The following is a 72,089-nucleotide window of genomic DNA, read 5'->3' as shown; positions in this document are numbered from 1 at the left end:
CCACCCTTCTGGGAAGTAGGAAGCCAGTAACTACCAGGATATATGGTAGGGTCTGGAGGAAATTCCACTCTAGCTCAGGGGAGACGCCAGGATGGAAGGTCCTAATTGGTTCCATTCTCGAGGTTCTTCAGAGTGGGTTAGAACTAGAATTACTAGAATTGACCATTAGCACTCTGAAGGTGCAGGTATCAGCCCTGGGAGCATTGTGCAACTACAATTTTGCAGGTAAGGCTGGGGCCACACGGGGATTACTGCGATCCCCTCGCATGACACTCTGCTCACGCTGGCAGTACAGCAGAGCCGAGTGTCATGCGAGTGTCCCTGCGACTGAGGTCCAATCGTGCGAGAGGGGATGGGTTGATGCTGAGGAGGGGCGGGCCGGCACGGAGGAGTAGAAAGAGGGATTTATCTCCCTCTCTCTGTAGTCGGCTATAGCCATTCTCGCCCTACACTCGCAGTACAACGGTGTACCGCGAGTGCAGTGCAATTTTTCTCTCGCCCCATAGACTTGAATGGGTGCGAGAGAAAACAGGATCTCATTAGTCGCAACATGCTGTGATTGTTTTCTCGGTCCGATTAGGGCTGAGAAAATAATCGCTCATGGGTGCTGACACATAGGTTAATATTGGTCCGAGTGGAATGCGATTTTTTTTTTTTATCGCACTCCACTCGCACTGATTTTCATGACGTGTGGCTTAGGCCTAATAGCTGGATCAGGAGATTTCTTCAAGGTTTCCACCTTGAGATTTAAATCTAGTACTGGATGCTCTAACCGGTGGTCCCTTCGAACATCTTCCACAAGCCTCAATTAAAAAGTTCATTCCACTAGGGCAGTGGCGACATCCTGGGCTAAGAAGGCAGAAGTTCCTATCGACCAAATATGTAAGGCTGCAACTTGGTTTTCTCTTACCTTCTTTAAGCACTGTAGGCTAGATTTGTCTTCCAGAGTGGACTTGTCGTTTGGTAGAAGGGTTCTGAAAGTGGTAGTGGTAGTCCCTTCCTAGGTGCTGGTTAAAACTGTTTAAATCTCTCTGTTGGTGCTGTAATGGGGGACGGTAAAAAAACTGAAGTAGCCTGGCTGGGCCAGGGGGTGTATACTGCAGGAGAGGAGCTAACATCTTTGCATCTACTTAGTGTCCTCCTATGGATAAGCAGCATAACATCCATGGTCCTGTGTCCCCCAATGATGTCTAAGAGAAAACGATTTTACAGTGAGTGCACAAAAATCCGTTTTTCTCTGATGCCTCATTGGGGGACACAGGACCATGGAACGTCCTAAAGCAGTCCATGGGTGGGTAAACAATAAATGCAACCCAAAGACTTGGAACCAGTCCCAGATAGCCAGGAGCGCCTACTGAGATAGGTACTCCACTATCGTTTGCAGAATTTTCCTACCTAGGTTCGCCTCAGCCGAAGCCTGGGTATTGACTCAGTAATGCATTGAAACAGTATGTAGTTAAGACAAGGTCGCAGCCTTACACCTCTGTTCCACTGAAGTCTGATGCCTAATGGCCCAAGAGGCGCCAACTGCTCGCGTGGAATGAGTCTACAGCCCACTAGGAATGGGCTTGAGTTGCAAGCGGTAGACCTCCTGGATCACAGAGCGAATCCAGCGAGCCAGCGTTGCCCATGAAGCTGCCTCTCCTTTCTTAGGCCTTTCAAGAATGACGAACAAGGAGTCCATGTTCCTAAAGGGGCTGTCCTGGGTACGGAATATCTGAGAGCCCTCACAAGGTCTAGCGAATATAGAAACCTTTCCACTCTATGGACTGGGTGTGGACAAAAGGAAGGCAGAACAATATCCTCGTTCATATGAAACGGGGAAGTAACCTTCAGAAGAAAATCCAGAAGGGGGCGTAGAACCACCTTGTCCTGATGAAAGATCAGAAAGGGTTCGCGGCAAGAGAGTGCTGCCAGTTCCGAAACTTGTCTGATGGACGTAATCGCCACTAAGAATGTTACCTTCCAGGAGAGAAGAGCAAGAGAAGATTCCTTAAGAGGTTCAAAAGGGGACATCTGGATACCGTCCAAAACGAGATTGAGGTCCCATAGGTCCAGCGACCATTTATACAGGGAAACTAGATGGGAAACACCCTTGAGGACAGTCTTGACTTGCGGATTGCACGCTAGGCGGTATTGATAGAATATTGAGAGAGATGAAACCTGCCCCTTAAGGGAGCTGAGGGCCAACCCCTTTTGCAACCTGCAAAAAAAAAAAAAAAAATCAAGAATTCTGGGGATTGACAGAGGCATAGGTTGGACATTAGATTCCCTGCACTGGGAAAGGAAAGTTTTTCACGTACGGTGGTAAAAACTGGATGAAGGCCGGCTTTCGGGCACTGTACATGGTGGAGATGACCGCAGGAGAGAATCTCGCTCTTGTTAAAGTCCAGGTCTCAATGGCCAGGCCGTCAGCTTCAGGGCTCTGGAGTTCTGATGGGAAATGGGCCCTTGGGTCAGCAGGTCTGGGATGCTTACGAGGCGCCATGAGCAATTGTACTAATTCAGCATACCAGGCGCACCTGGGCTAGTCCGGTGCTATTAGTATCACCGGGACTCCTTCTGCCTTCATCTTCCTGATTACTCGCGGCAGCAGGGGCAGAGGCGAAAAACATGAAAGGCAGACTGAAACGACTTCAGGAGACTGGAGCATCCGCGCCAATGGACTGTGGATCACGTGACCTGGCTAAGAACGCGGGTACCTTTGCGTTCAACCTTGTGGCCATTAGATCCACATCTGGTGTACTGCAGTGAGTGCAGATGTGTGGGAACACTTCTGGGTGGAGAAACCACTCTCCGGCAGCCAGGCCTTGGCGACTTAGAAGATCCGCCGCCCAGTTCTCTACTCCTGGTATGTGTAACGCTGAAAACACAGACCCCCGTCGATTCGGCCCAGGTGAGGATCCTGAGGACCTCGAGATAAGCTGTCTTGCTGCTGGTACCTCCCTGCCGATTGACATAGGCCACAGCTGTTGCATTGTCCAATTGGACCCGAAGAGGGAATGACCTGAGTGCGAGAAGATCGCGCTGATTTTCAGGATGATTTCTGGGAAGGGAAGACTCCTGGGGTGTCCAACGTTCCCGAAGCAGTGTGGAGCCAGTACGCTGCTCCCCAGATTAAGAGGCTGACGCCCGTGGTCCGGAGTAGCCAGTTAACTTGGGGGAGAAAAACTCCTTCTCGATATGGAAGAGGACTGAAGCCACCAGCAAAGCGCATACCTGACTGAAGGTGTCAGGTGAAAAGTTCGTCCAAGGAAAAGGGGCTCTTGTCCCAGGCAGCTAGAAGTGCAAGTTTCAGTGGGCGGTGGTGTGGCTAAGCGAGCAGCACTGCCTCTATAGCCGCCGCTATCCTACCCAGCACTCTCATACTGAATCGTATGGAGCTAGAGGAGTACGTAGAGGGCAGTGTACCGCTTGTTGTAGAGCAGTCGCCTTGTCTTAAGGGGAAAATATCAAGCCCCGAAGAGTGTCCAGGGACATCCCCAGGGAGGTGACAGATTTTGACGGGACCGGGGATGATTTGACTGGAGTCAGAAGCCGCCCTAAGCGGGATAGGGTGCCCACAGAGATCTGCACGCTGGTTGAGCCCTTGATGAGGAGGTCATCCAAGCAAGGCAGAACAGCCACTCTCCTGGCGTGAAGGGCGCTCATGGCGGCCGCCATGACCTTAGTTAAGACCCTTGGTGCTGTGGCAGAGCCGAGGGTAGGGCCACAAATGAAAAAAAAAAGAAGTCCTGAACCGCGAAGCGGAGGAACTTTTGGTGAGCTGGAGTGATGGGTATGTGCAGGTACGCGTCCCTGATAGCTAGGGAGGCAAGGAATTCTCCTTCGATCATAAAGGTAATAATGGACCCTAGGAAGTCCATTCTGAATCTCCTTACGTGCACATGTTTGCTCAGGTGTTAGAGGTCCAGGATGGGACGAACTGACCTGTCCTTTTTTGAGGACCACGAGAGGTTGGAATAGAAGGCCTTGAACCTCTCGCTGTCCGGAACAGGTACCATCACACCCGCCGTTTGGAGGGAGTGGATTGCTGAGGAGAAGGCCTCGTGGTGTTTTGGAGCCTTTGGGGGGATTTGAGAGAAAAGACTGACCAGGGGATCGGGTCCAGAATTCAATGTGGTTACCGGAAGACACAAGGTATCACACCCATTGGTGGTCTGAGGTGGCGGCCCAGATGGAAGAGGACGAGACTCCTCGGTCTTTATCTAGACTGGAGGACGAGGTGGACTCGGGGAGGGCTGAGAAGGTCGGGCCCTGCGTGTCTAGTAAAAAACATCCTGGGCTAGAGTTGGGGGGGGGAGGTACTCTTTTCCTCCCGTGGCGTCAGACAAAAAAAGAGCCTGTCCAGATGATCGGCAAACCATCGGTCTGGAAAGGAGTACTGTGAGAGGCTTCTTAGAGACCGAGTCCGCTCTTCATTATTGGAACCAAAGGGCCTTACGGATGGCTATGGTATTTGAGGCGGCAATAACTGCGCAGGTAGCAGCGCCGAGGGAGGCCTGCATGAGGTACTCTGCCGCCGCAGCAACGTGAACTGTTACATTTGTGAGGGTCTGAGGGAAACTGGTAGTCCTGGTGCCTGTGCGACCCACACAAAAGGGGAGAGGGACTCGAGGCAGAGCGATCGAGCTGCTCCACTTGTCTGTCTGTCGGGTCCTTGAAGGAGGATCCATCAAGTAAAAGAGAGGAGTGGTCCTTCAGGCAGGCGGAAGCCGGGTGAGGGTCCACCGAGGCTGGATCAGCCCAGCTCTTAGAGACAGCTAAGCCAAAGGGGTACCGGGACTCCATGAGTTTACGGATACCGAAGCGGCGTTAAAATCCCTTTTTTTTTTTGAGGTTTCTTCACCCTTTTAAAGGAGACCGCAGGGTCAGTAATAGTGGATGGGAGATCTTCCACATGCAGAGTTTTGGTTGACTGCTGCAATAAGTCTATCGTGCCTTGATCGCTCGGGGAGGTTGAAACCAAGGAACCATCCCGGTACAAACATCATTCCCCTTCCTCCGGCTTCTCAGAGACCGCAGAACATGTGGGAGAACCCCATCTGTGTACCCCAGAGGGAGAACCATGGGGGTCATGCCCTTTTTCTGATCTGCAACCGGTGAAGCAGAGGGCTGATTCTTATCAGAAGGACCCTATATAGAGGTGTCATCAGGCTGCGTTCTGTCCAGGGGCCCCGAGGAGTGTGAGGACGATGTTGCATAGCCAGCACCAGGTTCTGGGAACTGTGCCCATTCCGGGGGACTGGGAGCCGTAGGCTCTGGGCTGGCAGCAGTTGCTGCGGTGGCGGCGGGAAGGGGGGGTAAGCTACAGGGGCACTGGACTCACAGAAGGAAGAGGTGCTATCATCCCCTAGTAGCTCAGCATCTTATAGTTGTTGCTGTAGTTGTGTAGGGCATAAAACATGTGACTGCAGCCCCTGGCTGATGAGCCACAAACTCTGATTGTAATGAGGGAGCAATGCTCTGCAGAGCTAATATGGAAGTGAGGCTATAACTCACCCAGAACCCTGATGACCCCTTCCCCCCCCCTCCTCCTGCGTCCCAGTTCTGGGAAGGAGGAAACCAGCTCTGAGAGACGCCCACAGGCTCTGATCACAACAAGAGGGAGCAATGCTCTGCAGATCCTGTGTGAGGGGGGGGCGTGGCTTATCGAGTGTCGGAGAGGACGGGGCTTAGCTCTGACAAGAAGGCAAGAGAAAATATAATAAACAAAAAAAAACAAAAAATGGTGGGAAGGGACTCCCCTTCCCCCTCCAGCCCTGCACAACAATGGTGGACAGAAAAAACTTCTATAAGTGTACAGCAGCTGCAGCTGCACTGAGTCCTCGGAGCTCTCCCCTCCCCCCGCCACAGGTGGAATGCTATGCAGGAGTCTGCAATCACAGCCTATGTGCATCCAGTCAGTGTGACCTTTGCTTTAATTTCCTGTCAGGGAGCCAGTGTGCAGATGCTGATGCCTGCTGTGCCCGGTTACAGAACGTGTATCAACTCAGAGCCTGGCAGAGGGACTGAGGAAGTTTTTCATCTGCTCTGGGGCTCTGGAAAAAATCAGAAGGATCTCACCTCAACTCCTGTGGAGATGGCAGTCTGATGGAGATGGCAGTCTGATGCCTGCTGCCTGGTCACACCGATGCAGTGTATCAACTCAGAGCCTGCAAGAGGGACTGAGGAAGTTTTCATCTGCTCTGGGCTCTGGAAAAATCGGAATGATCTCACCTCAGCTCCTGTTGAGATGGCAGTCTGGTCACACTTGGTGCAGAACGTGTATCAACTCAGAGCCTGCAAGAGGGACTGAGGAAGTTTTCATCTGCTCTGGGCTCTGGAAAATCAGTGCCATGAGACCTGTCATCCAGCGAGTAACAGCCCAGGATCCAGCGTCGCAGGAGGGGGTACAGGGAGGTGATACTCCGCGTTCCCACCTGTTGATGGTTTTGGAAAATTGGTCCCCGAAGGAACCGTCGCCCTCTAAAAACAAAAAATTCTTGCTGCAGTAGTCTGCAGAGATGTGCCTCCTATAGACACTAAGCTAAAACTGAAGTAGCCTGGCTGGGCCAGGGGGTGTATACTGCAGGGGAGGAGTTAACATCTTTGCATCTACTTAGTGTCCTCCTATGGATAAGCAGCATAACACCCATGGTCCTGTGTCCCCCAATGAGGTGTCAGAGAAATCTAAGTTACTTACCGGTAATGGGATTTTTCAGAGCCCATGACAGCACCATTATAATCCCTCACTACTTCTTTGTGTTTCTCACTGGGTGTATGTGTATGTTCTTGGGGTAAAAATTAGAAGTTTTGGTGAAGGTATGTGCTAATGGTTGTCTGTAAGTCCTCTCTTGCTCTGTTACCTAACTGATGTGGTGGAGGGGTGCCGCCCTTTTATAGTCGGTTTCCTGTCCTAAGATGAGTGGATCTCTCTCTCTCTCTCTGGTGGTGCTGTCATGAGCTCTGGAAAATCCCATTACCGGTAAGTAACTTAAATTCTCCATTGGAAATTCTGTCTAAATTACATTTTTTAGAGGTTTATACATAATCCCCAATGTAAGCGTTCAGCAGGATAAATGATAGCCGCACAGTACTGAGATTTTTGGGAGGCAGAATAAACAAATCAACAGCCACTGAAGGATTGGCTTTATTACTATTTTTGTTCACCTTGTGGTATAAGTGATAGAGCGCCTATATTCCTCGGGTCAGTATGATTAGTGATTCCAGATTTATATAGGTTTGTTTTTTTAGGTTTGGATACTGTCACACTAAAAATGTGGGGGGGGGTTTATACAAAATATAGGTTTTTTTTAATCACCAAATCTTGAAGGCTGTAGTTTTTTTTTTGTTTTTTTTCCTGCCCACAGTTATGTGAGGGCTTGTTTTTTGCAGGATGAGTTGGAATTTTTATTGGTATCACTGTAGGTCACAGAATATTTTTTATCGCTGTCTATTCCGCTTTTTGTGAGGCAGAATCATAAACAAACAGCAATTCAGGAATTATTATTATTTTGTGTGTGTATATATGTATATATATATATATTTATATATATATAATATATGCACACACTGGAACCTTGGTTTGAGAGCGTTTTGCAAGACAAACAAAGCTTTTTAAAAATGTTTAACTTTGTTTAAGAGCAATGCTTTGCAATAAGAGCAAATACTCACTGTGCACAGTTTCGGTTCCGTCCTTTCAACGCACTCTGACCCCCTCTAGAGGTTACTTTCTGCACATATGTACAGTATATGTGGCGCCCCTGAGTCTTCCGTTGCCACAGAGACATTGCACCTCAGCCAGAGGTGTGATGTCCCATCCTAGGTAAGTACAAGGGTACATACCGGTTCACAGGCAAATCTGCACAAACACTCATTGTTAGGCACATACAGGGACCAGAGATAGTGGCAGCTACCCCCCATGCTGTAGTCAGGGGGGCCGTAAGACCCATCTCTCCTCCCATGGGGTGGGGGCCTGGCAACAAGGAGAGTGGGAGGAGCCAACTAGAAAGTAAGAGTAGAAACAGGAAGTTCAAGCTCAGAGTGGTCTGCGTGAGACAGAGGAGGAGAGTGGTAGTAGGTTGAGACAGTGAAGAGAGAGAAGTTTCCTGGTGGAGATCCTAGGGCTCAGGTGACACCACAGAGAAGAGAGGATCCCAGGGCCACGGAAGGGCATATCTGCTCGTGGCCTGCTCCACAGGAAGATCGGGTGGAGGGGTCTGGCTGCATTCGGGGACGGTCCCCAGACAGAGGGAAGAAAGACATTTCCTCATAAAGTAACACCGAAGGCCTAGGGTGGTTGCAAATGTGGCGCCCTGGACAAGCCAGGACGTCACAGGTACTGCAACAACACACCCCACACCCCGATTAGGAACATCGAAGTCAGACACAAATCCTTGTTGCCTCCCTCCAGTGGCTGATGATGCACACCAGGTGGGGCGGAGCCAGGCAGTTGGCTCCTCCCACCGAGGAGTTCACAGTCCTGGAGGCGGGAAAAGGAAGGGAGTTGAGTTTAGAGTGTGAGTTAGGGAAGTGGTAGTGGAGGAACTGACTGGCCGTGTCCGGGTACGTGGCCCGGGCACAGAAACAGGTTCAAGGTTGGAAGACAGTGGTGACCGTCTGCAGGAGAGGCCGATTGACACACAACCGTAAGGACCGGGGACGGGTGGTGGCCCGCCGGTACTGGATCGGGGAGCGAAGAGAAGCCAGCACCATCCGGCATGGCCTACGGACCCCGACCAGGCTAGGAGTCGCTGTTAAACCGGTCAAATCCGTCAGCGACGGGAACCTCCAGGGTTTCCCAGCAATAAAGACCCAACTGAAGGCAACCGCTCCACCGTGAAGGGAAATACAGCTACCGCCACAGCTAGAGTTCCCAGGGCCAGCGCCTGCGGGCAAAAGGGGCTCCTCCGGCAAATATACCGCTGGGGAGCGGGTTACCGGTGGGAAGCCATCGGGGCCGAGAACGTAACACTGGTGCAGGGAGAGACAGTTACCGCCAACCTACCGGGAGTGACCGTCGCAGCCATCTGTGGGACTCGTCCATCCAGCCGTTTGTTTTACCAGAGACTCCATGTGCGTTACTGGCTGAGTAAGTACCACCGTGCCGACTGGCACTGCACTGCCCCGCGACCCTGCACCTGGCCAAGCCCCGCAATCTACCAAACAGACAACAACTCCGGGCCCCGGGACTACCAAAATCCCCCTACCCATGGAGGGGAGAGAAACATCCCAGCTGCTCCCCGTCATCGCTCCCGGGATCCCTGTACAGAGCAGCGGTGGTGCCCCAACTTCACCACATACCGTGGGTGGCGTCACAAACCGACATCCCAAACACCAACATAACACCCCTTTCACTCACGGGCGAGGAGCGCCGCTCGAGTCCCCGGATCCGGCCCACCGCTCGAGCCACCGAGCAGCAGCAGCAGCAGCGCCGGACCCGAGCGTGGTGAGCCCAGCGCCCCGCCGCCCGTGACACAAGCGCCCAGGGCCACCACCTGCCATAGATCCCCTGGGAAGAGGTCAAGATTCCGGTAAGGCAAGTCCTCTTGACCAGATTCTGGGCAGAGGCCGAGACTAGTTCATCTACCAAAGTCGAGGCTAAGAAGTCAGCCATGGAAAGAGACTTAAAAAGTGGTGCACCGGTATTAACCCTAAGAATTACCTGGGATCGGCGGAGGCACCGGATAGTGAATTCCAGCACTCCAACGGCAACCAGTCTGCTGCAGCCCTGGTAACAGTGAGTAAAGACCTTGAAACTGCAACTCCTGGTGTCGCCTCCCTTTTGTTCTACACCGCACCACCATTGCATAGACTTTCATAAGCACCAACGGTTGCCCCGGGGTACCGCTCCACCTGTGGGGAGCAGAACCATCCCAGCTGCCATTACATCAGCCCCGGAGGCCCTATCCAGCAGCGGCGGCTCCATAGCCGCAATCCACAGGTGGCATCACAAATCTTCCATAAACTTAATTATAATCACCATCCCCACAGTCGCCATATTAGTTGACCCCGCCAGGGTCACGGAGCCGGGCCCTGCCACCGCTGACTACCCCCGGACTAGTCCGGCCCGGCACCGGGTGTCCCAGAGCCCTGGGGTGGGCGAGTCATATACAATATACCATTGTACTATACAGTATATATTATATAGCATGTCTATCAATTTGCATTTGTGCATACCGTATTATACTTCCTTTCTGGTAACCAGTACAGCACATTACTTATACTGTACCTCTCGCAGTTCAACAATTCTATTGTAAGCTAACATGCAGTGTAATTTGTTTTATATGCTACTACTGTACAGTATTTTGTATTAGTGTACTGTAATAATTTTAGATGAATACAGTACATTATTTTGTATTACTTTAATACATTTGTATAAATACAGGAAATATTTTTGGGTTGTGGAACGAATGGTCTGTTTCAATTATTTCCTATGGGAAAATTTGCTTTGATATAAGAGTAACTTGGTTTAAGAGCACATTCCAGGAACCAATTCTGCTCGTAATCCAACATTCCACTGTTTATGTGTGTGTGTGTGTGTGCATATGCATATTTATTTTATATTTTTTTTGTATATTTTTGTTTTTGTATGTATGTATGTATGTATTGCTATAATCTCTAGAATTCAACCTTTTCTTACTAATGACTGTAAAAACCCTCACCATCGCTCTTATTCATTCTCGCTTCGATTACTGCAGCTCTCTACTAATTGGTCTTCCTATTACTAAACTCTCCCCTCTCCAATCTATCGTGAATGCCGCCTCCAGGATCTTTTTCCTCCCAAACCGCTTCACCGATGCCTCTACACTGTGCCATTCATTGAACTGGTTGCCTATCCACTACAGAATCCAATATAAACTTATCACTCTCACTCACAAAGCCCTCCACAGGTCTGCACCCCCCTACATCTCCTCCCTCATCTCTGTCTATCACCCTACCCCGTGCCCAAGATTTCTCACGAGCTGCGCCTATGCTCTGGAGCACACTACCAAGAACAATTTGATTAATTTCCAACATACACACTTTTAAGCGGCCCCTAAAACTGCATTTCTTTAGACTGGCCTATCACCTCACCTCCCTCATCTAACTATTCCCATTCTGCCCTTTATAAAATTTTCTCCAATTCTGGTCTCCTGTATCTTCTGGTTACACACACTCCTTGTACATTTTTACACTGTGTCTGTACTTGTAGAAATTCTGGTTGGTGACCGGTTCATACAGCTGCTTTTGAATTCCCTATTATCTACCTTTTGTGCCTCCCCTATTTCCTCATAGATTGTAAGCTTGCTTGCAGGGCCCTCACTCCTCTTGGTATCTGATTAATTTTGTTACTCTGTAATGTCTCATATTGTCTGTACATGTCTCCTCTGAATTGTAAAAGCGCCGCGAAATATGTTTGGCACTATTGAAATAAAATTATTTTGATTTTTTTTCCTTAATTTTCAGATATGTTTTAAATTATTTTGACATTTTTATTTAACTTTTTTAATTTCTATACTTAGTCCTTATGGAACATTAAAGGGGTTATCCGGCTTATTTTGACTTTTTTTTATTATTACCCTATAGGGCTGCATTGGGGCAGGTAAGTAGATAGTGAGCACTTACCTGCCCTGCTGTCAGCCCCCCTCCCCGGCTCAGAGCGGTCATGTGACTGCTCCTGTAGCGATTTTGCTGCTTCCGGTCATTTCATGTCAACATGGGCAGGACCATGTTGACATGCAAATCTGGAACAGCTTGTTGCCGCCCTGCTGGGCGGCTACAGTGCGTGGAGTCCCCGCCCCCTTCCCTGCACCCTCCCACACATTGCCCCGCACCCAGTACTCTCCCCGCCCATGGTGTCACCGCCAGCATCGGGCCCCTGCTCAGGAGAGCAGGAGTGCCCGTGCAGTCTGTGTCCCGCTCCAGCCCCGCGGCTGCTGACACTGCAGGCTCAGCAGCTTCTCACTCTGCAGCGCAGGCAGCCACGGGGATGACGATCGCTACCATCAGGATGTTAGATGAGATCATTACCTGCTGTGACGATCTTCGCTTCACTCCTGTCAGCACTGTCACTGCCTTCTATGCCCGCTGCGTTCTCACATCACTAGCGGTGACGTCACGGGCGATACTGCTGAGAACGCGGCGGGCATAGAAGTCAGTGACAGCGCTGACAGGAGTGAAGGGAAGATCGTCACAGCAGGTAATGATCTCATCTAACCTCCTGGCAGCAGTGCTCGTCATCCCCTGCAGTGACCTGGGCTATTGATGTTAGCTCAGGTCACTGCATTACTCTCCCAGCCAATGGGGAACATTCTGTTCTTCATTGACTGGGACATTGACTATGGTATGGATTGTCGTGGGACCCCCTTATTGGATTACACCGGACCTGGATTTGTTTTTCTTTTCAATAAATTGGTGAAAGAGGGAATGTTTTGGAGAGTGTTTTTTCAAATAAAACTTTTTTTTTTGTTGTCTATTTTTTTTAGTACTGACTGGGTTTGTGATGTCAGGTATCTGATAGACGCGTGACATCACTAACTCCAGGGCTTGATGCCAGGTGACATTACACATCTGGCATCAACCCCATATATTATCCCGTTTGCCACCGCACCAGGGCACGGGATGAGTTGGGGCGAAGCACCAGGATTGGCACATCTAATGGATGCGCCACTTCTGGGGCGGCTGTAGCCTGCTATTTTTAGCCTGGGGAGTGTCCAATAACAGTGGACCTCCCTAGTCTGAGAATACCAGACCACAGCTGTCCGCTTTACCTTGGCTGGTGATCCAATTTGGGGGGGACCCCATGTTTTTTGTTTTAAATTATTTATTTAATTTAAAAATAACAGCGTGGGGTGCCCTCTGTTTGGATTACCAGCCAAGGTGAAGCTGCCAGCTGTGGTCTGCAGGCTGCAGCCGTCTGCTTTACCCTAGCTGGCTACAAAAGTATGGGGAAACCCCACGTCGTCTTTTATTTAAATTATTTATTTATTTTTTGGATAAATACAAGGCTAAGCACCCTTTAGTTTCACATGAAAGTCACTAAAGGGTGCTAGCTTAGAATATGCAGGGGGGTAGGACATTATATGTCTTTCTCATCTATTTATCTATCTATGATTCTATCTATCTATCCATCTATCTATCCATCCATCTATCCATCCATCCATTTATCAATCTACCTACATATCTATGATTCTATCTATCTATCCCTCTATCTATCTATCTATGATTCTATCTATCCATCTATCTATCTATTTATCTATCTATCCATCCATCTATCCATCTATCTACCTACCTATCTATGATTATATCTATCTATGATTCTACCTATCTACCTATCTATCTATCTATTTATCTATCTATCTATTCATTCATTCATTAATCCCTCTATCTATCTGTCTCTATCTATCGATTCATCTCTATATCTACTCATCTATTTATCTTTCTTGCTGCTTCCGTTTTTTGCGGTCCGCAAAAAAACAGAAGGCACATGGATGACACACGGATGCATCCGTGAAAATATGGACCGTTTTTTGTAGACCGCAAAAACGGAACGGTCATGTGAATGTAGCCGACATGTGTTCCCTATGGGGGTAGGGGTCGGTACAGAACGATGGTGGGGGGGGGGTCGGTACAGAGCGCCGTGTGGGTGTGTGTGTGGGTGTGTTTGGAGGGTTGCAGAGCCTGATGTGGTGTGGGGTGCAGAGCCCGATGTGTGTGTGTGTATGTGTTGTGTGTGGCGCAGAGCCCGATGTGTTGTGGGTGTGTGTGTGTGTGTGTGTGTGTGGCGCAGAGCCCGATGTGTGTGTGTGTGGCGCAGAGCCCGATGTCTGTGTTTGTGACGCAGAGCCCGATGTGGGGCTGTTATTTCCATTGCTAGAGTGATAACAGGTCAGCTGCTGGGGCAGAATACTGACAGGGAATGTGTGCGCAGAGGGCGGGGCTGGCAGGGAGCGGGGCTGGACACTGAGGGCGGACGGTGCCAGCTCTGACTGTGAGGTTTTGCACAGGAAGTGGTCATGTTTACTGGAGCAAAATGTAAACAAAGAGCTGCAGAGAATAAAGGGATAATTCAAGAGGAACAAAAGTTAGAAAACAAAAAATAACAATGATTGATGATTGGTGATTTATATGACAATACAGCACAGATAAACTCAAAATTTGTTGGTACGCTAATGTCGGACAACTCCTTTAAGGATTTGAGCAGTTCCCTACTTCCTCCGGGTACACTGAACAAATCTAGAAGACCCCCTTTAGTATGTACGAAGCAAGCATACAGTTAGGTCCAGAAATATTTGGACAGTGACACAATTTTCGCGAGTTGGGCTCTGCATGCCACCACATTGGATTTGAAATGAAACCTCTACAACAGAATTCAAGTGCAGATTGTAACGTTTAATTTGAAGGTTTGAACAAAAATATCTGATAGAAGTTGTAGGAATTGTACACATTTCTTTACAAACACTCCACATTTTAGGAGGTCAAAAGGACAAATAAACCAAACCCAAACAAAATATTTTTATTTTCAACATTTTGTTGCGAATCCTTTGGAGGCAATCACTGCCTTAAGTCTGGAACCCATGGACATCACCAAACGCTGGGTTTCCTCCTTCTTAATGCTTTGCCAGGCCTTTACAGCCGCAGTCTTCAGGTCTTGCTTGTTTGTGGGTCTTTCCGTCTTAAGTCTGGATTTGAGCAAGTGAAATGCATGCTCAATTGGGTTAAGATCTGGTGATTGACTTGGCCATTGCAGAAGGTTCCACTTTTTTGCACTCATGAACTCCTGGGTAGCTTTGGCTGTATGCTTGGGGTCATTGTCCATCTGTACTATGAAGCGCCGTCCGATCAACTTTGCGGCATTTGGCTGAATCTGGGCTGAAAGTATATCCCGGTACACTTCAGAATTCATCCGGCTACTCTTGTCTGCTGTTATGTCATCAATAAACACAAGTGACCCAGTGCCATTGAAAGCCATGCATGCCCATGCCATCACGTTGCCTCCACCATGCTTTACAGAGGATGTGGTGTGCCTTGGATCATGTGCCGTTCCCTTTCTTCTCCAAACTTTTTTCTTCCAATCATTCTGGTACAGGTTGATCTTTGTCTCATCTGTCTATAGAATACTTTTCCAGAACTGAGCTGGCTTCATGAGGTGTTTTTCAGCAAATTTAACTCTGGCCTGTCTATTTTTGGAAGTGATGAATGGTTTGCATCTAGATGTGAACCCTTTGTATTTACTTTCATGGAGTCTTCTCTTTACTGTTGACTTGGAGACAGATACACCTACTTCACTGAGAGTGTTCTGGACTTCAGTTGATGTTGTGAACAGGTTCTTCTTCACCAAAGAAAGTATGCGGCGATCATCCACCACTGTTGTCATCCGTGGACGCCCAGGCCTTTTTGAGTTCCCAAGCTCACCAGTCAATTCCTTTTTTCTCAGAATGTACCCGACTGTTGATTTTGCTACTCCAAGCATGTCTGCTATCTCTCTGATGGATTTTTTCTTTTTTTTCAGCCTCAGGATGTTCTGCTTCACCTCAATTGAGAGTTCCTTAGACCGCATGTTGTCTGGTCACAGCAACAGCTTCCAAATGCAAAACCACACACCTGTAATCAACCCCAGACCTTTTAACTACTTCATTGATTACAGGTTAACGAGGGAGACGCCTTCAGAATTAATTGCAGCCCTTAGAGTCCCTTGTCCAATTACTTTTGGTCCCTTGAAAAAGAGGAGGCTATGCATTACAGAGCTATGATTCCTAAACCCTTTCTCCGATTTGGATGTGAAAACTCTCATATTGCAGCTGGGAGTGTGCACTTTCAGCCCATATATATATATATAATTTTATTTCTGAACATGTTTTTGTAAACAGCTAAAATAACAAAACTTGTGTCACTGTCCAAATATTTCTGGACCTAACTGTATGTATATATATATATATATATATATATATGTATATATATATATATATATATATAATACGTATATATATATATATATATATATATATATATATATATATATATATATATATATATACATATATATATATATGTATATATATATATATATATATATATATATATATATATATATATATATGTATATATATATATATACTTCCGTGAAATCCAGTGCTGTGAAACAACCAGCAATGCGTTCATCCTGCAAAATGCTCTGCACCTTAGGGAACATTTACCGGCTCTGCAGGAGAGCATAGCAGAACAATATGGAATGTTCTGCACCACAGAATCGTCACACAGAGGCCAGTTTAACAGCCTGGATTAGCTTGTATAAATGAGCCATTAAAGGGAACCTGTCACCAGATTTGGCAACTATAAGCTGTGGCCACCACCAGTGGGCTCTTATATACAGCATTCTAACATCCTGTATATAAGAGCCCAGGCAGCTGTGTAGAATATAAAAATTACTTTATAATCACTTAAATGGTCAGTGCGGTGCAGACTGGTCAGATGGGCGTCTCCGTTCTCCGGTACGGCGCCTCCTCTTTCGGCCATCTTTGTCCTCCTTCTTCTGAAGCCTGGGTGCATGACACGTTCTACGTCATAAACACTCGCTGGCATTGAGGTCCTGCGCAGGTGCACTACAATGCTTTGATCTGCCCTGCTTAGGGCAGATCAAAGTGCGCCTGCGTAGGACCACAATGCTGGCGAGTGTGTATGACATAGAACGCGTCATGCACCCAGGCTTCAGAAGAAGGAGGACAAAGATGGCCGAAAGAGGAGGCGCCGTACCGGAGAACGGAGACGCCCATCCGACCCGTCTGCACCACACTGACCATTTAGGTGAGTATTATAAAGTCATTTTTACGTTCTACACAGTGGCCTTATATACAGTGTTCTGGAATGTTGTATATAAGAGCTCACTGGTGGTGGCCACAGTTTATAGGCCCCAAATCTGGTGACAGGTTCCCTTTAACCAAGGAACAAACAGTGCCCATGCCACCATCTTGAAAACCACTACCAGTATTATGAGAATGTCTTCCATAACCTTGAGAACATGGCTACAGTACATGACTTCATGGCTACAGTCACTGTCTGATAGCAAGAACCACATCACGCAGCCTGAACTGAAGTGTACAAACATTACCAGGGGTTTGGGCAGCATTGGCACAGGGGGATCGGTGAGGCGGCTCTTACTTAGTGCATGATTTTATACCATTAGCAGTCGCTGTTTGTAAAAGATGTAATTGGAAAACTTTATTACGCACGAAGAAAAAGCTAAAACTAAAGAAAGCTGAGTTTAGAAACAACTGTCAGAACCCCCTAAAAAAGCAAGAAAATGGCATGAAAATGCATTGTTTAACTCAAGCATATTGCTATAGTGTTTTTGCTGAAAAAAAAATAAAAAAATAAAATACAAATATTAGCATAAAAAAAATAGCATAGTGTTGAATTGGTCAGGTTGCTATCGGCAACAGTTACATTTTTATTAATAATAAAAGAGACCTCTATTTCTATAATGGTGACTTTTGTATAAGGAAGGAAATTGGCATAAAATTTCAGGTGCTCGTAATCTGTCGCAAAAGTACATATTTATAAGGAATTTAGATTTTTCAGAAAAAATAAACATATTTTTCCTTTTGTGAACTCAATCACCTGCTCCTCACAGCCTTGATCCTCACCAATATGGTCTGCCATATAATTACTACTTGTTATCAATGTTAACAACAGGAGATGTCCTTCATGGTCACATATGTGACATCACCTGATACAGGCGGCCATTGTTACCTCACCGCGTGATGTCACAATGACTGAGAATCTATAGAACTTGGTGTACAGGGGACAAATGCTCATTCCAGAAGATGAAGAGGAGAGAGAAGGATCGAGGACACAGATGGTCATCTCAGAAGGTGAAGAGAAGAGCAGAGGACCATGGATCGAGGACTCAGATGATCATCTCAGAAGATAAAGAGAGCGGAGGATCCAGGATTATAAATACATTGTCATATCTGGAGGTGAAGACAACAAGAGTGGAGGATCTAGGATTGTGAAATTAGATGTTCGAGTCAACAGGTGAAGACAAAGAGAGCGGAGGATCCAGGATTGAAGATACATTGTCATGACTGGAGGTGAAGACAAGGGTGGAGGATCCAGGATTGTGAACTGACATGTTCAAGTCAAGAGGTGAAGACAAAGAGGGTGGAGGATCCAGGATTGATGACTCCATCATTTCTGACGGTGAAGACGAGGAAAGAGGAGGATCCGGGATCAACAACACAGGTAAATGAGGAACTTTACAGGGTTTTCAATCAGTTAAACTTGTGCCAACATGTACGCTTAGGCTATGTTTTGTATTTTTGTGCTTTTTTTTTTTAAGCAGCAAAACCTGATCTCTTTTATTCTTTTTATTTTGCCACATTTTTTACTAGGTTTTTGGAGTGTAATTTGTTTACAGTACATGTTCATTCAACAACAAAAAAAAAAAACGGCAAAAAAAGCACCAAAAAATGCTCTGCTGCGTTTATTTTTTCACTCTCATGGCTTTCAATAGTGAAAAAGGTAGCAAAAACAAATGCTAAAAAAAATCATTTTGCCAGTTCAGTAAGGAAAAAAAGTAGGTGTACGTGTCTGTGTGTGCATGAGATTTCTGGAATCCCATAGGTTTGGCCTGGTATGGCAAAAAGCAGTTTTTTATTAACATTTATTTGCATTAATCCCATAAAAAAAATGCAAAAAAAAACCCCACCAAAAACAACCTGTGTGAACATAGTCTGACCCCCAAATGTCCTGAATGTGGCTGTACAGTACTATGTTGCGTCAGTCTTTGCAGTTAGAATCTGTAGATTTGGGTGATGAAGGTTCTATGTGAGGTCACAAGGCGGAATGTTGGACACCGAGAGTTCCGTGCAGCAAACATGGAGACTCCACACAGAGATGTAAGAGCAAAGATGGCGCCTGGGATAGTGGGATAGTGGGGACTTTAGTCAGTGACTCTGTTGGGGGAGACCTCCCGGTCTCTCAGGGTCACGGAGGTGAATTTCAAATCAGAACTGCGCAGATGTATATGAATCAGGAAAATGACCACACAGAGAAACGTGTCTCTATTTGGGAGAAGTGGATGCCTTCTGCCAGTGTATTCAAAAGCATAACATTTTATACAGCTTTTTGGACAGTCCTGTAAAACAACATTCCTTTAAGGCATTCAGGTGTGTCTGGGAAGAGAGGAAAGTCTATTCAAGAATATTGCTTAATCATGAGTCTAACCGGTTTTCCAAGACTGGAAGAAGACATTGAAGAATGTCACTTTACTTATTTATGAGACTGCAAACTCATTACTTAGCCCTAAGCATAGTTGGTTTTCGTTTACAATCCTTGCAACATTTCATTCAGGTATATGTAAAAAGCAATACATAAAACATAGAAAATACAGATTAATCTTATTATAATATAATATCATACTGGACAAACAATTCATAGCCTAGGCCTTCACAGTCCCCCCTTAATAAGATTATCTGTCTACTTACTCCGTGAGGGCTACCCAGAGACTACAGTGTCTTATAGATATGGTATATAGGTGCGTGCTATCACGCTCTTTCCTAGCATCTTCACCTCAGTTCCCACAGAGGGGATCCGGGCCCCATGGTGCCCTTCTATAACAACCTGCTAAGTTTGACTTTGAGTTGTTGAGCTTTGATGGTAACCATTGTGTCAGATTTGGAGGGGGCTACTGGTGTATGTAATACTGAAGAGAAGGTTGCCATGGCTATAGCCTCGTTTGTCCCCTTTTTACAAATCTTCTTACAGCAAGGCAAAATACAGTAAACAATAATTATAGCAAAAAAACAACACTAGAAGGGTTATAATCCCTATATGAATTAGTATCCCTTTCAGAGAGGTCATCCAACTAAACCAGTCACCCCAAGGATTGGTTACCCCTGAATTTTCTTTCAATTCTTTAGTTAGGGAATTTAATTGTTTCAGGGCCTGGGTAACCTTACCATTTGGGCCTGTTTCATCTGGGACATAAGTACAACAGGCCTCTCCTATCATTGCACAGACACCTCCTTTTTCTGCTAATAGCATATCCAGAGCCATCCGGTTCTGGTTGGCCAGCAGAGTAGTCTGACCCAACTGAGTAGCTAACCCAGTTAAGGCGTTCCTGAAGTAATTAACAAATCTCTGTTGATTATAATTGAGATAATTGATCCATGCAACATTCTTATTCACAGTAATAATGGGAAGTAAGGACTTAAATCCTGCTGCTACTTCATCTCTGGCCTTATTCTCATCTGGGACCCCCCTTGGGACTCCAATTACATCAATATATACATGGGGGTCTTCCAATAGGTCATTGTTTGACACAGTTCTACGGGGCCTGGTTCTACCTTGGTTACTTGTTCTTATCTGCTCAAAGGTAACTCTATGATTTACAGGGCTTATTAGGATCGGCATTAACACTTTCATTAGGGCACATTATCCTGACCAAGGAAGTTTGAGTCTAGATCTTATCTTGAGGTTAGCACATAACAAAACAACATTTGCTACACGTTGTCTGTGGTCTTTTCCAGATGTTAAATGAGAAGGAGGATACTTGGTTGGTGCTAGTCCTGTCCAGGGCCGACTCGTGAACCTTGGTGATCTGCTCTTGATAAAGATCCAAAGCTTGATGAGGCTTCATGTGAACAGTTTGAGGCGTTGACTCAGAGAAGCCTTCTGAGATAATGGGTGGAATGGCAGCCGCTCTCTGCTTCAGTTGTTTTAGGTCCATTGGTTTCTGAGGCGAAGATCTTAACTCGCGTGTCACTGCCAGTGCTCAGCAGACTAGGCCGGGGAGACATCAGCCTGGTGGGATGGGCTCTCCCAAAACTTTTCCCAGGATTAGAGGGTTAACAGCTGGCATTTTGTATTAAGGCAAATCAATGAATATATTTATATATGTGTTAGAAGAAAACAAAAGCATTCATAAATATGTATATTAGGCTACATCGACTAAACTACGTATAGGGGTCTGTGAAATGGCTGAATTAAGTATTTCAGGTTACTCAATTCTTATGGTGCCAGTCCCCCCTAAAGACTTATTTCTGCCATTTCCGAGTACTAAGGGTACTGTGTTCCCTTAGGAAGAGAGGGAAAGAGATCTGTTGGGAAAACCTGCCTGACTGAACGTTGAGGCATGGGCGGAGAGGGGAAAGGGTTTTCTTCACCGGTTTGAGACTAAAGACTCCTAGACGAGTCCTCACCCTTTGTAGTTGGACTTTCCCATGTCTCAAGGCTCTCTAAGTCCTCTTTTCTACGTATTTTGGCAATGATGGTCTGACACTGTACAGGTCTTTTAAAAAGGATAAATACAAGCAAGACGCTCAGTGTAGCTTCGGTGGGCCGACCCTTCTGCAATGCGACGTGTGAATCCATGTTGCCCTGCCGTCGTGCTTATTGACATGTCTGTGGCTGGATGGCTCATTCTCGCTTGTCCTTTTAGGATCAATCAGTCCCCTGACTGAAGACCACGTGCTCCTGACACTGATTTAAAATCTGGAATTGGAGAATACACCTGTTTATCACACTATTCAGTCAATCATATAAAAAAATTGTACATGCCTGAGATAAACCAAAAAAAAATATCTTACAAATAGACCTGTTTATCACGAAAAGAAGTTTCCACCTTTCTATAAAAATATACACTTTCTTTACTTCTGTAAACCCATTTTTTACATACCACCTCCATCATGTGCTTTTCAGCAATAACGTCGCTTTCTGCACTGGAATGCCTCTGACCAAACCTGGAAAGAAATTTACACAACACGCACAAACTCACATAAACCTACTCATGGTAGATGTATATGACTAATCTGCAATCACCGGAGCAGTAGAGCGGATGAGGGGAGTGTTTCTACGAGGTCTTTTTAGTTTCTCTACTTTGTATTAAGCACAGGTCTTACAAGACTTGGTGTGTCTGGCCACCTGGGTACTGAGCACTGGTGCCGCCCATATCTTGTCCACCACCACACTTATAATGATCTTTGTCACATGTGTTCATGGGTTACCTGGGCCATTATTGAGTAGAGCACTCATGGCAGAGAAAGCTTACCGCCCTTTATCCACAGACCTTCCTCAGTCACTGGCTCCCTGCGTCTCACACTCCGTTCCTTGCTGAATCGCTTGTTCCTGTAAGGATTTAAAAACACAAGTAGTGACCAATGTCACGGACGTGACAGGAGCCACCAAGGTACTGGTCTGCATTGGTAAAGGACTCTCAACTCTAGGCCCATTCACTGCTTCTTTGCTGTCTGCACCTGTGCGAGAGCCTCCACCTGGGCTCATATGCACTCTACGGTCTTTATAGGGTTTTCACGTCACACTAGAAAAGATCTGCTGCCTATAGCCACATTTGACTATCTTACCCCTTTCCGCTCTACAAACCACAGCAATCGCTAATCTTCATCTCGTTCTCCTATTCCGATGGGAGAGGAGTGGTTCGATTTTTATTACCTCATGTTGTGTAACCTCAGCATATCCAGTGCAGAATAAACCAGCATCTTGGTATCTGGATCCATCTACGAAAAAACTTAAAATCTGCATTAGCAATGGGCTCATCTGAGACATGTTCAAAATCTGACAATTCTTGTTACAGCAGAGCAATCATGAGATATAGGTCTGTCTGCTGTATCCTCCATTACAGATAAAAATATAAAGAAAACTTAATAGACAAACTCAATTGATTAACAAATTAAAAACTTAAAAATAGGTCTTTCCCCCCTTTTTGAATCCATTATCCAAAGCATAATTAGATTCAAAAAGTGTGTGTCACCGGAGCTCTACATTTAGGCACAAAAGTCACATTGTATAGATCATACCTAACCGGGAACACCATAAATATGTTATGTGTAGCCTTATAATGGAAAACGATTTCAATGACTTTTCAACCTTTGCTTGAAACACAGAAATCTGCATTACAATCTTTCTATAAAAAGAAAACAGATTATTCAATACATTATATATCAAACACAGAATGCCATAAATCATCCACCGTAAACCAAATTATTAAAATTATTAATAAATTAGATTATTAATAAAGATTATAATAATTAACTAATTGTACACAGCCTGACCTCTATGCTCCAATATCTGCCAATAAATCTAAACATGTCCACAATTTAATTTATTCTGTTTAGATAGAATCAGTAAAATAAAACACTATTGTCAATTACTTTTTCCAATATAATTTACAATGCATTGCTAAAGTAGAGAAAAGTCTCCTTTTTTTATAGCAAACAATAGGACTACCCCCCCTGTAAGTTGAAACTTTAGTTGTTTGACCCACAGACTGGAAATACCTGTATTTTGGGTCCACACCCTGAAGCCAATAGCAAACAGGGCTTGTCTTCCCCTGCCATCTCCAGCACAACCACTCATTCATTCATTCATTCATTCATTCATATTAAATCTTTCAGTATTATAAACTTTTACTAACAGCTTTAATTTAATATTTTCAATATAGCAATGGATGTTAACATTTTGATCCCTGAGGCTCACATTGCAAATACTCATTAAATCCAATTTCCTACTAACCTGACACTCTCTTTATGACTGACCCAAGTCCCAAATATTACTTTATATATATTTAACCATGATCTTAGTCTAATTATAGATAAAACACCTTTTTTTCTGTCTGAGTATGTAGTAGTCCACCCAATCTGTTGTTTAAACATTTACACATTACATGGTCTTCTTCACACATCCCCCTCTCACTTCTTTTGTAATAACCATGCCTCGACCACCATGTGCTTCATCCACCATGTTTAGATCTGACCTAAAATAGCACATGGTTTATCATAGTATTGCGGCCTAGAGTCTCCACATCCACAACAAAGTTCACTCTCATCCGGATTTTTCCAGTGACAGCTAGAACAGGCCCATACCACACCATCGCCATTTTTGGTCGCTCACAAGGTACATTTTTATTATATACATAACTCAAAATTCTGTCTTTCTTTTCCCTTTCCCCTTCTACCCAATTCTCTCTATATAGACACTATATAGACTTCTAGAAACCCTTCCCCATGCATTGTTTTTCAAAACACCTTTTTTTTTTTTTTTTTAGTGTGCTAATCTAGCAAAGTTCTCTGCAACAATATACATTGCTGGGGAATTTTGAGACCTTACAATAGATAACACAGTTTGTATATACTGTACACTAATATCCATGAAAGAAAGGAAAATCAAAATATTAATGAAATACTGGCAGTCTGTATCTCAAGAAATCTAATTCTCCATAATACACGTCTCTGTTGGATCTATTTTTTCTAAATGGATATAATACCTTCCAACATTATTGGGGTAAGTCTTTATGAATTTTTAGATTAGCTAACACGGTGCAAAAATATGTATTTACTTGCCCCTATTCTATTTTAAGATATAATGCTGCCACACTTTTACAACACCAATTGTTCAAAATTTTCACTTATTTGTACAATAAGGGGTCGACACTTCAGGGACTCAAAGTAACAAATTTTGTACTTGTAAACTCTCTATTCTCACCAGGCTATCCAACATATTCCTCTGATTCTTCCTGAATCGTCTGACCACCTTGTAAAACCATTTGCTGGGCAACTTCCCACAGCATGATGTGAATTTGAATTAGCTGGGTTAACATACACCCCTGTCTCCAGCACCTTCTTCTTCTATTTCAACCTATCCTTCTGACTGCAACATCTGCGCTACACTTTACCAAACACCTGTGCATCTTCCCACAATCCTTTATCTTTCAACTTCACTTTCTTTCCCTTCAGCGCCGCATTCCATGTGACGGCTATAGCCATCCGCTCCTAGGCAAACCTAACACCTTAGAAATCTCTGAGGCATGGCGCACAACTTTCTTTTCCTCTCTGTCTGTCACTAGTTCTATAACATTCTGCAAACCTTCTCAACTTTCTTTTTCTCCACCTAAGCATTGTTGCTGTCTTGACGGCAGTTGGATTACACTAATTCAAGACTATATGGTGCACGCTACAGTCCGGCCGGCACTGGGGCGTTCCACCCTTACTCTAGCTCCCTCAGCTAAGTAAAAACAAAGGTGTCCCGTGAAAGGAGGAGGACGTACAAAAATGTCACATACAAGAATGTCCCGCCCTCCGGACTTGGTCAGCTGTACCAATTTATTGTCCTAATCCCTATCTTCGATCACGGGTATCCCCCCCGTATCCTCAAACTACGGATCGGGTCAGTCTATCCAGCTATATCCAACTGCTGCCGTCTTACTCCCTACAATCCATCCTCCGGATCCCTTGTGACAATTGAAATCCACACCACAGGGTAGGATTCGAGCTACTGGGCCCCCAGCGGGCATCACCACCGAGTCACTATCGGTTACCTTTAACTCCGATGGGGACACAAGGCCTGTCACCCCCTCCTCTCCAAAAACAACCTTGTCGGCAGTGAATACACAGTATGTAACACTTACCGGGGCTGTTGGTTGATCAGGCCTGTTGGAGCGGAGGGAGGTCCTGGTCCGTGACGTCCAAGGTATCGGGGTGTCCAGGTATCGGGGTGCTCCTTATGGGGGCCCCACGATTTGGGCGCCAAACTGTTGGGGGAGACCTCCCGGTCTCTCAGGGTCACGGAGGTGAATTTCAAATCAGAACTGCGCAGATGTATATGAATCAGGAAAATGACCACACAGAGAAACGTGTCTCTATTTGGGAGAAGTGGATGCCTTCTGCCAGTGTATTCAAAAGCATAACATTTTATACAGCTTTTTGGACAGTCCTGTAAAACAACATTCCTTTAAGGCATTCAGGTGTGTCTGGGAAGAGAGGAAAGTCTATTCAAGAATATTGCTTAATCATGAGTCTAACCGGTTTTCCAAGACTGGAAGAAGACATTGAAGAATGTCACTTTACTTATTTATGAGACTGCAAACTCATTACTTAGCCCTAAGCATAGTTGGTTTACGTTTACAATCCTTGCAACATTTCATTCAGGTATATGTAAAAAGCAATACATAAAACATAGAAAATACAGATTAATCTTATTATAATATAATATCATACTGGACAAACAATTCATAGCCTAGGCCTTCACAACTCTACAAGTGGTGACTGTGGTTGGCGCAGATTGTTGGTGATTCTGTTACCTAATTTCAGATTTTGTGGGACAAAAAAATTCTCATTATTCCATCATATGGAAGAGGGGTTTGTATTCATACATTTGGGACCATTCTATATATAATACCATTTGCTTCATTTTATTTGTTTTTGCAAATTGCAACATTTCATTGTTATAAATAATTTTCCACTACTTTAAGCCATTTATTCCACCATTTTTAAACACCTATTACAAAATTTAAATATAAAACAAGGTAACTTTTCGATAGGAAACATAACATTTTTAAACCCTTCCCCCCATGGGCGATTTTCCGTTTTTCCATTGTTATTTTTTTTCCTCCCCTTCTTCTAAGAGCCGTAACGTTTTTATTTTTCCGTCAATTTTGCCATATAAGGGCTAATTTTTTGCAGGATGAGTTGTACTTTGAAATGAAACCAAGAGTTTTACCATATAGTGTACTGGAAAACGGCAAAAAAAATCCCCAAAAAAAGTGCGATTGCACAATTGTTTTTGGGATATTTTATTCACAGTGTTCACTATATGGTAAAACGTTTGTGTGGGTTTGATGCCTCAGGTCGGTACAAGTTTGTACATACCAAAAATGTATAGGTTTATTTTTATCTAAGGGGTAAAAAAAATTCACAAGTATTTCCCAAAAAAAGTGCACACTTTTTTCACCATTTTCCAAAACCCTAAGCGTTCTAATTTTTTGGTATCTATGGTGCAGTGACAGGTTTTTTTTGTGTCTCGAGCTGACATTTTTTACGCTACCATTTTTGCGCAGATGCTACATTTGATGGCCTGTTATTGCAGTTTGCGCAAAATTTGCGGCAACCAAAAACCGTAAATTTTGCATTTGGAATTTTTATGCCGCTACACCATTTACCGATTAGATTGATATTGTATTTTGAGAGATTGGGCATTTCTGAACTCTGCAATACCAAATAAGTGTATACGTTTTATTTTTTTAACCCTTTAATCTTCAATGGGGCGAATGGGGGGGTGATTTGAACTTTTAGGTTTTTTTTAAATTTTTAAAACTTTTTTTTTTACTTTTTTTTATTTTAATAGTTCCCTTAGAGGGTAAAAAGGATCAGCAGTCTGATCGCTGGTTCATTTTTGTAGATCGCAGATGCACAGCTTTAATCTGCTGCTCTCCTCTCACACATGGTGCTCTACTAGCAGTAAGAGGAAGAGACTCATGATAGCTACAGGAGTCATTACATGACCCTTTGCTACCATGGAAACCATCAGCACCATGTGATTATGCCACGTGACTTCCGATGGCAGCAGGTGAGTACAAGCTTACCGTGCCGGGCGTTTACATTGCGCTGTCACATTTTGAAAGTACGATCTAAGGGGTTAACAGGCAAAGGTGGATCGCGGATCCACTCTAGCCTCCAAGGCTCACATGTCAGCTGTTCAAATCAGCTGACATGTGCGGGGATCTCCACTGGCTGCCCGCAGCAGCTGGCTGTGATTAACCTGACACGATCCATGACATACCCAGTATGTCATGTGTCGTGAAGAGGTTAATACTGCACTTCTACATAAAGGTAACACAATGTAGACAGGCAATACCTGTGTTAAAAATACATCAATTGAGTTTCTGTTGCAACCATTCTTAACATGATTAAAAAATACCAGTTTGTCATCAATAAAATGCTCTTTGTATAAGAGCAGATTGTAAAAGAAATTCGGTTAAAATTTAATAGAAAGATGTTTAAAAAAAAAAAAAATACCAGTTTTCTAAAAAAAAAAAAATGTTTATTTGACTTGAAAATTGATCTCATTTAACATTGGGCAGTGTATTATCATGCTTGCACTGGCATAATCTGCCCCACATTTATCATTAAGGTGCAAAATTGAAAAAATACGGATTGGCAGATTTTGTAGTGAGTGATACTGAAAAATGTGTAGCAAATTCCTCCATTTTGGATCACTGGGACTATTACCTTTGGAATGTTGTAACGTATGCATTGTAATATGTGATTATAATCTGAAAATTGGTAGATGGGGGATTGTAATAGATTATTTGTTCTCACATATGTGCATATATGGTGCATATAGTCACAATCTCATTTAAGGACCTCAGATCAGATATAAACACAACCAACTGAAGTCCATCTTCCATTTGTACATTAGTCTTCAGATTTCTAGGCCTTTGCCTGACACTTATTTTTTTTTTCTTTCTAGAAAGTATATCTGGATCCAGAAAGGAAGACTGAAGAATTTAGAAAAGGCCAGGATATAGATTAGTGTTAGATTATAGGACTATCGGTTTATTATATTTGGTGCCTTATGTGTCATCACACACTGACTATACAGAACAAAATAACTTACACATTGGGACCATACGAATAATGACACTACAGCTACAGAGGTGACCGTCTGATAGCCTAGCTCAACTACCCATCTCTACTGAAGACCCTTACAGCTTTTTGAAAGTTGGGTGGAGGACATCATCTCTGGTATAGGGTCCCACAGCTGCACCCCTTCACCTTGAGCAGGACTCTTATAAGAGTCAATGCCTTGAGACCACAGGTTGGCACGAAGTCCTTCACTTCGTCATTTAGGATGATTTCATTCTTCAGGGATGGAGTGGTCTTTGTGGTGGGATGGAGGTCTGGAGAGCTGTTGTCATCCTATTATATAGATAAGAATAATGTATGTATTGTAGAAATGTCCCCTATCATGTTCCCTATTTTGTTATTTTGTCCACATCATGGTCCCAATCTTGGACATTATAACAAACGTGCACTTTATTTTAATTTACACATTGGGACCATACGAATAATGAAACTACAGCTTCAGAGGTGACCGTCTGATAGCCCAGCTCAAGTACCCATCTCTACTGACCACCCTTACAGCTTTTTGAAAGCTGGGTGGAGGACATCATCTCTGGTATAGGGTCCCACAGCTGCACCCCATCACCTTGAGCAGGACTCTTATAAGAGTCAATGCCTTGAGACCACAGGTTGGCACGAAGTCCTTCACTTCGTCATTTAGGATGATTTCATTCTTCAGGGATGGAGTGGTCTTTGTGGTGGGATGCAGGTCTGGAGAGCTGTTGTCATCCTATTATATAGATAAGAATAATGTATGTATTGTAGAAATGTCCCCTATCATGTTCCCTATTTTATTATTTTGTCCACATTATGGTCCCAATCTTGGACATTATAACAAACGTGCACTTTATTTTAATTTACACATTGGGACCATACGAATAATGACACTACAGCTACAGAGGTGACCGTCTGATAGCCCAGCTCAACTACCCATCTCTACTGAAGACCCTTACAGCTTTTTGAAAGTTGGGTGGAGGACATCATCTCTGGTATAGGGTCCCACAGCTGCACCCCTTCACCTTGAGCAGGACTCTTATAAGAGTCAATGCCTTGAGACCACAGGTTGGCACGAAGTCCTTCACTTCGTCATTTAGGATGATTTCATTCTTCAGGGATGGAGTGGTCTTTGTGGTGGGATGCAGGTCTGGAGAGCTGTTGTCATCCTATTATATAGATAAGAATAATGTATGTATTGTAGAAATGTCCCCTATCATGTTCTCTATTTTATTATTTTGTCCACATTATGGTCCCAATCTTGGACATTATAACAAACGTGCACTTTATTTTAATTTACACATTGGGACCATACGAATAATGACACTACAGCTACAGAGGTGACCGTCTGATAGCCCAGCTCAACTACCCATCTCTACTGAAGACCCTTACAGCTTTTTGAAAGTTGGGTGGAGGACATCATCTCTGGTATAGGGTCCCACAGCTGCACCCCTTCACCTTGAGCAGGACTCTTATAAGAGTCAATGCTTTGAGACCACAGGTTGGCACGAAGTCCTTCACTTCGTCATTTAGGATGATTTCATTCTTCAGGGATGGAGTGGTCTTTGTGGTGGGATGCAGGTCTGGAGAGCTGTTGTCATCCTATTATATAGATAAGAATAATGTATGTATTGTAGAAATGTCCCCTATCATGTTCCCCATTTTGTTATTTTGTCCACATTATGGTCCCAATCTTGGACATTATAACAAACGTGCACTTTATTTTAATTTACACATTGGGCCCATACGAATAATGACACTACAGCTACAGAGGTGACCGTCTGATAGCCCAGCTCAACTACCCATCTCTACTGAAGACCCTTACAGCTTTTTGAAAGTTGGGTGGAGGACATCATCTCTGGTATAGGGTCCCACAGCTGCACCCCTTCACCTTGAGCAGGACTCTTATAAGAGTCAATGCCTTGAGACCACAGGTTGGCACGAAGTCCTTCACTTCGTCATTTAGGATGATTTTATTCTTCAGGGATGGAGTGGTCTTTGTGGTGGGATACAGGTCTGGAGAGCTGTTGTCATCCTATTATATAGATAAGAATAATGTATGTATTGTAGAAATGTCCCCTATCATGTTCCCTATTTTATTATTTTGTCCACATTATGGTCCCAATCTTGGACATTATAACAAACGTGCACTTTATTTTAATTTACACATTGGGACCATACGAATAATGACACTACAGCTACAGAGGTGACCGTCTGATAGCCCAGCTCAACTACCCATCTCTACTGAAGACCCTTACAGCTTTTTGAAAGTTGGGTGGAGGACATCATCTCTGGTATAGGGTCCCACCGCTGCACCCCTTCACCTTGAGCAGGACTCTTATAAGAGTCAATGCCTTGAGACCACAGGTTGGCACGAAGTCCTTCACTTCGTCATTTAGGATGATTTCATTCTTCAGGGATGGAGTGGTCTTTGTGGTGGGATGCAGGTCTGGAGAGCTGTTGTCATCCTATTATATAGATAAGAATAATGTATGTATTGTAGAAATGTCCCCTATCATGTTCCCTATTTTGTTTTTTTTGTCCACATTATGGTCCCAATCTTGGACATTATAACAAACGTGCACTTTATTTTAATTTACACATTGGGACCATACGAATAATGACACTACAGCTACAGAGGTGACCGTCTGATAGCCCAGCTCAACTACCCATCTCTACTGAAGACCCTTACAGCTTTTTGAAAGTTGGGTGGAGGACATCATCTCTGGTATAGGGTCCCACAGCTGCACCCCTTCACCTTGAGCAGGACTCTTATAAGAGTCAATGCCTTGAGACCACAGGTTGGCACGAAGTCCTTCACTTCGTCATTTAGGATGATTTCATTCTTCAGGGATGGAGTGGTCTTTGTGGTGGGATGCAGGTCTGGAGAGCTGTTGTCATCCTATTATATAGATAAGAATAATGTATTTATTGTAGAAATGTCCCCTATCATGTTCCCCATTTTGTTATTTTGTCCACATTATGGTCCCAATCTTGGACATTATAACAAACGTGCACTTTATTTTAATTTACACATTGGGACCATACGAATAATGACACTACAGCTACAGAGGTGACCGTCTGATAGCCCAGCTCAACTACCCATCTCTACTGAAGACCCTTACAGCTTTTTGAAAGTTGGGTGGAGGACATCATCTCTGGTATAGGGTCCCACAGCTGCACCCCATCACCTTGAGCAGGACTCTTACAAGAGTCAATGCCTTGAGACCACAGGTTGGCACGAAGTCCTTCACTTCGTCATTTAGGATGATTTCATTCTTCAGGGATGGAGTGGTCTTTGTGGTGGGATACAGGTCTGGAGAGCTGTTGTCATCCTATTATATAGATAAGAATAATGTATGTCTTGTAGAAATGTCCCCTATCATGTTCCCTATTTTGTTATTTTGTCCACATTATGGTCCCCATCTTGAACATCGTAACATACGTGCACTGTTTTTGTTTAATTTACCCACTTAGTCACTAAGGGTGATTTCTAGGGATGATCGAATACCACAAATATCTGACTTCGCGAATATTCGCAAATAGGTCGCCGCTATTCGACTATTTGCAAATATTCGATGCGCAATGTAAGTCTATGGGAAACCCGAATAACAATTATTCGGGCTTCCCATAGACTTACATCGCGCATCGAATATTCACATAGCGGTGACCTATTGGTCGGATATTCGCGAAGTCGGATATTTGTGGTATTCAATCATCCCTAATGATTTCATTCTTCAGGGATGCGATGCTCTGAAAGGTGATAAAATACAAAATCTGTCCTGGTCTGGGACAATAGCTAAGGCTATTTCTGGTCTTCAAACAACAGGCCTAAACACGTCCCATACTACCACTGGCCTAATTCCAGTTCTTCTGTTGGTCATTTTATGAATGCCACATAAGGGTTCTTATATGATATAACTGTCCTATAGTTCAGTCAGTTGTAGTATAGCCCTGTTCCAGGGTTCTTGAACTGATCGCCTTTTCGCGGGGTCGAGAAGGAATTTTTTCCCTGTGGCACAAATTGGCTGAACGTGTCCAGGTTTTTTGCCTTCTTCTGGATCAATAGCTTTAGGTATAGGTAGAGACTGTATTTAATAAAGAGTTCAAAACTTAATGATCTGTTTTCTCATTTCTTTATATTATGTAACACTTAGTTATTTGTATAAATTAGTTATCAATTTTAGGACTTATGGCTTCTGCAATAAATCAAACCGAAATACAAGGGTAGTAATTATGTCTGGTCATAGATGATCATGTAGGTTAGCAGCAAATAGAGAGTAAATTGGCCACTTATTATCTACCTGATGGGTTTGGTGTGGATCCTAAATATGGGAACTTCCATTGCTTACACATTTAATTCTTACTAGTAGATAGCCCATGCCAATACCGTGATTGTGGTATAAAACGCATCCAATTGAGGGCAGAGTGCTTGTTCCAGGACAACAAACGCAATCTAGATATAAATATCCATGTTCATGAATATTACTTAGTGGATTTAGGAATAATAGGTGTAATGCAGAGATGTCATGGGGGTACCAAGATGGAGAGTGATCTCCTCTTTTTTAGGTGTCAGGAGACTGCAGTGCATGGCTGAAGCAATGGTGCCCGGGGCAGTAGCCATGACCGAGAGTGTAAAGTTCAGCACCCCGACACACGGGTTTTAAATGAGAGTTCTGGGTCTGTGTGTGCTGATAGTGTTACTTGGAGTACCTTCATGCCGATGATGTTACGCTCTTCATCAGGTCCATAGGACTTCCAGATAAAGGCGACAAACATATTCATAACAACAAAGTAGTCTTTACTTGGCACAACACTTGGTCACAGAATACAGCAGGCAGCACACTTCATGGTATCTTCTGTATAACTCAGACACACAATCATTGCAGTTTCCAATGACGGCATATTACTTGTGAACATTCTTTTAGCCAGGAAAGTTAAATAAGCCCGTCATCTCTATGGCCCTGGAGTCCACGGGTCAATATGTTTCGCTGAGTATCCTGCACCCACAGCCAAAGGCAGTGATCCCTTACGAGAACTGTTCTTACAGCCGCTTCCTCTTCCTTGTCTTCTCAGCTGGGCAGCATCCTCACTTCACCAGTGCGCCCCCCACTGGTATACAATGGACTCACTACATTCTTGGTTTCTTACATTTCTTTGGTCTCTTCCTGCTTGTCTGCCAATGTGACCAGTGTTGCTGCAACAGGTTCCTTTTAACAAGAGAAGGAAAATCCGGCGCTTCGGAGTGTATCAGCCACCACTCAGGATAAATTTCCAACTTTTTTATTGCTGTTCATTAAAAAGTGAAGCATGTACAATATCTGCATACAAAAACTTCCAGCGTGTAGAAAAAAATATTGACAGTGCTACCGGTTTCGGCTACATATTGTAGCCTTTGTCCTTTTGGACTGCTCTGTATATGGAAAGAGGCGGCTGTAACCTCACCCCCCGCACTGTCTGACAGTGCGGTTTGGCTGTCAGTCAGTGCGGCTGGTGTAGTTACAGTTGCCACTTTCCATACACAGCGCGGTGACTGAACCCGCACCGGTGCTGTCCCCGTGACTGAAATCAGAATGCTGCCGGGAGGATTAAAGTTAATTTCCTCCCGGCAGCGGGGTTTAATGTTCAGGCGCCAGACAAGTTCAGAATACTATTAACCTGCAGATTAACCCCAATGGGAGATATTCAGAGTTTACGTTACGTAGGATCATGGCCTGGTTCTTTTTCCTCTGGTGGGTGTAGGATAATATACAGTATAATAGTCTTTATATAACTTTATAGAAAAACATTTTTTCCCATGTTATTTAAGGCATTCGAATGTTTAATTTGAATGTCTAAAACTGAAGAAAATCCATAATTACGGTATATTAATAAATGGAGATATCTGCATCATGCTCTAAGTTTGAAAAAGTAAATACAAAGAGCAAAAATAAAAAATCTCTTCTGAACAGACAATAAGAAAGATGTAATTTCAGATAAACGTTAGGAAATATTTATCTTACACAGCAGAGACGAGCCCAACAATAACTAACATTTATCTTTCTGGAGCAGGTGTTACGTAAATGTGGATATCTATCGGAAGAATTCAATTCTTATTATCGGAAAGGGGAAATATCTCCTCTCTTAAAGGAGAACATCAAGAATGACTTTAAAGGGAATATGACAGTAGATTGATGCATCATGAATTAGAGACCGGCTGTGCTTTGCAGTCCCGTACAACCTCTACGAAATACCGGCCAGGCACGATGCCAAGCCGGGGTCAGGCGGCTTGTTTTTGTATAGGATATAGTGATGAGCGCACAGTACAGTAAAGAGCAGTCAAACACTTGGACAGAAGTCAATGGGAAACTCCACCACTTTTCTGGGAGATCTTAGGGAAAAATGCTTGAGTCCCCCTTGACCTCCATTATACTCGGGTTCACGAGTCAAGGTAATCAGAGCATCCAACTGTTGGTTACAAGTACCGAGCACCCAAGTATGGTAGGGCTCGCTCATCACTAATGGATAGCCCAGTGGAGTGGGGAAGGGAGAAGCCACCAGGGGCCTACCATGGACTGGTGATTTAAGATGCATCTGATCATGGATAAGGATGGTGATGGGCCCATACACCGTGTAGCAGCCACTGCCGGGTGCTGCAGTAGTGCTATTCTTTTTAATAAGATCTGACCTGCAGTACCCAGCAGCGGTCACTAAACAGTGTATGGAGTTGTGGCTTTGTGTTATGTACACTATTGACATTAATTTTGGGCCACCACAAAATGATATACAATTGATTGTCTGAAATCCCAGTGTCACATCCCACGATTCTGGGAATAGGTCATTAATATAAAAGTTGTGGACAAACCATTTAAGAATCATACACCGGGTCACCTTTATCAAATTAAATGAGTTACGTAATGTTCAATATTTATAAAAAATGTAAATCGGCAGGTCAGTTGCTGCAAGTTATCGCCTGCCTAGGATATGGGATAACTACTAGAGGTCTCAGTACTGAGCCCTGATCTCAACAGTAGGACCCTCACAAATCTAGTATTTATCCCTGTAGATTGTTGATACCTTGTAGAATTTAAAAAACTCCTCTAAAGTTCTCCTTACCTGAAACAAGACAGATTTTTAAATAAGAGTGTGCCAACACAACTTGTCATAATTTTTATATTAAAGGGTTATTTCCATCTTAGACATTTTTGGCATATCTGCAAGATAGAAAACAAATGTCTGACAGATGTGGGTAGCACCTGTGGGACTTACGAATATGCCAATCTCTAAAATGAAAAAAGCACAAGTAGTGATGGCCGAACTAAAAGAATTAGGGATGTTTAGTTTGAAAGAGAAGGCTGAGAGGAGACTTAATAGCGGTCTACAAATATCTGAAAGGTGGTCACAGTGCAGAGGGAATCACCCTATTCTCATTAGCACAAGGAACAACATGAAGCAATGGGATGAAACTAAAAGGAAGGAGATTCAGATTAGACATTAGGAAAAACTTTCTGACAGCGAGGGCAGTCAGAGAGTGGAACAAGCGACCATGGAAGGTAGTGATGGAAGTCAGAGAGTGGAACAAGCGGCCACTAGAGGTAGTGAGGGCAGTCAGAGAATAGAACAGACGGCCACCGGAGGTAGTGAGGGCAGACAGGGAGTGGAAAGGGCGGCCACCGGAGGTAGTGAGGGCAGTCAGGGAGTGGAACAGGCGACCACGGGAGGTAGTGAGCTCTCCATAAATGGAAATCTTCAAGCGGAAACTGGATAAACATATAGCTGGGATGATTTAGGAAAGCCTGCACTCGCAGGGGAGTGGACCCGAAGGCCCTTGAGGTCCCTTCCAACTCTATCATTCTATGATTCTATGATATAATAACCCAGACTGTAAAAGTCTGGATCCGCGTGGGAAAACCTAGCACCCAAGAACCAATCCGAGGCCCAGAGTTCTCAGAGAACTGTGGGTAACTATCCAGATCATGCCACTCGGGTAATTTAAATATAAAATAAAGGAAAAAGAAATAAGAATATTGCAGGAGTGTTATGCTTATCAGTCTCCGCGCGACTGTAACACTACTTCTATGCTGCTCATTAACCACATGAATATGCACTGCTTCCCCCGCCCACCGGCAGTCCCGGCATCTGTGATTGGTTACAGTCAGACCGTGCCCCCATCCTGTGTGACAGCATGTCTGACTGCTTGGAATCATACACACTGTCTGCATATGTATAGTGCCGAATGTTGCACCCCCACCGATGAGATATTGATGGTCTACCTAAACATGGCCTATCGATAAAAAAGTAGTGGCCCACTTCTTTAAATTAGAGAACACGTTAGGTTACATATTTCTCTCATTGTCATCATTATATCTCCACACAACAGTAGAAAGTGAAAATAATGCATTTCCTAAGTGATCTGAATGAAGTCGTCATGTAGTTGACATAATCATGTTGAGAGCAATCTCTGACAGAGGAAAATAAATCACATCTTAATAGCTACTCTCAAGGAGCTGGGAAAGTGACAGTAAAGAAAAAATCTCCCATCCCTGGTATAAATGTACTTGAATGGGACGTGACTCACTTATGCGTGGAGGGCAGTGCAGTAGACTGGGATCACTGGTGGTCATCAAGCTGACTGTAGAGCAGCGGGCCCCAACCTTTCTAAACTTGAGCACCATATTCAGCTCTAATAGATGGGAACCCTCTAATTTACACAATAGTGACACCAAGAGCCCAACAGTCCCAATGAAATGATGGGCAAAGCTTCCCCGAAAAAGCACACCGAAACCTGGTTGCATTGGCAGGATACTTACATCAAAGGGTTCCCACTCTATCCTACATATTCTTGCATCAAGCACCCTCCCCACATTATTGCACCCAGCTTCATGTCTCCTCTAACTGGCGGTATCGTCCTGTCTCCAGTTTACTATATTTATTCCCTCTTCCCACCATTATTGTATGCACACATCCCGATGTGCTCTTCTGTGTGGGGCTATTCACAAGATTCTCCATCTGGAGACCTGCTCTTCATAGCTGTTTGCTAAACCTGCCACATAACATGAGCCCACGCGCCACATGTGGCTCTCAAGATACAGGTTTGTGACCCGCTGTAGAGTCTGATATTGTAAATAACAAATCAACATATTCCGCACTTCAGCTTGTTGCCAAAAAGAACCCATGTCCCAAAAAAAGACATTGGGTTTTTGCCTTTGGTTGGATCTGAACCTAGAACCCTATGCTATGCCGTCGTTGACTGATCTTGACGGTCCGACCAATGGCGCCTAGAACAAAGGCTTTCTTTTATTAACTGAAGAACAGTGCTATAATTCCCAAACACAAAGCTAGGTATGTATCCTTTGATATCCCAGAGGTCAGATCCTCACCGAGCAGATATTGATAGCATAATCTGATGTATACACTATGGTGGAAATATACACATATTTTATTGCATAAGATCTACATTATCATCATGTAAAATATTTATCAATGAACTAAATATAAGCAGCCTAATGTCATTATAAAACCCAGACTGTGGTGTCTGACAGCTCAAGTGGTCCTAACATAGGTGGTCAAATGTCAGACGACTAGCAGTCAACAAATCAAGGTGACTCAAATCAGGAGAATACTCAACATCAGAAAATCACATTTTTTCATATTTTCCCTTAAAAAAAAAAGAGTTTGCGCTATTTTTCTTGTCAAAACGACAGAAACTTCAACAGGACCTAAATAAACCCATGATAAGTCAATGTCACGTATGGACTTGGGGAAGGTCGAAACACACAACAAACAGGGGTTTCACCACAACAAACAAGGGGTACACCGTTGACACTTTAACAATGGTGGGCTCTGGCACTAGGGGGGGTGATGATGGGACACCTCCTGCACTCACATGCAGCTGCAACCTGCACTCCTAGCAAGCCCTATAAAGGTTCTACACCTGTCGCCGAGCAAGATACCTAAAATTATAAGAAGCCCTGCAATAACCGTGGCTAGTGAGCTGGCAGGTGAGGATCGCTACTGCCAACGCTGCACTAAAACAACATGAAGTGAGGGTACAACAGACAGGGGAAATAACAAAGGATAAAGCCCAACTTTACTGTTGAAGTCAGACACCAGGACTGCAACCTACACCACTTCACACATCAAGGGTTCCAGCAGCTCCTTCCACCTCGAAACCTAATTTCAGAATGAATCAGAAATAACCGGCCCCTCTACTGGGAGATGTGACCATATATAAGGGAAAGGAGTGGTCACCAACCGGAAACACCTGAGGCCAGGAGTCAGAAGCTGCTGGAAAGTAAAACTGACATTAACCCTTTCAGCACCAAAGGAATGGGAATACATTTAATGTGATGGGTCTCAGATCAGACAGCACAGAGAGTCTCTGGCCCAGATTCTGTCACAAGTCTCTAGATGCAGAGAGAGGGTCGTGACAGTCAATGTGGTCATCATCAGTCGCAACTGATCTTTGTCTTATGATGGATCCAGCCTGGAGATGTAACTTATGTAATAAATGAAACCACAATGTAGTTGTGAACAATGCTTTATCTGTATATATGTCAAGAGGCCAACATACTGTATTTCCATCTTTGATGCTGCTGACTTTTCTGAAGAAGGTCAGCTTTGTATGGAGACTTACTGGCTATGTTCCATTGGAAAACCATTTGTAAAGAACAGAAAACCACCTAGTGCTACTTTTTGGAGATAGCGCTAAGTAACTGTCCAACCCTTTATCAAACCTTCCAACATGCCCAATAATATAAGTCAGGACCGACATCTATCTACTACAGATGAACAAATAAATGTTCAGGACTCTGGCCCAGTGGCCAGGTCAGATATCCATGGCCACTAGATGGGAGCCCCAAGAAGTAGCTCCTGCCTGCCAGCATCTGTGGCTCCTCATTTGCTTAGCCGATCTTGTCTGTCGTTGTGTGTTCAAGTTGCAACGATGACATTGTGCCATGCCGGCTAATCAAAAGAGGAGCTAGACCACAGGAGTCCCATCTGTCAGCCATAAATTACTGATCCACTCATTGGAGCAGAGCTAATCCGAGCACATCTCCAAGTATTTGTAAGATCCAGAGTTACACATTGAAGCTAATCCTTCATATTTTATCTTCCCAGCCTTTTGTCACGCTAGCTACGGGGAAGTACGAAGCGAGCGGCGACAGGAAAAGGAAGAGGACACCTGCGTCTAGGAAAGGGGGAGATGGTGACCCCTGACCAAACCTTCAGCTGGTCTCTGGGGTCCCTCACCACCCTAGGTAGGTTCCGCACCTATGTGCCGAGCCGGGTACCTGACCCTAGTGCTGGACCCTAAATAGGCAACGGGTTGGATGAGCTCTTCATCAATACCACTAAATGTTAAAGTAAGACACAAGGGGGGCACATGGGAGACTTATCCACAGATGACTGAGGCTGTTCTAACTGTAAAGAACCCTTTCCTATTTAGCCGCTGGAAGAAAAGTGATTACGGCAGCTAAATTAGAAAGAGTTCTTTACAGTTAGAGCAGTCAGGTTGTGGAATGCCCTACCACAAGAGGTAGTAATGGCAGATACTATAACTCCTTTAAAAAAAGGCTGGATAATTTCCTCAGTACACAGAACATTGTCGGTTATAAGTGACTTAGGTACAAAATGTAGAATTGGTGGAGGAAGGTTGAACTAGATGGACCTAGGTCTTTTTTCAACCTATGTAAATATGTACCTATGCAACGAGTTCAGCAATGATACTACAGACGAGTACAAGCCACCTGCTTGCAACCAGAGCTAGAATTAACTGAATAATATCACCAGCACCAGTCCAAAGAAGAAGGGAGGATTTAAGCACCAAGAGAAAACTGATGATCAGCAGCTGGGTGGAAGTCGAGCTCCTGCTGGGTCCAAAAGGGTAAGAGATGAAAATCCAGCATGAAAGCTACCTATACCAATGAATACTGACAGCAGGAACAATAGAAAGTTAGGGAGCATTCTGTGTAGCCAAACACTGTGACCTTCTATTGCCAGAAACCACATGATTGTCTGTCACGCATGACACACCCATGACAGCCTTGTTCTGATTTACAATCAAACCTATCTCCTGCATATGTATGGTATTTTTACTCTTTTTTTAAGCTTTAAACTATTTAAATAAATATATCCATTAATTTATTGTATCCAAAAACGCAATGTGTGCACACAGCCTGAAGCGTTGTCCACCTCTAATGTTCCCTCTGCCTTTGTGGTCTGATTAAAGTGGTTATCCGGCTTATTTTGACTTTTTTTTTATAATTACCCTATTGGGCTACATTGGGGCAGGTAAGTAGATAGTGAGCACTTACCTGCCCTGCTGTCAGCCCCTCTCCCCCCGACTCAGAGTGGTCAGGTGACTGCTCCTGCGCGATTTTGCTGCTTCCGGTCATTTTATGTCAACATGGGCAGGACCATGTTGACATGCAAATCTGGGAACAGCATGTTGCCGCCCTGCTGGGCGGCTACAGTGCATAAGTCCCCGCCCCCTGTCGTCCATCCGACTCCTCCGACACGAAAGCCTCTTCCTCCTCCTCGCCGCTGGCCTCATCTTCCATCCGACATCCGGGGGGCGTCGCCGCAGCACCCCCCCCCACCACGGCCGCCAGACCGGACTGCCGCGTGGGCAGAGTCATCCCCGCTCCGTCTCTTGCCCCGGGGTGAAAACCCAGGAGACCGTCCTGTCCCCCGCGCCGACACCCCGGGCCTCGATCTCTTGCGCCCGCCCCCTTGCCGACTGCAAGGGGCCTCTGGACGCGGACGGACAGACGCCCGGCTCCGGGTCCCAGCCGCCGTCACCTCTGGCCCTCCTGGGCTACTGCAGGCCTCCGTCCGCCGAGTCCTCCCGCTCCCACGGGAGACTGCCACATCCGGGGGCTGCACAGCGGTACTGAGTGACCCGGCGGTCGCCGCAGGGCTCACGCCGTCACTCCTTCCCTCAGCCGCACCGGGGTCAGGCACCGCAGACCTCCTCCCGGTGCCGGACGTACCGCCACCTGCAGCCCCGCGGTCCCCCCCGCCGACTGCAGGGGGATCTGCTGGCCTCTCTCCTGCGCCGAGCGTGCTCCCGACCTGGAGCCGCTGCACTCACAGGAAATCCAGCCCGGAGGCCGGGACCGGAAGTAGGCCCCGTGCTGGCCACTCCCACCTCCCGACCGCCGCGGCTGGAGCGAAGATTCCTCCCGCCGGCTTCTGCAGCAGCCGGACGCTGCTGCTGCGCAGCACTCTGTGGAGGGTCCCTGGAGGGGCTCTTGCATCTCCTCCTCGTCCCCCCCGCGCCCGGGGAATACCTGCGGGGGGACCGCGACTGGCGCCCGCCGCTGCTGAGGGGACGAGGGGCAAGCGCCGACGGGTTAACCCCGGCAGCCCTGATGTGGGTCTGCACTGCCAGGGGCCCGTGCGCTGCGACCGCTGCCTGGATCAGACGCTGGAGCTCCTGAAGGTCTGCCATGGAAGTGCACGTCCAGATCGTTCGGCGTCCGGAAACAGAAGAGGAGGTAACTCTTCCCTCCCCCGGACTAACCCTTTCCCTACTCCTCCTCTTCCTCCCAGACTAAGACCATCCCCAAATGCCATATTAGGCATACCTCAAACTGTCCCTATTAACCCCATCACTCCCTGCCTCCCCCTTTGTCATGTCGCCCCTCCCCCCAAGTGGGTCCGTGGCTTTCTAGTCAGGTGCACCAAAGCAAGAGAGCTTTTTTGTCGGCAGCTTGCCACTGACCATGGAATCCATATATTTATTTATATATATATTTTTTTTTAATGGAAATGTTTATACTATAAGGCAGTTGGTCCTGATCGTGGGCACATACCCTTATGTACCTGCCCCTGATGTGTACTGTGTAATGGCCGTCTCTGATCACACCACATCTCCTGGGCTGGTGAGGAAGCACAAGAATATACAGACCTTACAGCACAGGATTGTATCTGATTCTTTGTGTGGTAAAACATTTCCCTGCCTGTTATTTGAAAAAATAAAATTAAAAATTTACCACCTGGAATAATTTGCATTCCCAAGCTGTATTGTTATATACTTTATTACTTCTTCCCCGGCCCAGGAGATGTGATGTGATCGGACCATGTCCCTGTACGGTCAGACACGGCCATTACACAGTACATAGCCGGGGCACATACAGGTGCATCTCAATAAATTAGTATATCAACAAAATTTGAATTTTATTTCAGTAATTCAATACAAAAAGTGAAACCCATATTATATAGTTATTACAAACACAGTGATCTATATCAAGTGTTTATTTCTGTTAGTGTTGATGATTATGGCTTACAGTCAATGAAAAACCAAAAGTCATTATCTCAGAAAATTAGAATATTATATAAGACCAACCTGAAAAAATGATTTTAAACTCAGAAATGTTGGCCTACTGAAAAGTGTGTACAGTAAATGCTCTCAATACTTGGTCGGGGCTCCATTTGTATTAATTACTGCATTAATGCGGCGTGGCGTGGAGGCGATCAGCCTGTGGCACTGCTGAGGGGTTATGGTTGCTTTGATAGCAGCCTTCAGCTCATCTGCATTGTTGGATCTGGTGTTTCATCTTCCTCTTGACAATACCCCATAGGTTCTCTAAGCGGTTTAGGTCAGGTGAGTTTGCTGGCCAATCAAGCACAGTGATACTGTGGTTATTAATCCAGGTATTGGTACTTTTGGCAGTGTGGACAGGTGCCAAGTCCTGCTGGAAAATGAAATTTCCATCTCCAAAAAGCTTGTCAGTAGAGGGAATAGTTAAGTGCTCTATAATTTCCTGGTAGACGGCTGCACTGACTTTTGTCTTGATAACACACAGTGGACCTACCCCAGCAGATCACATGGCTCCCCAAACCATCACTGATTGTGGAGACTTCACACTAGACCTCAAGCAGCTTGGATTGTGGCCTCTCCACTCTTCCTACAGACTCTGGGACCATAATTTCCAAATGAAATGCAAAATTTATTTTCATCTGAAAACACCTTGGACACTAAGCAACAATCCAGTTCTATTTCTCCTTGGCCCAGGTAAGATGCTTCTGGCGTTGTCTATTGGTCATGAGTGGCTCGACACAAGGAATGTGACAGTTGCAGCCCATACCCTGGATACGGCTGTGTGTGGTGGCTTTTGAAGCACTGACTCCAGCAGCAGTCCACTCCTTGTAAATCCAAATTTTTGAATGGCCTTTTTCTTAACAATCCAATCAAAGCTGCGGTTATTCCGGTTGCTTGTGCACTTTTTTCTACCACTTTTTTTTTTTTTCCCTTCCACTCAACGGTCCATTAATCTGTTTGAGATACAGCACTCTGTGAACAGCCAGCTTCTTTATCAATGACCTTTTGTAACTTACCCTCTTTGTGGAGTGTGTCATGACTGCCTTCTGGACATCTGTCAAGTCAGTAGTTTTCCCCATGATTGTGTAGCCTACTGAACCAGACTAAAGGACCATTTTAAATGCTTAGGAAGCCTTTGCAGGTGTTTTGTGGTAATTATTTTAATTTTCTGAGATAGTGACTTTCGGGTTTTCATTGGCTTTAAGCCATAATCATCAACGTTAATAGAAATAAACACTTGAAATAGATCACTCTGCTTGTAATGGCTCTAGTATATGCATTTCCTTTTTTTGTATTGAATAACTGAAATAAATTAGCTTTTTGATGATATTCTAATTTTTATTGAGATTATCTCAGCACAGGACCATTATTTTTAGACATCTAATTGTATAAATGATATAATTATATTAGATTAAAATCCACTTTAAAATGAACGTTGTTCATGGGAACACCCCTCTAATCTTTAAAGCCATGTGACGGTGGGCTGTATTAACTATATATTGATTTCTAATCCTTAGGAGTATGGCATTCCTTTCATGGAGACTAGCGCAAAGACAGGTGTAAATGTTGAACTTGCGTTTATGGCTGTAGCGAAGTAAGTATGTCCGGTGGCTATGGTGTGAAGGGTATGTGTAAGTGACTAGTACATATGATGAGCGAACACTGCCGTGCTCTTAACAAGCAGTTGGATGCTTGGATGGTGCGACTCAATAACCGAATCGAACCCATCCGAGCATTACCTGCTCATTTCGAGTACCAGAGTATGGTAATGCTCGCTCATCACTAGTGACTGGTCATTGTAATCCTGCCTTTGATGATCTGTGGTAAACTCTTCCTGAAAGGAGAAGGAGTATGAGTAAAAAAAAAAGTGTTCAGAATGACCATTGAAAAGATCACAATTTTTATTAAATTAGTAAAAACACATTGCAATTAAAAAATACTTGTACTATAAAAACCTTATTTAAGCAATAGGTAGTTTTTTGTGATAATGGCTCCCATTTTTTATTTTTTTTTTGTTTTTGTTTTGTTTTTTTTTACGTAAAGCTTAACCCTTCCTATAAAATGAGCTGAGTTGCCGAGTTTGTTCCATACGCAGCGAAAGAGAGCCATTTGTAATATTGTAATAAAGTTACATACACATGTGGTCAAAACTGTTGGTCCCCCTCGTTTAATGAAAGGAAAAACCCACAATGGTCACAGAAATAACGTGAATCTGACAAAAGTAATAATCTATGACCCTGAACAAGTGAAAGTCAGACATTTCTTTGCAACCATGCTTCCACAGATTTTTTTTTAAAAAAAATTAAAACTCATGAAATAGGCCTGGACGGAAACGATGGTACCCCTGAAAATAATGTGACAAAGGAGACATGTTAAATCAAAGTGTGTCCACTAATTAGCATCACAGGTATCTATAATCTTGTCAACACTAAGTGGGCCTGTATATAGGGCTACAGATACTCACTGTGCTGTTTGGTGATGGAAAGGTTTGTCTCAGGAGATTAGAAAGAAAATTATAGACAAGCATGGTAAAGGTTATAAGACCATCTCCAATCTGCTTGATGTTCCTGTGACTACAGTTGTACATATTATTCAGAAATTTAAGATCATTGGACTGTAGCCAACCTCCCTGGACGTGGCCGCAGAAAGAAAATTGATGACAAATCTAAGACGGATAATACAAAGGGTAACAAAAGAGCCCAGAAAAACATCGAAAGAGATTAAAGGTGAAGTTCAAGCTCAAGGAACATCAGTGTCAGATCGCACCATCCGTGGTTTTGAGCCAAAGTGGACTTCAAGGGAGACGACCAAGGAGGACACCAATGTTAAAATAAAAAAAAAATCCATAGCCAGACTGGAATTTGCTAAACTACATGTTGATAAGCCACAAAGCTTCTGGGAGAATATCCTATGGACAGATGAGACAAAGATGGAACTTTTTGGCAAGGCACGTCAGCTTTGTTCAGACAGAAAAGTAAAGCATATCAAGAAAAGTACACTGTCCCTACTGTGAAACATGGAGGAGGCTCAGTTATGTTCTGGGGCTGCGTTGCTGAATCTGGCACAGGGTGTCTTGAATCTGTGCTGGGTACAATGAAATCTCAAGACTATCAAGAGATTCTAGAGAGAAATGTGCTGCCCAGTGTCAGAAAGCTTGGTCTCAGTTGCAGGTTATGGGTCTTGCAACAAGATAATGACCCAAAACGCACAGCTAAAAACACCCAAAAAATGGCTAAGAGGAAAACATTGGACTACTCTGAAGTGGATGAGCCCTGACCTAAATCCTATTGAGCATCTTTGGAAAGAGCTGAAACATGCCACCTGGAAAAGGCGACCTTCAAACACCAGACAACTGGAGCAGTTTAATCTTGAGGAGTGGCCAAAATACCTGTCGATAGGTGAGAAGTCTCATTGACAGGTACAGAAATCGTTTGATTGCAGTAATTGCCTCAAAAGGCTGTGTAACAAAATATTAAGTTAAGGAAGGGTGCCATCATTTTTGTCCAGGCCGATTTCATGAGTTTTATTATAAATAAATAAATAAATAAATAAAATAAATTCTGTGGAAGCAGAAAAGCAATGTCTGACTTTCATTTGTTCATTTTCATAGTTTGTTTGTTTTTTTTTTTTTTTTATTACTTTTGTCAGATTCAAGTTATTTCTCTGACCATTGTGGGTTTTTCTTTTATTAAACGAGGGGGACCAACATGTGTACATGCATGAAGACCTGTATACAGACTACTGCACAATTTCATTAAATGGTGTGGCTAAAAAAAACACAAGTTGTAATATGTAAAAAAATAATCAAATATTTAGGGCAAATGCACAAGACGCAAACTTGTCTACACTTTAAGTAGACTCTTAATTAAAACAAAATCTTCTACATGTTGCATATATTTTCAACTCTGCCATATGTCAATACTTTTAGCGTATTTTATTGTATGTACACCTTTTGTAAAGCATAGGGTGCAATATAATGTACATACTATTTTTTTTTTAACTGTGGGAATGCTGGAGAAATTCTGCCAAAAATCTGCATTGCATTTGCTGTGTGTACAGTGTAATTTGAAGGCTTGATGAAAATAACTTTTCAGATTTTTATTTAAAAATGTACACCGTAGGAAGAAAAACCTAGTTGGTATCACAGCATCCATAGATCCATATAACGCTGAATGCCATAAAATAGATCCAACTATTGCTGTTTTAGGTCACCTTCACTTCCCTTAGCTAAACGTTACCAAGAAGTTGTATGTAACCCCAAAATGGTGCCAGTTTAAACTAAAGCTCATCCATAAGAACTAGTCCTCCCACATCAACATTTACCAAAAAATAATTATGCTTAAATATTTTGCTATAGCCTTAACTGTAGCGACCTGCAGAATGCTAATAATTGCCGAGCTATTCGTTTATGAAATTGTGCAGTGTAGAAAGCAGTTAAAATCTATTCTTTTCAAGTCAGTTAAAGGGAATCTGTCAACAGATTTTTACTATTTAATCTGTCATCAGCATAATGCAAGAAAGACTGAGTTCAGGGATGTCAGGCTATGTGTTTTTTAGGTTCAATACAATCAGTATTTTATCAGCCGGAGATTATCACTATAGGATTACATCTCACCTGCAGACAGTCAGGCTAATCTGTGTAACCCCGCCCCCACCACTGACTGGCAGCTTCCTGTGTGCACTGTGAATTGCCAGCAAGCTGCTAGTCAGTGGTGGGGGCGGAGTTATACATCAGACAAAACAAGGAATCTTTCAAAACTGCACCAAGAAGTCCAGTAAGGCTGCTTTCACACATCCGCGTTTTGCTGAGCGGCCCAATACGGCGCTTTGCAGAAAAAATGCAACTTTTTTTTTTTTTTTTTTTGACGCCGGTTGCGTTTTTCCCGCATAGACTTGCATTAGCGCCGTATTGTGCCTCATGGCCTTGCGTTGCGTCCGTTTTTTGCCAGATGCAACATATTTAGCCCATTCGGCGGCCAGATGGACTGTTGCCTGGCACGTTTTTTTTGTGCAGCGAAAAAACCGCATCGCGCCGGATCCGGCGTGATTTACAATGCAAACCTATGGACGCCGGATGCGTCGTCCTGCGGCAAAAACCACATTCGGCCGCTGGATGCGGGGTTTTTTTGCACTGTGCATGGTCAGTATCAAGCCGCATCCGTCAAACGGACGGGCCGCATGTAAAAAGCTTATGAAACGGATCCGTTTTTTTCGCCGCATCCGTTGCATAGGTTTTTGAGCCGCACTGCAAAAACCGGATGTGTGAAAGCAGCCTAAGTGACACCTCTCTTGAATCTGGCTTTATTGCCCTATACCATGCTGCTCTCAGATTTTATAGCTAAAACCTGATGACAGATGTTCTGCTATAGTAATATAAAGCTTCCAGCAATTTATTTTCTAGTAGGAGGTCCATTTTTTATGTAATTTAAAGGGAATCAGTCATTTGGTATTTGCCTCCTAATCTGAAAGCAGCATAACGTAGGGGCATAGATCCTGATTTCAGTGATGTGTCACTTACTGGGCTGCTTAGTGTAGTTTTCATAAAACCACTGTTTAATCAGCAGTAATTATCATTAGAGGACTATTTGGCGTGCTGCCAGGTAGTCCAGCATATTCATGAGCTCTGTATAACTGCTAGATCTGCAGCAGAGAAAACATTGATTTTATCAAAATGACAGCAAACAGTAAGTGACACATCGCAGGAATCAGGGTCTCTGTCTCTATATTATGCTGTTCTCAGATGAGGGACTAAAAACTTGGTGACAGACTCCCTTTAAGAAGTAACACACAGAATCTCACACGGTAATTTAAAGTCTTCTGGACCACAATTCCTCATTCTGTGTCCTTTATCTTCCTATGTAGGGAGCTGAAGCAAAGATCCAGTAGTCCAGATGATCATAAATTCCAGATCCACCAGTACATTGAGTCACAAAAGAAGAAAAGCGGCTGTTGTGGACTCCTCTGATTTCTGTTTTTAATTGTGATCTAAGAAATTCCAGGTCAAGATGCGTTCTTCTGGTCCAGACGTGACTGTGCAGAGTTATGGACCCATTCTGATCCAGTGAAACTGCCAAACTCCGAGTTTGTTGGATACCCTGATGCCTGGAGATGCCCCTCCGTGATTGTTTACTCAGGACTCACAGGAGCCTTGCTGCCTTTTATGAGTCTTCTAGAAAACCTCTAAGGAATCTGTTGTGTTTCCTCTTGCATGGAATTCAGTGACTGACCTCATTTAGATAAAAAGAAACCTTCCTGCTGTGTAAGAATACAGTGCCAAAATTGTTTACACGTACAAAGGTTGTATGACAGATGGCATTATGGCGTACCGCGTGTTATCAATCAATAGCCTCCTGGTACTGTCATAGGTTGCGCAACTCAGATTTGTTTACAAGGTATGAAGAATTCCTCTGATTTTACAGTCTCTTGGAGACATTATTACCATACGTTTTCTAGGATTTTAAAGAAATTGGAGGACACTGTATATGCTTAATACATTTCGGCCGGTGTCACACTTGCCTCGCATGTACCCCGCGCGAGTCTCGCAGTGCATCACCCGTCAGACTCACAGGAGCGGGTCGGTTGCATACATCTCTATACAGCCGACCCGCTACTGTGAGGAGAGTGTGAGTCCGTGACGGGTGATGCACCCCGAGACTCGCGCGAGATACATGCAGGGCAATCGCAAGTGTGACACTGGCCTTACTGCAATACTCTCATGTAGCCTGTTCACTTTCTCAAGGCTCACCCATTGGCTGTTTACTCATTGAGCGCTAAATGTGGATATTTCCATAACTGTGCAATTTTTAATAGCTTTATAATAAAATTTGCTTTTGTTATTTATACTTTGGGTATATGGCCTTTTTTTTTTACATAGATGATGCAGACAGATTGCAGATTTATGCTCATGGGAAAACCTGAAGCCGATACATGCTGCATGATTCACACCCTACGCTAAGCACTCATCGGCAGGTTCTAGTCCCATAATAAATACACCAAAAAGTGGGGAGATAAAAAAAAAAACCAACAAAACCTAATTCAAGTCACCCTCCTATTTTATCATGTAAAGATCTTAAAAAATATGCTGTGTATATGACAGTTTAAAAAAAGAAAAAATCCAGCTCACCGTATGATATTATGCTGGTAAATTCATGTTGTAGAGCAGGTCAGACGGTGCATGGAATCCTACTCCACACTGATGAGGGGCAATACCCCGAAACAGCTGTCTGTGGATGGATACCTGGCCTTGGTATTTCCCTTGTCATATCTTTAAACTTGTCAAAACGTTGGATATTGACTTAAAGGGCCACTTAATATGGTGGTTATGGTGGTCTCCTAAAAAGAGCCACTCCTTGGCTAGGTCCTTCCCAGAGGGATATCCTGCTGGTTTCTATGTTGAAACTCCTAACAGAGGCTCCACTGACTTTTTTGAGGTGCATGGAATAAGGGAGGCTCAAACGTGATTGCAGCAAAAAGAAAAAAATATCCAGCCGCAACGTCTTCATAGGGAAAATATTTTTCTTAAAATTCCATTTTATTGAAAACTACCGTAATTAAAAATCATAGTGTAGCAAGTTATAAACACGCAGTTGACGCGTTTCAGAAATTAGACTTCCTTAATCATAACAACAATGGTTATGATTAGAGTTGAGCGCGGTTCGTGGTTCTCCAGTTCTAGGCTCGAGTGATTTTGGGGCCTGTTCTAGATCGAACTAGAACTCGAGCTTTTTGCAAAAGCTCGATAGTTCTAGAAACGTTCGAGAACGGTTCTAGCAGCAAAAAAACAGCTAATTCCTAGCTGGCTTTCCGCTGTAATAGTGTAAGTCACTCTGTGAATCACACTATTATGACATTTCAGTGTATAGTGTGCGTGAACAGCGCCTTCAGATCACTCCTGTTTGTATAATGGCGATCGCCATTTTTTTTTTTTTTTCCTTGTCTTCCTTCCCTAAGCGCGCGCGTCTTGTGGGGCGGGCCAGCATGTCAGCCAATCCCAGACACACACACAGCTAAGTGGACTTTTAGCCAGAGAAGCAACGGCATGTGTGATAGGATGTCCATGTCACATGTCCCTGCATTATAAAACCGGACATTTTCCTCCAGGACGCCATTATCTCTTCTGCGTCCTTGGTGTCAGACATCACTGGCGCAGCTCCGTCCTGAGTCCTATCGCTGATACAGCTGTATGCGCTCCATACACAGCGCTGGACAGCATAGGGATAGCACTTTCCATCAGTCCTTTTAAGAGCTCGTACCGGCAGGGTCAGAGCCATAGGTGACAGGTCCTGAAAACAGCGACAGCGTCTGTGTAGCAAAGGTCAGGGATTTCCTCCCTGCATTTCCCTATTAGGAGGGAATAGAAAGGCAGGCTTCCATTCCTCTACCCAGAGCCCCACAATCCTGGCACTGTACCCTCCTGTCCTCTGCACACTCCAACTCATTATAACTAAGCCATTATACTAGCAAACACTCAGTGTACCTAGTGGCATCCTAAACGTGGCTATTGGACTTTTGCTATAGTCCCACTAGTGCAAAGACATTTGCAGCACCTCTACCTGCATTGCACACTCCAACTCATTATAACTAAGCCATTATACTAGCAAACACTCAGTGTACCTAGTGGCATCCTAAACGTGGCTATTGGACTTTGCTATAGTCCCACTAGTGCAAAGACATTTGCAGCACCTCTACCTGCATTGCACACTCCAACTCATTATAACTAAGCCATTATACTAGCAAACACTCAGTGTACCTAGTGGCATCCTAAACGTGGCTATTGGACTTTGCTATAGTCCCACTAGTGCAAAGACATTTGCAGCACCTCTACCTGCATTGCACACTCCAACTCATTATAACTAAGCCATTATACTAGCAAACACTCAGTGTACCTAGTGGCATCCTAAACGTGGCTATTGGACTTTGCTATAGTCCCACTAGTGCAAAGACATTTGCAGCACCTCTACCTGCATTGCACACTCCAACTCATTATAACTAAGCCATTATACTAGCAAACACTCAGTGTACCTAGTGGCATCCTAAACGTGGCTATTGGACTTTGCTATAGTCCCACTAGTGCAAAGACATTGCATTGCACACTCCAACTCATTATAACTAAGCCATTATACTAGCAAACACTCAGTGTACCTAGTGGCATCCTAAACGTGGCTATTGGACTTTTGTCTAGTCACACTAGTGCAAAGACATTTGCAGCACCTCTACCTGCATTGCACACTCCAACTCATTATAACTAAGCCATTATACTAGCAAACACTCAGCGTACCTAGTGGCATCCTAAACGTGGCTATTGGACTTTGCTATAGTCCCACTAGTGCAAAGACATTTGCAGCACCTCTACCTGCATTGCACACTCCAACTCATTATAACTAAGCCATTATACTAGCAAACACTGCTGCCAGTTTAAGGGCCGTAGTTGCATTGTTAGGGATAATTATTCTTTATTATTCTGCTGTTAATAAAGCTAGACCACCGCTGCAATCTACACCACCTCTCAATTTTTACTACCACATTTTCAGTCCACAATCTTGTCGCAATCAACATGAGTGGCAAAATGACAAATGCTGGTGGAAAGGGGAAGAGGCGTGGTGGAAAAGGAAAAAAAGGTTTTGTCCGTGGGGAAGGTGGCAAAGCTCCATTATCATCTGCTGAAGATAGACCATCTACCAGCAAAAGTAAGATGTCTACTACTTACCGTGGACAATCCGATGTGCTCCCTTTTTTACGGACACGAACAACAGGAACAAAGGTAGATGATGGCCAAAAAAGAAAAATGCTTGAATGGATCTCAAGTGGTCCAACAAGTGCCCTCTCAGCCACTTTAAGTACCGCATCCAAAAAACACCAGTCCTCTGAGTTGTCATCCCAATCAAACTTGCTTTCTCCCAGCTCTGAAGTCTCCATCAGCCCTGCACAGTATGGTGGAACTGAGATGGCTGAGTCTGCAGAGCTGTTCAGTCACACTATAGCCTGGGAATCAGAGGTCTGCTCCCAAGCTACAGTGAGTACAGAACAGGAAATGGTCTGCAGTGATGCCCAGAACCTTTGTGACTCTGATTCAGGCCGTGAGGACCAAGTTTCTGAGCATAATGTTGACCCTTTGTCACAAACTGTAACACCTGTGGTTATAGACAATGAGGAACATACTGATGAAGATGAGACGCAGATACCCGATTGGGATGACAACTTAAATATTCGGTCAGGGCAAGAAGAGGCTCGGTCTGAGGGGGAGGGGAGTGCAAACACAACAATTGATGATGAAGTTCTAGATCCCACCTACTGTCAACCCCCAGTCAGGCACTCGAGGAGGTCAACAGAGGCGGTGGAGGAGGATGCAACCGACGACGAAGTTACCTTGCGCCTTCCTGGACAGAGTCGGAGCACTGGTAGCACGTCTACAACTGCATCCTCAGCCACCACTCTGCCTATGAGCATTATTCGGGGTGGATCAACAGGTCGCATGGCCTCTAAGCCTTGCCTAGCCTGGTCCTTTTTTGACATAGAAAAAGATCGCCCAAATTATGTGATCTGTAAACTTTGTCATGATTCTCTTAGTAGAGGTCAAAACCTCAGCAGTTTGACAACTTCTTCCATGAATCGTCACATGAATAAATATCATAGGTCCCGGTGGGAAGCTCACTGTGCTGCAATGCGGCCTAGCGGAGCGAACCATCCACCGCCTGCCCATTCCAGTGCATCCGCGCGCTCTTCATCTTCTAGGACTGTGGGGACAGCTGTCACACCTGTTTTTCCACGCACAACTTCCACCACTGTAACCGCAACAGGCAGTTTGCTTGGTAGGTCGTCAGTTGGTTTGGAAGGGGAAACAAGTGAGTGTGTACAGCTCTCTCAGACATCGATAGCACCAACGTTGGATGAAGGCAACATCATGTCTCCGCCTGCACTTTCCTCACAAACCTGCATTTTTCCAGGGACACCCTACTCAACACCGTCTACACACAGCAGCCAGATCTCTGTCCCTCAGATGTGGTCAAATAAAAGGCAACTTCCTGCGACCCATGACAAAGCTGAGAGGTTGACTCTATCCCTCTGTAAGCTCTTGGCTACCGAAATGCTGCCTTTCCGCCTAGTGGACACACAGGATTTTAGAGACCTTATGTCTGTCGCTGTGCCCCAGTACCAGATGCCTAGTCGCCACTACTTCTCTAAGAAAGGTGTGCCCGCGCTACACCAGCATGTCGCACACAACATCACCGCTTCCTTGAGAAACTCTGTGTGTGAACGGGTGCATTTCACCACCGATACTTGGACCAGTAAGCATGGACAGGGACGTTACATGTCGCTGACTGGGCACTGGGTAACTATGGTGATAGATGGTGAAGGGTCTGCTGCACAAGTCTTGCCGTCCCCACGACTTGTGTGTCAATCCTCTGTCTGTCCAAGTTCCGCCACTGCTTCTGTCTCCTCCACCTCATCTGGGTCCTCCACCTCCGCCCCAAGCCTGCCTGGTCAGGCCACCAGCGTTCTCACTGCGCAGAAGGAATCACGCACCCCTCATTACTATGCTGGCAGCAGAGCACAACGGCATCAGGCGGTCTTTAGCTTGACATGTCTTGGGAATAAGAGTCACACAGCTGAGGAGTTGTGGTCAGCTCTGCGGTCCGAGTTTAATAAATGGTTGTCTCCACTCAACCTGCAGCCTGGTAAGGCCGTGTGCGACAATGCTGCAAACCTGGGTGCGGCCCTTCGCCTGGGCAAGGTGACACATGTACCTTGTATGGCTCACGTGTTGAACCTTGTCGTCCAGCAATTTTTAACACACTATCCCGGCCTAGATGGCCTTCTGAACAGGGCACGAAAACTGTCTGCTCACTTCCGCCGTTCAAGCGCCGCAGCTGAGCGACTTGCATCGCTCCAGAAGTCTTTCGGCCTGCCGGTTCATCGCCTGAAATGCGATGTGGCGACACGCTGGAATTCAACTCTCCACATGTTACAGCGACTGTGGCAGCACCGCCGAGCCCTGGTGCAATACGTCATGACGTATAGCCTGGGCCAACGAGATGCAGAGGTGGGGCAGATCACCCTGATGGAGTGGTCTCAGATCAAGGACCTATGCACCCTTCTGCACAGTTTCGACATGGCGACGAATATGTTTAGCTCTGACAATGCCATTATCAGCATGACGATTCCAGTCATTTACATGCTGGAGCACACGCTAAACACTATTCGGAGTCAGGGGGTGGGACAACAGGAAGGGGAGGAACTACAGGAGGATTCATATGCGCAAGGGACAACAACATCACCAAGGTCCAGACGTTCATCATCACCAACGCAGCAGGCATGGGACCATGGGGGACAGGGATCAACAAGGGCGCATAGTAGCAGGCGAAATGTTGAGGAAGGTGCAGGAGAACATGAAGAAATGGAGGACGAACTGTCCATGGACATGGAAGACTCAGCGGATGAGGGAGACCTTGGTCAAATTTCAGTTGAAAGAGGTTGGGGGGAGATGTCAGAGGAAGAAAGAACGGGTAGCACCTCTATGCCACAAACACAGCGTGGACTTGGTCCGCATGGCTGCGCAAGACACATGAGTGCCTTCTTGTTGCACTACCTCCAACATGACTCTCGTATTGTCAAAATTAGAAGTGATGATGACTACTGGATTGCCACACTATTAGATCCCCGGTACAAGTCCAAATTTTGTGACATAATTCCAGCCATAGAAAGGGACGCACGTATGCAGGAGTATCAGCAGAAGCTGTTACTCGATCTTAGCTCGGCTTTTCCACCAAACAACCGTGCAGGTGCAGGGAGGGAATCTCCCAGTTGTAACTTGCCAAACATGGGACGGTCTCGTCATCTACAACAGTCTACCCGTACCAGTAGGACCGTATCTGGTGCTGGTAACAGCAATTTTATGGAATCTTTTCATAATTTTTTTAGACCCTCTTTTGCAAGGCCACCAGAGACAACAAGTCTGACACATAGTCAACGGCTGGAGAGGATGATACAGGAGTATCTCCAAATGAACATCGATGCCATGTCTTTGCAAATGGAGCCTTGCTCCTTTTGGGCTTCAAATCTAGAAAAATGGCCAGAGCTCTCCAGTTACGCCTTGGAGATTTTGTCGTGTCCAGCTGCCAGCGTTGTCTCTGAACGTGTCTTCAGTGCTGCTGGGTGTGTGCTGACAGATAAGCGCACGCGTCTGTCCAGTGACAATGTGGACAGACTGACGTTCATCAAAATGAACAAGTCATGGATCCAGAAGGAATTTACTACCCCTGTGTCATCCTGGGGAGAGTAAATGCTTGTGGATTTGGAATGTGCTTGATGCAAATCAAAACATCATGTTTGCAACTAGGGCACAAGTGCTGCCACTGATGGGGTGTCTGTGTGGCCTAATTTTTGGAAAAAAGGGAGACTCCGCTTGGAGTAACCCTTGCTTGCTGTGTTTTTAAAAGAAGCCAAGATGAACAGAGCTGGGATCAGAAAAGACTTTGCTACCTACCCTGGTGTCATCATGGAGACGGATAAGAATGGCATATTTTTGAATGTGCTTGATGCAAATCTAGATGTGAAGTGCACAACTAGGGCACAAATGCTGCCACTGAATGGGTGGGTGTGTGTGGGGCCCAATTTTTGGAAAAAAGGGAGACTCCGCTTGGAGTAACCCTTGCTTGCTGTGTTTTTAAAAGAAGCCAAGATGAACAGAGCTGGGATCAGGAAAGACTTTGCTACCTACCCTGGTGTCATCCTGGGGACGGATAAGAATGGCGTATTTTTGAATGTGCTTGATGCAAATCTAGCTGTGAAGTGCACAACTAGGGCACAAGTGCTGCCACTGAATGGGTGGGTGTGTGTGGGGCCCAATTTTTGGAAAAAAGGGAGACTCCGCTTGGAGTAACCCTTGCTTGCTGTGTTTTTAAAAGAAGCCAAGATGAACAGAGCTGGGATCAGGAAAGACTTTGCTACCTACCCTGGTGTCATCCTGGGGACGGATAAGAATGGCGTATTTTTGAATGTGCTTGATGCAAATCTAGCTGTGAAGTGCACAACTAGGGCACAAGTGCTGCCACTGAATGGGTGGGTGTGTGTGGGGCACAATTTTTGGAAAAAAGGGAGACTCCGCTTGGAGTAACCCTTGCTTGCTGTGTTTTTAAAAGAAGCCAAGATGAACAGAGCTGGGATCAGGAAAGACTTTGCTACCTACCCCGGTGTCATCCTGGGGATGGTTAATTAGGCCGTATTTTTGAATGTGCTTGATGCAAATCTAGCTGTGAAGTGCACAACTAGGGCACAACTGCTGCCATTGAATGGGTGGGTGTGTGTGGGGCACAATTTTTGGAAAAAAGGGAGACTCCGCTTGGAGTAACCCTTGCTTGCTGTGTTTTTAAAAGAAGCCAAGATGAACAGAGCTGGGATCAGGAAAGACTTTGCTACCTACCCTGGTGTCATCATGGGGACGGATAAGAATGGCGTATTTTTGAATGTGCTTGATGCAAATCTAGATGTGAAGTGCACAACTAGGGCACAAGTGCTGTCACTGAATGGGTGGGTGTGTGTGGGGCCCAATTTTTGGAAAAAAGGGAGACTCCGCTTGGAGTAACCCTTGCTTGCTGTGTTTTTAAAAGAAGCCAAGATGAACAGAGCTGGGATCAGGAAAGACTTTGCTACCTACCCTGGTGTTATCCTGGGGACGGATAAGAATGGCGTATTTTTGAATGTGCTTGATGCAAATCTAGCTGTGAAGTGCACAACTAGGGCACAAGTGCTGCCACTGAATGGGTGGGTGTGTGTGGGGCACAATTTTTGGAAAAAAGGGAGACTCCGCTTGGAGTAACCCTTGCTTGCTGTGTTTTTAAAAGAAGCCAAGATGAACAGAGCTGGGATCAGGAAAGACTTTGCTACCTACCCTGGTGTCATCCTGGGGACGGTTAATTAGGCCGTATTTTTGAATGTGCTTGATGCAAATCTAGCTGTGAAGTGTACAACTGGGGCACAACTGCTGCCACTGAAGGGGTGGGTGTGTGTGGGGCCCAATTTTTTGAAAAAAGGGAGACTCCGCTTGGAGTAACCCTTGCTTGCTGTGTTTTTAAAAGAAGCCAAGATGAACAGAGCTGGGATCAGGAAAGACTTTGCTACCTACCCTGGTGTCATCCTGGGGACGGTTAATTAGGCCGTATTTTTGAATGTGCTTGATGCAAATCTAGCTGTGAAGTGTACAACTGGGGCACAACTGCTGCCACTGAAGGGGTGGGTGTGTGTGGGGCCCAATTTTTTGAAAAAAGGGAGACTCCGCTTGGAGTAACCCTTGCTTGCTGTGTTTTTAAAAGAAGCCAAGATGAACAGAGCTGGGATCAGGAAAGACTTTGCTACCTACCCTGGTGTCATCCTGGGGACGGATAAGAATGGCGTATTTTTGAATGTGCTTGATGCAAATCTAGCTGTGAAGTGCACAACTAGGGCACAAGTGCTGCCACTGAATGGGTGGGTGTGTGTGGGGCACAATTTTTGGAAAAAAGGGAGACTCCGCTTGGAGTAACCCTTGCTTGCTGTGTTTTTAAAAGAAGCCAAGATGAACAGAGCTGGGATCAGGAAAGACTTTGCTACCTACCCTGGTGTCATCCTGGGGACGGATAAGAATGGCGTATTTTTGAATGTGCTTGATGCAAATCTAGCTGTGAAGTGTACAACTGGGGCACAACTGCTGCCACTGAATGGGTGGGTGTGTGTGGGGCCCAATTTTTGGAAAAAAGGGAGACTCCGCTTGGAGTCACCTTGCGGTGTTTTACATGATTTTAGAAGGCGTGCCATGCCTATATCTGTGTCTCCTCCTCTTTTTCCTTGTCCAGCTCTTTTGTTTTCGCATGAGTATATGTCCTTGTCACTTTCCCATGTGTTTGTGTTGTGAGTTGTTTGTCACCTTTTGGACACTTTTGAGGGTGTTTTCTAGGTGTTTTTATGTGTTTGTGATTGCCTGCCATTGTTTCCTATGCAGTTCGAGTTCGGTTCGTCGAACGTTCGACAAGCCGAACTCGAACGGGACCTCCGTTCGGCGAGCCGACCTCGAGCCGAACCGGGACCGGTTCGCTCATCTCTACAGTACATACTAGTACTGACCTGGAGAACCATTTTTCCAGGTCATTGTTACTGCACAAATGAATTCCATAAAAACAAAGCCCAAAAACCAAATGCGGAATTGCAACATTTTTTACAATATTACCTTATTTGGAATTTTTCCCCGTGTGTTTTTTGTTTTTTTTTTTTACAATACACTGTAGATATTCTCTCCCCCCCCCTCCCCCCTCCCGAGTACACTATATGGTAATATGAATGGTGCCCATTCAACAGTAAACTTGTCCTTCAAAAAAAAAACCCAAGCCTTCATACAATTGTGTGGGTGGAAATATAAAGCGTTATGGCTCTTAGAAAAGGAAGAAAAAAGTTAAAAAATAAGCGCTCTGTAAATTGTCTATTGACAGCGAGCTGCTTATCAGAGGAGGGGGCGGGGTCAGACTAGGGCTCAGGAGTTGTGTAGTCCATAAAGCTGCTCATGATGAAACACTCATTGCATGGAAACGCCACACAACCTAATAAGTGACGCATCACTGAAATCTGTGGCTCAGCCCTCCTCACTTGATGTTGATGTCCTCACTTTACATTGCACAAATCTGCTGATAGGTCTTTAGCCCCCTTTTTTTTTTTTAAAGGGAAACAATAAATTAAACTAAAAATTAATGCTAGATGAAATTATTACTTTTCTCAAATACATGCCCTTAGCTACTCAGATGATTTCCCTCAGTATTACAGGGATCTTGCGTTCTCTTTACCAGAATAAGCACAAAATCTACTGAGATTCTGTTCTCTGGTAGATGCCAGGTGTGAGAGGGGGAGCTGATTTCTATAAAACATCTGAATGGCAAAGTGGAGTCTTGTGGTCATATCCAGGGCCGCCACCAGGGCATCACAACCATGACTGAGTATGGGGCCCAGTGAAAAATGGGGGGCCTGGGGTAGCTTTATTAAAATCCTGGGCCCCCCTCTTCACTAGGCCCCAGTCACAGCTGCAGCAGAGGGGCCCAGCTGTAATGCTTCAGCCACTACAAGTGGCTAATTTGCATGTGAAGCGCTTCAGGGGCAGCACATACAAATCAGCCATGTATTGGAGGCAAGTTCAGTGGAGCAGAGCAGGGAGCTGGCGCGTCATCCTGCGGCCTAGCGAGCAGCAGCGTCATCACTCTGCAACTTCATCACATTGCTGCAAGCAACACAGAGCCGTGAAAGTGGAGAGGATGCGGCAGCTGGCGGGGAAAGGTAAGTGCTTTGTGAGCTGAAGACAGGAGCAGGAGATCGCTTTGATTGGATGTGCATCGGAGAGCGCACATCATGCTGAAATGCATTGCAGCTCAGAGAAGACGTCATGCAGTGTGGGAGCCGAGGAGGGTAAGTAACGTGTGTGTTTGTGTGTATATATGTATATATGTATGTATATATGTATGTGTATATATATATATGTATATGTATATGTATGTATGTATGTGTATATATATATATATATATATATATATATATATATATATATATATATATATATATTTTATATTACACATTTACACATACACACATCAGAGAGGGGACAGAATGTGCCCGGGAGGTGATATACACAACGGGAGGACCCCAGGAGGAGGATATATATACAAGCAGGGTGACATATACCAGAAGGATGACATACATTCCAGGAAGACATTATACTGAGGGGCAGTGCGTGAGGGGATAGACAGCAGATAGTCTTTTTGTGTGTGTGTGTGCGCGCGCGTATATTATAAAGAGGAACAGCTTGTCTGGGTGGTGGTATACAGAGGGGCAGATTATGTGATAAATATTATACAGAGAGGCTGTGTGTGTGTGGGGTGAAGGGGGGTGTCTTACTGATAAAGCCAGATGGCTACTTCAGAGCAATCAACCTAAGGGGTCTGAACATGTTTAGTCCAGCGCCCCTTGAAAATGGAATCAATAAAATCTGCAATAAAGCTCCTGTTTCCGGATTGCTACAAGAGTATATTCGATCTGAAAGATGCCTATTACCATGTCCAGATACATGCTACTCACCAAAAGTACCTGAGGATATCACTTCCCATAGGATAGGAGAAGAACTAAGGCACTTCCAATTCAAAGCCCTGCCCTTCAGTCCCTCTATGGTATCGAGGGTCTTCAAGAAGGTCATAGAAAAGATGATGGCCCATATTTGGTGTGTATATGTAACTATATATTATATACAGTGCCTACAAGTAGTCTTCAACCCCCTGCAGATTTAGCAGGTTTGATAAGATGCAAATAAGTTAGGGCCTGCAAACTTCAAACAAGAGCAGGATTTATTAACAGATGCATAAATCTTACAAACCAACAAGTTATGTTGCTCAGTTAAATTTTAATAAATTTTCAACATAAAAGTGTTTGGTCAATTATTATTCAACCCCTAGGTTTAATATTTTGTGGAATAACCCTTGTTTGCAATTACAGCTAATAATCGTCTTTTATAAGACCTGATCAGGCCGGCACAGGTCTCTGGAGTTATCTTGGCCCACTCCTCCATGCAGATCTTCTCCAAGTTATCTAGGTTCTTTGGGTGTCTCATGTGGACTTTAATCTTGAGCTCCTTCCACAAGTTTTCAATTGGGTTAAGGTCAGGAGACTGACTAGGCCACTGCAACACCTTGATTTTTTCCCTCTTGAACCAGGCCTTGGTTTTCTTGGCTGTGTGCTTTGGGTCGTTGTCTTGTTGGAAGATGAAATGACGACCCATCTTAAGATCCTTGATGGAAGAGCGGAGGTTCTTGGCCAAAATCTCCAGGTAGGCCGTGCTATCCATCTTCCCATGGATGCGGACCAGATGGCCAGGCCCCTTGGCTGAGAAACAGCCCCACAGCATGATGCTGCCACCACCATGCTTGACTGTAGGGATGGTATTCTTGGGGTCGTATGCAGTGCCATCCAGTCTCCAAACGTCACGTGTGTGGTTGGCACCAAAGATCTCGATCTTGGTCTCATCAGACCAGAGAACCTTGAACCAGTCTGTCTCAGAGTCCTCCAATTGATCATGAGAAAACTGTAGACGAGCCTTGACATGACGCTTTGAAAGTAAAGGTACCTTACGGGCTCGTCTGGAACGGAGACCATTGCGGTGGAGTACGTTACTTATGGTATTGACTGAAACCAATGTCCCCACTGCCATGAGATTTTCCCGGAGCTCCTTCCTTGTTGTCCTTGGGTTAGCCTTGACTCTTCGGACAAGCCTGGCCTCAGCACGGGTGGAAACTTTCAAAGGCTGTCCAGGCCGTGGAAGGCTAACAGTAGTTCCATAAGCCTTCCACTTCCGGATGATGCTCCCAACAGTGGAGACAGGTAGGCCCAACTCCTTGGAAAGGGTTTTGTACCCCTTGCCAGCCTTGTGACCCTCCACGATCTTGTCTCTGATGGCCTTGGAATGCTCCTTTGTCTTTCCCATGTTGACCAAGTATGAGTGCTGTTCACAAGTTTAGGGAGGGTCTTAATTAGTCAGAAAAGGCTGGAAAAAAGAGATAATTAATCCAAACATGTGAAGCTCATTGTTCTTTGTGCCTGAAATACTTCTTAATACTTTAGGGGAACCAAACAGAATTCTGGTGGTATGAGGGGTTGAATAGTAAATGACCCTCTGAATAAACTTTTCACAATTTAAAAAAAAAAAAATAAGAAATAACATTCTTTTTTGCTGCAGTGCTTTTTACACTTCCAGGCTGACCTACAGTCCAAATGTCACAATGCCAAGTTAATTCCGAATGTGTAAACCTGCTAAATCTGCAGGGGGTTGAATACTACTTGTAGGCACTGTATATATATATATATATATATATATATATATATATATATAATATAGATTATATTTGATTTCCTGGTAGTGAGAAGGTCGGAAAGTCACTGCAGTTCCCAACTCCTGAATGTCAAGGCAATCTTGACAGAGTTGGGGTGGTTACTGAATGTAGGAAAATCAAAACTGCAACTGGCAAAGAGAGCTCTTTCTAGGTCTTGTACTGGACTCAGTCCCAAATGTGCCATCTTCCAGCAGAGAAGAAACACAAAGTAATGACGTTGGTTTCCTCAGCTATGGACAGACCAAACATGTCTCTCAGGAAGGCTATGCCTTTGGTGTCCCTGACATTGTGCATCCCTGTGGTCCTATGGGTCCAGATCCATACTCATCTACAATGTGAGAGGTGTTGGGGGCACAGAGGAGATTATTTAGAGAGAAAAAAAAACTATCCTTGCCAACGTTAGACTCCCTGTGATGGTGTTTACATATGAAAAATCTGTCAGCAGGGGTTCCCTGGGTATTCCTGATAACTGAAATAATCACAACGAACGCAAGCGCATTGGGATGGGGGCACTCTGAGAGAGTTCATAGTCCAGGGCCAGTGTAACTCCCAGGAAAAGGAAAGGTCCTCCAATGTAAGAGCATTGTGGGCAGTATAAAAATCCCTAAGGCTCTGTGCGCACTGGGAAATGAAATTTCCTTGCGTAAATTCCGCATGCTCTCAAAGATTACCGCACCTGCGGTAAAAAACCGCGGGAAACCGCACCCGAATACCGCATGCGGTTTGCTGCGGTTTTACCGCGGTATTGTTCGCGGTATTGCCGCGGTTTTGCCGCGTGCGGGTTGGGATGTGCTTTATTGCATTCAATGCAATAAAGCACATTGAAGAAAAAAAAAAAAATACATTTAATTCTGATAGTAGATAGACAGAAGAATAGATAGAGGGATAGATAGATAGACAGATAGATAGATAGAGGGATAGATAGAGGACAGATCGCTGCATTTCCCACGGTCGGCAGTGAGTTCACATTACCAGCCGTGGGAAATGACCGGTAATTACCTCTGCTGTCTGCTGCTTTCATTCAGCAGTGTCTGTGACAGTCGCGGCTGGATGGAAGCAGCGCAGGACGTCGGACCTGTGGATTACGCCGGAGCTTTGTTTGGGGGGGTTAATAAAATGGTGAACGAGGCTTGTTAGTTTTATTTAAAATAAAGGATTTTTCGGTGTCTGTGTTTTTTTCACTTTACTTACGGGTTTATCATGTCAGCTGTCACATAGACGCTGCCATGATCAAGCCTGGGGTTAATGGCGGTGGTCCCCCATCACCATTAACCCCTTGTATTACCTTGCCACCACTGCTACACGGTGGCAAGAAGAGCCGAGGACACTCCGGTAGTGCCGCATATTGCATGCGACAGTGCCGGGGCAGCTGCGGCTGATATTCTCGGCTGCCGGAGGGGGAGTGAGGCGGGGGACATTACCCCTGCCCCTCTCCCTCCCCAGCCTGAGAATACTGGGCCGCCGCTGTGTGCTTACCTCGGCTGGAAGGTAAATATGCAGCGGAGCCCACGTTCTTTTTTTTCTATATTTCCGTTTTCTTTCTATGTGTGTTCTATGTGTCTGTGTCTATGTGTTCTGTGTCTGTGATGTGTTCTATGTCTGTGATCTGTGTGTGTTTACTCTCTGCTCCGCTTCCTCTTCCTGTAATGACATCACTTCCCTGCAAAACCGCAGACAAGCGATGCACATTACCGGAGGTAAACCGCGAAATACCGCAGGGAATAACGCAGGAAAACGCAGTGAACCGCACAGAATTTGCTGCCTGCGTTATTCCCTGCGGGATTTCATGATTAACATTGAGTCAATGGAGTGAAATCCCGCAGCGACGTGCGGAAAAGAAGTGACATGCACTTGTTTTTGCTGCGGGATTCCCGCAGCAAAACATGCAGCTGTCAAATTCCGCCCAGTGCGCACAGGATTTTTTTTCTCCATAGGATTTGCTGGTGATTCACTGCAGAGATGTTATGCACATTTTCTGCAGCGAAACATGCAGCAAATCCGCGGAAAATCTGCGGCAAAATCCGGTAAGTGCGCACATAGCCTTAAGGAGTTTCTCCCAGCATGGCAGGGTCAGCATGCCCAGATACTATCAGACAAATGGGTATTGGTAGCATACTTAAACCACCAGGGGGGAACAAGATCTCTCTCCCTGATGAGCATGGCACAGAATATCTTCAGTATAGCGCAGGATCATCTCTCCTCTCTGAAAGCACTACACATAAGGGGAAGGGAGAACTGTTCAGCAGATTTCCTAAGCCGAAACCGAATAAAGCGGGGGGGAAATGGCCCCTAAGTTCGGTGGTCTTCAGACAGATTGTAGAAGAGCAATCAAATAGACTACTGGAACACCATTGCAAATATGAACAGGGTGCTAGCTAAAAAATGCACAATTGATATAAAGTAAAAGCTGCACACCAAATTCAGAGAAATATGAACAAGCATAACTGCTTTATAATACATAAGGAATGAAAAATACAATTAGCCATATGAAAAATTGGAAAAATTGAAATGTGACATTGCATAACTGCTGAGGATTATTTGAAAAAAAGAGATTTAGCTAATGTATTGATCAATTCATTACTGCCCCATAACCACTTCACGGTAATCTCTTATTTATGGGGTCCCTAACCAAATGTTATATCTGTGCGATTAAAACCTGCTTGTGTATGGGAAGCCAGAGACCTGGCTATAAAGGAATTGATCAATGCATTAGCTAAATATCTTTTTTTTTCAAATAATCCTTAGCAGTCATGCAATGTCACATTTCAATTTTTTTAATTTTTCATATGGCTAATTGTATTTTTCATTCCTTATGTAATATAAAGCAGTTATGCTTGTTCATATTTCTGAGTTTGGTGTGCAGCTTTCACTTTATATAGATTGTGTATTTTTTAGCTAGCACCCTGTTCACATATGCAATGGTGTTCCAGCAGTCTTTTTTACTGTTATGCAACTTTTTTCTATCTGAGAACCCAGTCCCGCCCTTTAGCCATGTTTGTTCAATTTCCTATATAGTCAGGTCCCTGGCTTCCCATACACAAACAGGTTTTAACCGCACAGAAAGGTAACATTTTTTTAGGTACCCATGCACACAAGCAGGTTTTAACCGCATATAGAGGTAACATTTGGTTAGGGACCACATAAATAAGAGATTACCGTGAAGTGGATATGGGGCAGTAATGTATTGATCAATAAATTAGCTAAATATCTTTTTTTCAAATAATCCTCAGCAGTTATGCAATGTCACATTTCAATTTTTTCAACTTTTCATATGGCTAATTGTATTTTTCATTCCTTACGTATTATAGAGCAGTTATGCTTGTTCATATTTCTCTGAATTTGGTGTGCAGCTTTCACTTTATATAGATTGTATAACAGCGGCCAATAGAATGAACAGGAAGGTGGACAGATTCTGTTCTTTAAAACCGAACCAAAACACCTATGTGGTGGACACTTTCCAGGTTTCTTGAAGTTCAGGCCTTATCTCCGCCTTTCCTTCTTTAATATTGATTCCTACAGTTTTAAGGAATATAAGGGAGGATCGGGCAAGGGTAATACTAATCGCTCCATTTTGGCCCAAGAGATCATGGTTTTTCTGGATGAAGCGGATGTCAATATCAAACTCTTGGGTCCTGCCAGAGCCAACAAACGTGCTTTCCCAGGGTCCAGTAAGTCGCCCCACAGGTTTCGATACTACAGTTAATGGCCTGGAATTTGAAAGGGAATTAGTTAGTAGCTGGTTAGTTTTTCCCAGAATTTAGACTCCACCCTTCTGGGAAGTAGGAAGCCAGTAACTACTAGGATATATGGTAGGGTCTGGAGGAAATTCCACTATAGCTCAGGGGAGACGCCAGGATGGAAGGTCCTAATTGGTTCCATTCTCGAGGTTCTTCAGAGTGGGTTAGAACTAGAATTACTAGAATTGACCATTAGCACTGTGAAGGTGCAGGTATCAGCCCTGGGAGCATTGTGCAACTACAATTTTGCAGGTAAGGCTGGGGCCACACGGGGATTACTGCGATCCCCTCGCATGACACTCAGCTCACGCTGGCAGTACAGCAGAGCCGAGTGTCATGCGAGTGTCCCTGCGACTGAGGTCCAATCGTGCGAGAGGGGATAGGTCGATGCTGAGGAGGGGCGGGCCGGCACGGAGGAGGAGAGATTTATCTCCCTCTCTCCTCTGTAGTCGGCTATAGCCATTCTCTCCCTGCACTCGCAGTACACCGGTGTACTGCGAGTGCAGTGCAATTTTTCTCTTGCCCCATAGACTTGAATGGGTGCAAGAGAAAACAGGATCTCATTAGTCGCAGCATGCTGCAATTGTTTTCTCGGTCCGATTAGGGCTGAGAAAATAATCGCTCATGGGTGCTGACACATAGGTTAATATTGGTCCGAGTGGAATGCGATTTTTTTTTTTTTTATATCACACTCCACTCGCACTGATTTTCATGCCGTGTGGCTTAGGCCTAATAGCTGGATCAGGATATTTCTTCAAGGTTTCCCCCTTGAGATTTAAATCTAGTACTGGATGCTCTAACCGGTGGTCCCTTCGAACATCTTCCACAAGCCTCAATTAAAAATCTCACCCTAAAAGTAGTCCTGTTGGTAGCATTATCTCAGCCAGAAGGATTAACGATATGCAGGCTTTATAGATCAGTCTACCATACACTCAGATTCTGCAGGACAGGGTGACTTTAATGAATGATCCAGCCTACTTGCCTAAGGTGGCAAAAGCCTTCCATAAGTCCCAAGAAATAATTCTCCCCTCCTTCTGTGCTACCCCCAGAAATCTGAAGGAGGAAAGGCTCCATATGTTAGATGTTAGGAGACCCTTGGTACATTATATAGAATCAGCTAATAGTTGGAGGAAGACCAGTTGCTATTTATTTCCTTCCAGGTCACCAGGAGGAGTCTTACAGCCTCAAAGGGCATCTTAAGTGGATTAGAGAAGCCATTAGAGTAGCCTATTTGGCCAGAAAAGTCTCAGTGCCAAGAGGGCATTATGGTTCATTCCACTAGGGCAGTGGCGACATTCTGGGCTAAGAAGGCAGAAGTTCCTATCGACCAAATATGTAAGGCTGCAACTTGGTTTTCTCTTACCTTCTTTAAGCACTGTAGGCTAGATTTGTCTTCCACAGTGGACTTGTCGTTTGGTAGAAGGGTTCTGAAAGTGGTAGTCCTTTCCTAGGTGCTGGTTATTAAAACTATTTAAATCTCTCTGTTGGTGCTGTAATGGGGGACGGTAAAAAAACGGATTTTTGTGTACTCACCGTAAAATCGTTTTCTCTTAGCCATCATTGGGGGACACAGGACCCTGGGTGTTATGCTGCTTATCCATAGGAGGACACTAAGTAGGTGCAAAGATGTTAGCTCCTCTCCTGCAGTATACACCTCCTGGCCCAGCCAGGCTACTTCAGTTTTAGTACACAAGCAGTAGGAGAACAAGTAACAAAAAACGTGAGTGAATACTCATAACAAAAAAGTACTGAGACAGAACAAAGCTAAGGCCCAACAGTTCAAAAGGGAGGGTGCTGTGTCCCCCAATGATGTCTAAGAGAAAACGATTTTACGGTGAGTACACAAAAATCCGTTTTTCTCTGACGCCTCATTTGGGGACACAGGACCATGGGATGTCCTAAAGCAGTCCATGGGTGGGTAAACAATAAACAACGCAACCCAAGAACTTGGAACCAGTCCCAGATAGCCAGGAGCGCCTACTGAGATAGGTACTCCACTATCGTTTGCAGAATTTTCCTACCTAGGTTCGCCTCAGCCGAAGCCTGGGTATGAACTCAGTAATGCTTTGAAACAGTATGTAGGCAAGACCAGGTCGTAGCCTTACACCTCTGTTCCACTGAAGCCTGATGCCTAATGGCCCAAGAGGCGCCAACTGCTCGCGTGGAATGAGTCTGCAGCCCACTAGGAATGGGCTTGAGTTGCAAGCGGTAGACCTCCTGGATCACAGAGCGATTCCAGTGAGCCAGCATTGCCCATGAAGCTGCCTCTCCTTTCTTAGGCCTTTCAAGAATGACGAACAAGGAGTCCATGTTCCTAAAGGGGCTGTCCTGGGTACGTAATATCTGAGAGCCCTCACAAGGTCTAGCGAATATAGAAACCTTTCCACCCTATGGACTGGGTGTGGACAAAAGGAAGGCAGAACAATGTCCTCGTTCACATGAAACTGGGAAGTAACCTTCGGAAGAAAATCCAGAAGGGGGCGTAGAACCACCTTGTCCTGATGAAAGATCAGATCAGAAAGGGTTCGCGGCCAGTTCCGAAACTTGTCTGATGGATGTAATCGCCACTAAGAATGTTACCTTCCAGGAGAGAAGAGCAAGAGAACATTCCTTAAGAGGTTCAAACGGGGACCTCTGGATACCATCCAAAACGAGATTGAGGTTCCATGGGTCCAGCGACCGTTTATACAGGGAAACTAGATGGGAAACACCCTTGAGGACAGTCTTGACTTGCGGATTGCACGCTAGGCGGTATTGATAGAATATTGAGAGAGATGAAACCTGCCCCTTAAGGGAGCTGGGGGCCAACCCCTTTTGCAACCTGCAAAAAAAGCTCATCATAGGACATTAGTATATATTCATAAAAAACTCGCCAAAAATAAAGCCAACAGCCAAAAACTGGTCAGATAGTGGCAAAAGCACATGCAAGATGCATACGGCCCCCCATGATAAAGGTTGGAAGATCACAGGTGCAGAATGCCTATAAAACAACCACCCTCAGCCTATTATAACAGGAGGGGGAGGTTGCTGGCAAAAAACTGCACACAAATAAGATCTAATATAGGGCGTCAGTCACACAGATACGTGCAATGCAATGCACAGTGTCCAGGCAAAGCCTATTGATCACGCCCTTCTATTAGGTCAGGCGGGCTGCCCAGCACCTAGGTGCATTGGCACAATGGACAGACATCCCAGGGGACCGGCTGCATCCTGCAAAAATTGTGCGATAATAAAATGATAAATTTAACCTGCAAAAAAAAAAAAATAAAAAAAATCAAGAATTCTGGGGATCGCCAGAGGCATAGGTTGGACATTAGATTCCCTGCACTGGGAAAGGAAAGTTTTTCATGTACGGTGGTAAAAATGGGATGAAGGCCGGCTTTCGGGCACTGTACATAGTGGAGATGACCGCAGGAGAGAATCTCGCTCTTGTTAAAGTCCAGGTCTCAATGGCCAGGCCGTCAGCTTCAGGGCTCTGGAGTTCTGATGGGAAATGGGCCCTTGGGTCAGCAGGTCTGGGATGCTTACGAGGCACCATGAGCAATTGTATTAATTCAGCATACCAGGCGCACCTGGGCTAGTCCGGTGCTATTAGTATCACTGGGACTCCTTCTGCCTTGATCTTCCTGATTACTCGCAGCAGCAGAGGCAGAGGCGAAAAACATGTAAGGCAGACTGAAACGACTTCAGGAGACTAGAGCATCTGCGCCAATGGACTGTGGATCACGTGACCTGGCTAAGAACGCGGGTACCTTTGCGTTCAACCTTGAGGCCATTAGATCCACGTCTGGTGTACTCCAGTGAGTGCAGATGTGTGGGAACACTTCTGGGTGGAGAAACCACTCTCCGGCAGCCAGGCCTTGGCGACTTAGAAGGTCCGCCGCCCAGTTCTCTACTTCCGGTATGTGTAACGCTGAAAACACAGACCCCCGTCGATTCAGCCCAGGTGAGGATCCTGAGGACCTCGAGATAAGCTGTCTTGCTGCTGGTACCTCCCTGCCGATTGACATAGGCACAGCTGTTGCATTGTCCAATTGGACCCGAATCAAACGACCTGCTAGCAGAAGCGGGGAATGACCTGAGTGCGAGAAGATCGCTCTGATTTTCAGGATGATTTCTGGGAAGGGAAGACTCCTGGGGTGTCCAACGTTCCCGAAGCAGTGTGGAGCCAGTACGCTGCTCCCCAGATTAAGAGGCTGACGCCCGTGGTCAGGAGTAGCCAGTCCACTTGGGGGAGAAAAACTCCTTCTCGATATGGAAGAGGACTGAAGCCACCAGTAAAGCACATACCTGACTGAAGGTGTCAGGTGAAAAGTTCGTCCAAAGAAAAGGGGCTCTTGTCCCAGGCAGCTAGAAGCGCAAGCTGCAGTGGGCGGTGGTGTGGCTAAGCGAGCAGCACTGCCTCTATAGCCGCCGCTATCCTACCTAGTAGTCTCATACTGAATCGTATGGAGCGAGAGGAGTACGTAGAGGGCAGTGTACCGCATGTTGTAGAACAGTCGCCTTGTCTTGAGGGTAAAATATCAAGCCCCGAAGAGTGTCCAGGTAGGTGACGGATTTTGACGGGACCGGGGATGATTTGACTGGAGTCAGAAGCCGCCCTAAGCGGGATAGGGTGCCCACAGAGATCTGCACGCCGTTTGAGCCCTTGATGAGGAGGTCATCCAAGCAAGGCAGAACAGCCACTCTCCTGGCGTGAAGGGCACTCATGGCGGCCGCCATGACCTTAGTTAAGACCCTTGGTGCTGTGGCAGAGCCGAGGGTAGGGCCACAAATGAAAAAAAAAAGAAGTCATGAACCGCGAAGCGGAGGAACTTTTGGTGAGCTGGAGCGATGGGTATGTGCAGGTACGCGTCCCTGATAGCTAGGGAGGCAAGGAATTCTCCTTTGACGATAAAGGTAATAATGGACCCTAGGAAGTCCATTCTGAATCTCCTTACGTGCACATGTTTGCTCAGGTGTTAGAGGTCCAGGATGGGACGAACTGACCCGTCCTTTTTTGAGGACCACGAGAGGTTGGAATAGAAGGCCTTGAACCTCTCGCCGTCCGGAACAGGTACCATCACCCCCGCCGTTTGGAGGGAGTGGATTGCTGAGGAGAAGGCCTCGTGGTGTTTTGGAGCCTTTGGGGGGGTTTGAGAGAAAAGACTGACCAGGGGATCGGGTCCAGAATTCAATGTGGTAACCGGAAGACACAAGGTATCACACCCATTGGTGGTCTGAGGCGGCGGCCCATATGGAGGAGGACGAGACTCCTCGGTCTTTGTCTAGACTGCCAGGACTCGGTGGACTCGGGGAGGGCTGAGAAGGTCGGGCCCTGCGTGTCTAGTAAAAAAACATCCTGGGCTAGAGTTGGGGGAGGGAGGTACTCTTTTCCTCCCGTGGCGTCAGACAAAAAAAAGAGCCTGTCCAGATGATCGGCAAACCATCAGTCTGGAAAGGAGTACTGTGAGAGGCTTCTTAGAGACCAAGTCCGCTCTCCATTAGCGGAACCAGAGGGCCTTACGGATGGCTATGGTATTTCAGGCGGCAATAACTGTGCAGGTAGCAGCGCCGAGGGAGGCCTGCATGAGGTACTCTGCCGCCGCAGCAACGTGAACTGTTACATCTGTGAGGCTCTGAGGGAAACTGGTAGTCCTGGTGCCTTTCCGACCCACACGGAAGGGGAGAGGGACCCGCGGCCTCGAGGCAGAGTGATCGAGCTGCTACACTTGTCTGTCTGTCGGGTCCTTGAAGGAGGATCCATCAAGTAAAAGACAAGAGTGGTCCTTCAGGCAGGCGGAAGCCG

This window comes from Anomaloglossus baeobatrachus, chromosome 5 (genome assembly GCF_048569485.1).
Source record: "Anomaloglossus baeobatrachus isolate aAnoBae1 chromosome 5, aAnoBae1.hap1, whole genome shotgun sequence".
Lineage (NCBI taxonomy): Eukaryota > Metazoa > Chordata > Amphibia > Anura > Aromobatidae > Anomaloglossus > Anomaloglossus baeobatrachus.
The sequence above is the reverse complement of the archived record's forward strand: the minus strand, read 5'-3'. Positions refer to the sequence as shown.